Here is a 71,403-nt window from a genome sequence, read left to right as displayed (position 1 = left end):
CGCAGGAGCAGTCGCGATCGCGAAGCCCGGCCGGCCCGTCCGAGACAAATATACCGTGGCCGGAGCCCGGCCCGGGCCCGGGTGAATAGACTTCCGCAAGGCCCGAGCCCGGCCCGCGGGCCGGGCCGGGTACGGGCTTTCGGGCCGGCCCGAGCCCGTGCACAGCTCTACTTCACGTTTCTGTGCTGTTTGGTGAGGTGCGAAAGTTCGCTGATCAAAACAATCAACGCTTCTTCGCGTGTCGAAGCGCGGTTCCGGAGTGCCACCTTTTCGCGAGATTCATTTCAATGCATCGATCGCTCCGCGTAACGACACCAAGTTTGACGAACAAAATATCAAATAAGCGGTAATTTGCTGCATTTAAAAGCAATCTTAGATGCGTGCGTAACGTCACGACGCCACGCATGTAGAGTTTAACACGCAAGGCCGAACACACCGTGCCGAAAGCCCGTCCACCGCCACCGAGAAACACTCGGGCCCCTAGCAACAACGACGCTAACGACGCCATACGCCGTTGCTAGTGGCCCGAGTTTTCTTAGCAACAACGACAACGTTGCTAGTGGCCCGATTTTTTAAGCCTAAATTTTGACGTCACTTCCGCCACATTCTCGCCAATGCATTGGGAATACGAAGGGCCTCTCCTTAGTTTTCCTTCATCCATGGAGATATGTGTTCCTCGGCCATCTAGTGGACTTGCTGTTATTTCCCACCATTAAGTTTAAAGCATATGTATGTGTTCCAAAACGATGGGAATCGAGGTACCATTACTATTTTTTTTTCTGTGAAATAAGTTTTTATACGAAATAGAAAAATGTATCGGGTGAAAAGAGTAAACCTGAGTTTTGCATTAAATGTTTGTTTTCTTTGAAAAAAAAAAAGTGGTCTAACACAAGTTTTGAAAAAACGTATACAATCTCCGGTTTTGCAGAATTACAAGCTTGGATCCACAAATGATATTTCATTTCATTGAGTGACGAAACTTGGCTGTGACATTCGTCGAATTGGCAACAGAATAAAAAGCTGAGCGAGTTGGTAGCGCTTCAGGATGTTTTGTGGGTGAAGACTTAAAGAAGACGAAGAAAGAAGTCAGGACATGTGTCCTCTGTCTTCTTTCTCTCCCCCCCCCCCCTCCTTCTTAAAATTTGGGCCCACAAAACGTTACGATCAGCTCCATATAACTTTTCAGGCAATTTAGCATGTGTGCAGCGTGGAGACAAAATTTATGCTAATTTTAATCTTCCCGAATAATCCAAATTTGAAATTCGCTATTCGCGCGATCTCTTCCCCAAAGGTTATGATGGTACAACCATCAAAGGTTGCCTTCAAAAATATTTATTGACGGCAGACATGATGAAACTAGAGTCAAAAACAGGAACACAAGCAGAAGAACGGAGGAATGCGCTGGCCTGTGCAGTTTTTTTTGTGTGTGCGTTCCCGTTTCTTTCGCTGCTGTCATCATGTTCGATGTACACCAAATTGTCCGCATGATTACCATGTGGCATTTAACATCCCTCATAATATAACACGCAGGTGAACGATAGTCAACCTAAGCATCAAGTTGCGCGTTTGTTAAACACGTGACGACCGCGACTACTGTGGCCGAATGCAATCGCATGGCTGCAAAGAATCCATTCACTGCAGAGAAGATAACTCCTAAGAGCCGTTTCAATCTCAGCAACTACGAAAATAGTTAAACCACGGTTCTTATTTTTCGTGGCCTTTTGTTATGCCCGAATGCATATTTCAATTAAAACTTGTTTTATTACGAAAGCAATACTAGTTGCACTTTCAGCTCGTCGCGTAGGGAGGCTGGTAGCCACCAATGACCTTTAGCATGACCCCCTGTTGTTGCGTCATGCCATCTGCCGCAAAAACCAGGGGCCCAACTCGCGCCGTCGCGTAGCGAGTCCGCAGCTACCAAGCGCGGCCTAACTCCTGCTCCTGCCACGCGCGGCGCTCTTAGCGGTCTGACGACACAGCTGCAAGAGCGGGGCTCCAACTTGCGCCGTCGCGTAGCTAGGCCGCAGCTACCACAAAAGCTTTATAAACGGTGGCAGCTACCAAGCGCGGCCTAACTCCCGCTCCTGCCGCGCGCGGCGCGCTTAGCGGTCTGACGTCATGCCATCTGCCGCGAAACCTAGGGTGCCTCGATGCGCGCGCCCCCGCTCAGGCTGAAGTCACCCTTTGAACTACTCGACGCCGCCAAAGCCGGTTTTCGCGCGCTCCCTCCGCCATTGCGTTTCCCGCGTCGACCTCGCCGCTCTGCTGTCGTGCGGGCGGCACTGCTGCGTGCCTGCGTTCGCATGCCTTTCATCGCCGTGCAATGACTGGATGTTGTGTTCCTCAGTGCTCCAACCATTCGAGAAATGGTTGGAGGATGTTCCATTTTCCAAGAGACCCGAAAAGGAGGCTTCTGTGGCTGGTCGGGATCAAGCGTGACAAGTGGCAACCGACGAACTCCTCATGTGTCTGTAGTGTAAGTGCTGCATGTTGGTTCAGTGCTGTTTTTGTTGCTATTCACCACTGTTGCGTTTAGCCAGCTAAGTGTAGTACAACATTTGCATTGGTCAGATGTCATTTCCGCACCATTCGTTTTGCTCGGCGTAAAAAAAAAGGCACGTTTCAGCGCCGAACCGCCCATTGCCTCCCGCTTGCCTGTTTGCAACCGAAATTGCATGACGCAATGTTTTCGCTCGTGAATGCGTACCAAATGTGCTTCCGCCGCTTCCGTTCATTATAGAATAATTGCCTTTACGAGGCGCGCTTGTCAGCGAACCGCGGCCGACACGAATCAAGGCACAGAGCACGAGAACAAGCGAGGGGACATAGGCTGTTGCAATTACTGTGCATTTGAGTTGTCTAGGAACCAGTACGGATTAATTTACTTACAGTTTTCGAGTTTTGGGCACGTATGCTGCGTTCGGTAGCGTACGCTGACTGTTAGCTCGATGCTTCGTCCAACGACGCCGCATTAGGTATGTAAATGAAGTTAACAGAATATGTTGTTATGTGCAGTTTGAGGCACTCATTAAAGTAATTCGACTGATATATTTGGACTACTTTGTTTTCTTGTGCGCTATGTTCATTGTTTTCATTCTCGAGCAGGAAATGCGGGACTAATTCCAATAAAAAATTAATCTGCAGGCTCATTTCGAAGACAAGAGCTTCGAACAATACCGCGCGGATGGATGGAAGAAGCTCAAGCCCAATGCTGTCCCAACGGTGTTCCCATTGAAAGGTCAGATACCTGCTAACCTTGGTGCTTGTTGCCATGTTGCTTATTGCCTCGTCGTCTACATCTGAAAACGTTGAGTGAGGAAGTGGTTGGTGTGCATGCATGTTAAGTTTTCTGGCGCGTCTTCTGTGGACCCTTTTCAAAACTTTGGAGGTCAGCTCCTTGGCACTGCAAAATTCATTCACCCTGACCGCCAAACCAGCTTTGGGGTAAAAAAAAAAAGTGCAATGCTGCAGACATATATAGCCCAATGCCGCGTTCCTTTCCTTTACACGACACGCTGTCGGGATAAAGGATTAGCACCAGCTTTGCGTAGCCACTACTTTTGTTGAAGGGGGGTGAAAAACAGCTGCACGTGACCTTTAGGATGGGCCGTCATGGTGAAGGGTCCTTTGGAATGCAGAAAAGCTTACTTTCTGAGTTTTTCAAAAGGACCACTATTTTAAATATGTAATGTGCTCTTTTCGCTTATTTATCTGCTTCCAGAACTTCCTAAAGAGCGGAGGCCACCAAGGGACCGAGGTGTGCATGTGCCTGCATTATTCAATGATGACGCTGCCGCACAAGGTTCTTCACCAGACGTGAGAAGCGTGCTTCCCTTAAACACGCAAGAGTATCCTCCAGCAGATTCGTCGTCAGACGGAGTGATAAGTGAGATGTTGGTGGGCACAGAAAACAGCAATGCTAGTCAACAACTTACTCCGGCCGCCACGGATGTACGGCCTCAAGAAACTGCAGTGGTTCGTGCGACCCAACCCTTTGATTCTGAGGCAGCAGAGCTTAGGAAGAAGATAGCAGATCTCACAGCAGCCAATAATAAGCTGAAACATTACCATAAAGAGTCTAAGAACACTGTCAAAAAACTACAGAAGCAGAATTGCAAGCTGCAGAAAGAGGCAGCTAATTTCTCACGAAATACGAAGTTTTTAAATGAAGACCAAATTCGTGCCCTTTCTCGGAACAACAATCGTGGCAATTCATGGTCAGCGCAAACAGTAAAACAAGGCCTAAAAATTAAATTTTCTTGTGGAACCACTGGGTATGAAACGCTCAGAAAGATTGGCTGCCCTCTTCCATCAAGCAGAACGTTAGCAAGAAGAATTCAGAGCCTAAAGTTTCTGCCAGGTATCCTGCACGAAGTTATCGACGTGATGAGGTCGAAAGCAGAGGGAATGGAGGACGTGGAAAAAGACTGTGTTCTCTTTCTAGATGAAATGGAGATAGCACCCGGATTTGAGCTCGACCGTGGAGAAGACGTGATTTTGGGAGGAACGACCTTGCCCTCGAAGCCTGAAGAAGCAGCCAGCCATGCTCTGGTGTTTATGCTAGGTGGGGTAAACCAAAGATGGAAGCAAGTAATAGCCTATGAATTTACTGGTAGGCACGTGGACGGCTCTGTACTCAAAACGTATGTTCTGGAAATAGTCCAGATATGCAGCCAGATTTCTCTAAGAGTACGGGTAGTCACCTGTGACATGGGTGCAGCAAATCGCGCTATGTGGAGAGAATTTGGCTTTTTGAGTCACCGCCATTCGACAACTTCGTGCTCAATACCCCACCCAACCTTAGACGGGAAGGAACTTTTTTTCATCTCTGACCCAGCACATGTCCTTAAGAACCTGAAAGGAACCTGTAAATTGTTCACACTCAGTGATGATACAGTAAGCAAGAACGGACTGACTTCCTCGAAGGTGAAACTAGAGCATATACAGGCCGTCTTGGACTATGACGCTGCCAGTGAACTTAAGGTAGCACCAAATTTATCAGAAATCCACATTAGTGGCGGAGACTTCACAAAGATGAAAGTTGGAGTCGCTGTCCAGCTTTTCCGCGAAGCCCCGCCAGCTATTCGGTTCCTAATAAAAGAAGGAGTGATTGAGCCAGAGGCCGAAACAACAGCGTGGTTTATGGACCTCGTTTCTAGGTGGTACGCCCTTATGTCATCGCGTCATTCCACCATGGCGCTAAGCCGCAGGAACATGACTAAATATCATGCCGCCTTGGACACACTGCTTATGGCAATAGACACGATCAGAGAACTGAAAATGGGCACTGGATCTCAGTGGAAGCCATCGCAAGCAGGGGTCCTAATTTCAACAACGGCGGTCCTTCGCCTTCAAGAAGTGCTTCTTGGCAGTGAAAGGTATGAATTCGTTCTGACTAGCAGACTGTTGCAAGACTGCCTAGAAAACCTTTTTTCTGTGGTGCGGCTCATGAAGCCAGTGCCCACTGCGTACGAATTGAAGTGTGCACTTCGACTCATCAGCGTCAGCCACTTTCTTCACACTCCCAGGTCGACAAGTTACGAACTTGACGACTGTGACTACCTTGTCGATCTGCTTGCACACGCCAAGAAGGAAGGTACAGAAAACGAAGTCGACGAAATCAATGATTCGGAAATCCTGTTCATTGAAGAGCTCACGTCAACCGAGTGCCGTATCCTGTTTTACCTTGGCGGTTTTATTTTGAAAGGAATCCTAAAATTCATAACCTGTGCGCAGTGCAAGGCTGCTCTCCTTGGCAACCCTGACGATGAGTATGCTTCCCTCACTGCACTCAAGGAATACGTCAGCGATGGACAAAACCTCATATATCCCAGCAGAGATGTAATGAAAACACTGAAAAACTATGAAGAGCACTTTACCGCCGTCAATTCATGGTGTACCGACACATTTTTCACCATGAGGTCGCCACTTCGTTCTTTGATAGCATATCTTGAAGAGATAGACAAGCCCTCTGTGAAGACTTGCATGGCTCACAAAGAGCGAATAAGAAAAATGCTGACTGCTGCGTATGCCAGAGTGAGGCTCCGAATTCATCTTCGCCAAAATCCGAGCCCTCATTTTAGTGGCCACGGAAGCAAAACTTGTGCTGGAGTCAGCCTTGCGTAACCAAGCCGGAATTTGAAGTTCTGCGAAAGTTTTGCTTCGAAGCCTGAACTCTGCATCTCTCAACCTAATCAAAGTTAACAGCTCTAAGACTTCTGTTTAGACATTTGAAGCAATAAATTAATAATATTATTATGTATATATGCAATCACAACTGTTTTGTCAATTACAGTAATCTATTTTACACAGATGTCTTCTTTGAAAAAAGCCAATAATTTTCACGTTCCCATTAACAGAAATATTTGTAACTTTATTGTGTTTTCATAGCCACTCAATAAATGATTTCATGTTTGCTTGGGTGATAGTTTATGTGTTCATATAGGTAGACCCAGACGAACAGGTCGAGTGCTTATATTTTATTACCGTTGCTGATAATCTTTGTTTCTTCAAAACGTGCGAAACCAAGACGCTGTGTCATTGACCGCGTCTGCTCAGTTTTCTTAACATCCATCGCACTCACTTGTATTGGGACATTTATAGCTCAAAACTTAAAAAAGAACGCCAAACAAGCTTGGATAGAAATCACCCGTTGCGTTTCAGCAATTCTGTTTGGTAGTTTGAAATGAACTACAAAAGAAGTGAGCAGATTTATATACTTTCAATTGAGGCAGGTGCGCTATATATTAAATTTTCAAGCTCCTCCTCCACGCAGTGGTTTGCGGAATTTTCAAGAGTTTTGTTCGCCCGGAGATTAAACATGCGTAGGAAGGACAGCACCAATGGGTCTCCCAGAACCCGCGGTGGTATGCAGAATATACCTTGACATAACCGTCATCGAGATTTAACTCATCTTAAAAGCGGCTCAAAACTTTTTATTGCATGCTCCTCTGCTTAGTAATGGTTCCCTTCATCGTAATCTATCGCAAAACTTGGTAAATAAATGCTTTCAGGGTTTTTTTTTCTCTGCTTCTCTGGGAGGAAGGTCGCTTGACGCGAGTAAGCTAGCTGACGACGCAAATTTATGTTGGGGTTGAGTGCTGTTTCTACACACCAACGGGCGCAGTGCATAAGAGATAGGTTTTGAACTATAGCGATAGATTCTAGAGAAGCTTCACTGACATAATTGGCGCATGTCTTGCATACCCACTTTCCTTGTTACCGTCGACACCATGTTGTTGGCTGCTTGTCCCGTTTTTAAAAGCAGAAGGCTCTCCAACAAAATTTAGTATTTTATTCTCATGTAAAACAAAAGTGCACAACAAGACTCCTTATTTTTCTTATTTTGAGCGCCCGCGGCAAGTGAGAAGCGAGCAGCCCTTCCACTACGATAACGATACCTGCATGCCGCGGGAACGAGAATGGCGGCCGCCGTAGCAGACGACGCAGATGTCCTCACCCTGAGCGGGGGCGCGCGCATCGAGGCACCCTAGCGAAACCGGGCGCGCAGCGCGCCGGCGGCCAGAAGTTGCAATGCCGCCTACCGCGAAGGGATCGCGCTGAACGGGTGGTGGCGTTCCTCCCTTCCTGTACGGTGCGGTTCGGGTGTCCGTCGAGATGACAGAGAATTACTGCGTAATTTTTTTTCCTCAAAAACCGTCGCGTTCAAAGGGCAAGGCATCGCGCCGAACGGGTGGTGGCGTTCCTCCCTTCCTGTACGGTGCGGTTCGGGTGTCCACCGAGATGACAAAGAATTACTGCGTGATTTCCTTTCCTCAAAAACCGTCGCGTTCAAAGGGCAAGGCATCGCGCCGAATGGGTGGTGGCGTTCCGTGGACTACCTGGAAGCGCTACAACACGCTGTCGCGTTGCGCTCCTAAAGGCGAACCTTAAGCGTCATTAACTAACCCTTACTAATGTCACCACCAAGACACACCACCAGCCAACCTAGGCGCAGCCAGGGGAAATTGCTTTCGCAATTACCGGGCTTAACCAAGCTAAGCCTCAGACAATTTTTTTAACAACACAACTTAGAAAAAATTGCTGAGGCTCAGCTTGGCTAAGCCTGGGGAATGCGAAGCATATTAGTGGCTAGGCTTGGTAATACATGGCTTTCCTTGGTTGAATACTTGGTCATTTTAATACAACCACTAGAAGCCTTCGTCGTGGGGGAAGACAACGGCATGGCTACAGCGGAACGCCGACTAACCCCGAGACGCGCTTTGGGTGAGCGCCTGGATTGCCACGGAAGCCGCGTCTGCCTGCCCGGTGGAGCGAGCGTTTCACCTCCACCGAGTGTGAACGCGCGTTCGAAATGCGCGGGTGCGACGGCTAGGGGTCCCACGGCGACGGCGCGAGGTGGAGGCCGGCTCTCTCATCCGATGTCACGTGGTGTGACGTCACGGTGTCACGTGCGTGACGGCTAGGGGTCCCACGGCGACGGCGCGAGGTGGAGGCCGGCTCTCTCATCCGATGTCACGTGGTGTGACGTCACGGTGTCACGTGGGGGTCCCACGGCGACGGCGTGAGTGGTAGCTCTAGCAATATGCTTCGCATAAAACTTTATTATATCAGATAATCAGGACGGCGGCCTCGCCATCCCGTCCTTGTTAGACGGCCGAGATCCCTTGGGACCGGGCGGCTTCGAAGGCATATCTGATGGTCTCTTTTTGTTCTTGGAGGTCCTGGCTGCGTAGCCAAACCTCCCATGACTCCTTGCAATTCACTAAAGGTGTGAATTGGGCGCATGCCCACATCATATGGGCTAAGGTGGCTCGTTCTCCACAGGCCCTACATTTTTCCGTCATTGAAGCCGGGCATGAACGTATACTCAGCGCGGATGGATTCGGAAAAGTACCCACCTGCAACTGCCGCCATGCTACTTCCTCCTTCTTGCTCAGCTTCTTGTGCGGTGCGGAGTATTCTCTTCGACTAAGCATGTAGAATTGTGTGATATCGCGGAAAGAGTATAACCGCTCGTTTTTTGAAATGTGTCCATCCTCGGACGGAGTCGGTGAGATCGGCCGGAAGGTCAGTCCTCGGGCGAGCTCGTGGGCTCCCTCATTGCCTTGAAGGGTTTGGTGCGCAGGCGTCCAAAGCAAGAGGATTGGACTCTCAATTGTTCCGTTCGACAGTATGCGTGCTGCCGCTGCTGATATTCTGCCTAAATCAAAATTATGTATCGCTTCCTTAGAGTCGCTGATGACCACCTTTATGTCTTTTTGTGTGAGCGCGAGCGCGATGGCCGCCTCTTCTGCCGTAGTGACCGTAGCTCTTCTGATTGTGCAGCTGCTTACTAACCGGGCGCCCTCCTTTTCGACCACCGCTACCTTCGCTGTTCGTCCGTGGTACTCCGCCGCATCAGTATACACGACGTCCTGGCGCCCTGGATATTTGCGATGCAACATTTCTGCCCTGTCTTTCCTACGTGCCTCATGAAAATCGGGATGCATATTCCGTGGCATAGGGGGGATTATTATTTTCTGCCTCACTTCAGCAGGAATTCCCACCTCAAGTTCTTTTGTCTGCGTGGGAGAGTATCCCAGCTGCCTTAGGATATACCTACCCGTCTTCGTGGTCGTTAATCGATTAAACTGCGCAGTGAGCGCAGCTTCTATAAGCTCGTCTATGGTATTTGATACTCCTAAGGCCTGCAGTTTTTTTGTCGGAGCCCATTGCTGAAGTCCCAGAGCTACCTTGACACTTTTTCTTATGATTAACTCTAAGCCCTTACGGTCGGAGACGGTGAGTTTTAGATACGGCACAGCAAACACAATCCTGCTTATTACAAAGGCTTGTAGTAGCCTAAGCAGATTGGCCTCCTTTACGCCTGCCTGCTTGTTGGCGACTCGTTGAATAAGCCTACTGGTGTGCTGCGCGCTACGTTGGATTCTTTCCAATGCTTGAGAGTTACATCTTGTCGACTGCACGTATAGCCCCAATATGCGCATGCAGTCCACCCGTGGGATTGCCTGTCCACCTACCTTAATAGTGATGTTCGGATTTTCCTTCTTTTTCCGGGCTTGTGCCGTCATCACAAGGATTTCTGATTTTTCAGCAGAGCACCGAAGTCCCTTACTTTGCAAGTAGTCTTCTATCGTATGCACCGCCGTCTGCAAAGCTTCCTCTATAAAGCCATCGCTTCCGTGGTTCATCCAGAGCTTGATGTCGTCCGCATAGATACTATGATGGAGTCCCTCTATTTCTACCAGCTTGCTTGGTAAGCCAATCAGAGCTATGTTAAATAAGATGGGTGAGAGCACAGATCCCTGTGGTGCCCCACGGTCTCCAAGTCGAATCCCTTTCCGTCTACAATTGCCAATGCTGATGTCAGCTGTTCTGTTCGTTAGAAAATCTTTAATATAACTGTAGGTTCGGCTTCCGACACCTAGCGAAGTGAGGTTGTCCAGGATAGCGTCGTGGCGGACGTTATCAAAGGCCTTCGCCACATCAAGGCCTACCACTATTCTCGTGTCTTTTGTTTGTGCCTCTATTATCTGATGTTTCAGCTGTAGCATGACATCGGTTACAGACAGCCCCGCTCGCAATCCTATCATAGTGTCGGGATACAGCTCGTTCTCTTCTAGAAATCTGTTAAGGCGAGTTTGCACCAAGTGCTCCATGAGCTTGCCCACACATGACGTAAGCGAAATGGGCCTTAAATTTTCTAACCCCAATTTCTTCCCGGGTTTGGGTATAAATACTACATTAGCTAACTTCCATTCATGTAAGATTGTGCCCTTTTCCCAACAGTCCTGCATAACTGAACTGCTCTCTTATCGTCGACAGGAAAGTCTCGGTGGCTTCTGGCATTCTCAACAGATGGCGGCACCCATCGACGAAGCCAGTATTTTGTCAAGTACTTGTAGAGATAGGGCTTGGTATTTATCCAGCCGGCATTCCACTCTTCACAGGTGTTTCACCCATTGAGACAATATTTTTGACAAAATGAAACTTAATTTGCGGTACAAAATAAAAGGATAGATGAAGTGTCGGCTGAAAGTGCAGCTATATGCAGTATTTCTCGATGAGAGAGTGGCGACATTCCATAATACCTTGGATGCTTTGGGCACCAATACGGCAGATGAAACTCTTAACTCGTAACTCTGGAGCAATGCAGTAACTAAGCAAGAGCCATGTTGGAATCTAATATGTCGACCGTGCCCCCCCCCCCCCCCCCCCCCCTCGACACCCCTGCCTCGGGGGACCAGCTCAGCCCGCAGTAGTAATCGCAAGCAGGCGCGCAGGATGGTGACTATGAGCTAGAAACACAAACTACAGAGTACAGAGCTATGTGCACTTCTTCACCATTAACAACAACACTGATATCTCCAGGTGATGCTCCGATATCTTCTGCTCATGGAGCCGCAGTTGATCACGTTTTCTCTTATAGTTACGAAGTTTTGAGACAGGAAAAAACACTGGGTGACCGTGAGTATGCTCAGATGTTTACGCTTTTCACACTAAGCCCGTATCATCATCATTTATTATCCCTTAAAGGCCCCTAAGTGGGGTATTACATAAGGGGGGGGGGGATCGATAACATATACATTAATGGATTAATGGTCCCAGCAGAGCATGTGTGTGAAGCGAGTTTCGATTCTACGTAACACGCAATGGCTGTTTGTTCTCTGAGAACAAAGGCACCCGCGGCTGCTATCGGTACGCTTGTACGAAAACACAAGAAGGGCTTTGGTCAAGCTGCTTTTATCTCTCCTGGAGAGAGATGAATCTGGCACCTCAGCATTATTTTTCTGTGTCCCAGGAGTGACCGCCGTTTTCCGAAGTTTTTTTCAACGCAAACATACAGCTCAATGGAATCGCTTTTTCAATACAGTCCAGCGGTTGCTCAGAAATACTTCTTATCGGCCTCCTTCAGCAATGCGAATGTTTTTCTCGGGTCATTGTTTTCGGTACACAAACCCCACAAGTTTGAGTGGACGGGCACGACTGTGTACCTTCTGGAACTGTGAAGCGGCTTCCTACGCGGCTATCGACCGTAGACCAAGAAGTGAGAAAAACACTCCGCTACTCGGTGCATTTCACTTGCGTGGTTTTTCTCCCGCTTTTTTTTTTTCATTTCTAAGCAACTTTCTAATCGGTCCACATCAGTATAAGCCCCGCAGTCGAGTTCACAACTTCACACAGCTCACCTGAAGATACTGTGGTTGATGTTTCTGAGTCTTTCACGTTGTTCGTTGCAAATACGAAATTTCTGGTTCTGTGAGCATACTGCACCGAAACTGGTGATAGAAGGCTCTCCTTCTTTGAAAGCGTTACCGCGAAATATGGCTGTAAAGTAGTGTTTTAACGTCTGAACTACTGTAGACGCAAAGCGTGGCAACATGGAAATGCGAAACCTCTGAAAGTCGTTATTGGTGATTAGAAGACCATCGTCTCGCTACGCGTGATGCGTACTAAGCAATCTTCGAGGAATACTTTCTTGCGGATTTGCTGGCTTCTTTTCATCACTGATACCAGCGCCCTGTCAGCTGGACTAAGTTCAACAATGCTCAGCATTATGGAAGCCTCGAAGGCATCCCCCGAGAGATCTGTTCTCCTATACTCACCCCAGAAATTACCAGAGTTAGTGGGACACTTTAACGACCTGCTGGTACCACTGAAATTCGTGAAGGACTCGCTCGAAGACGTATTGTGTGAATTTGTGCCTTATGCGGCTGAAGGAGGAAGTTGTTCTGTGCCGCGGAAAAATTCTCTCTCGTTCTCCTTACAGAAGCGGCTTGTATTTGCGCCCTGGTTCTGGAACCAAAGCCGCGAAATGCAGAACGTAACCGTACTTTGCGTTCTACAGCTGACGTATACGCGTTGGTTTATTTCTACAGATTCACACGAAGAGGTTCTCACGCAGTTTCGCCGCGGCCTGTGCCAGGTGACGAGTGTCACTACCGCTACCATCAATGCTCCCACAAGCCGATTCAGAAGATGCCATCAGCGAAAGATTGTCAAAGCTCCTGAAATTTTTTTGATTGAAGATGTACCGGATAACTCCTTTCCGAAAGGGAAGGAGGTCTTGATAGGAACAGATTTCGTTGAAATCGCTCTGATCATGCCAGAAGCTGCAGCCCTTCTGGACGCATACAGAACACTGAATAACAGTGTGCACCTCATCAGAGCCAGGCATGACGTACAATTTTTTTCAGAGGTAGAGTTTATAATACTTCCTTACACCAGCTCCTACCTTCAATTTCCGCACATGTTTAAAGACACCCAATTTTCTCCATTAGTGCTCTGCTTCTTTACTCAACGTGGTACTGTCATACAAATAACCTTTATTGACTCATGGATTTCGTTCACCTGGTTGATAGTCACTTCAGTGGCTCTCGGCTCCTTCCTTTGCCTGGGCCTGTGGATGACCGTTAAGCTTTTTGCGAGGAAACACTCCTTCTCCCTGTCTGACGTTTGCCTATTTCTTGTTGGTGGCATGTTAAATCAGAGCCCACCATGTAGGCTGGCAAAATGCAGTCTAATTCTTGTTGCATGGTCCTTCGGCATGTTTTTCTTAGGTAACTATATTCAAACAACGATCACTGCGATACAAAGCGTCCCAAGAATTTCAAAAGGAATCGGAACTATAGCAGAATTGAAGTTTCTCATCGAGAACGGTTTAGTACAGCCTTGCGCAACGAACCATTGGTTAGGAGTGAGGGACGTGGTCAGTTATGGAGGAGATATGTCACACGATATAGAAGCGATCATGAAAATATTCCAGAACTGTTACCCCGACTGCATTCAAGGAAATCGAGCGATTGACCATTGTTTCCGCCTGGGCAGCGAAGGCGCTCACGCTGTTCTGTCCGTGTGTGGCGATGACATGGTCGCAGAAGCGTCGTGGTGGAATCTTGTACCTGGAGAGCACTTCTTAATGGAGCATCGGGGTCTCACCCTTTACGACACCAACCCGCATAGGTAAGTGTATGGTTTACACCTTCCTCAGGGTTGTACGTGCAAACATGTCGAATCGGACATGCAATCATAGATCGGCACACTCACTCATGAGTGCTCTCATATCGCCTCACTCACACTCACGTCTTTGAGTGTGAGTGAGTGGTCGTGAGTGCGAGTGGACGTGAGTGCGAGTGCGAGTGAGTGGATATGAGTGTCGGTAATCATGAGTGTGAGTGCGAGTGAGTGAGTGTGGGTGGTCATGAGTGTGAGTGCGAGTGAGTGGTCGTGAGTGCGAGTGGACGTTAGTGTGAGTGCGAGTGAGTAGATATGAGTGTGAGTTGTCATGAGTGTGAGTGTGAGTGAATGGTCGTGCGTGCGAGTGGACGTGAGTGTCAGTGCGAGTGAGTGGATGTGAGTGCGGGTGGTCATAAGTGTGAGTGTGAGTGGACGTGAGTGTGAGTGGACATGAGTGCGAACGCGATTGAGTGGATGTGAGCGTGAGTAGAGGTGAGTGGGTATGATTGATGAGTGCATGTGAGTGGGCGTGAGTGGCAATGAGTGGTTGTGAGTGGCAATGAGTGCATGTGAGTGGTGGGTGGAAGCGACAGCGAAGTCGGTCGCCCATGTTTCGTGACGCTGATACCCGCTTAGCTATTTTCATGTTGTTGACAGCTGCGGGAAGCAAATATTCACTTCTGAAGGCGCTCGAGGCAGCATAAGGCATCATGCCGGTGTCTTTGGACAACCGAAGGAAAGGATTCCGCTGGCACGGGAACGGCAATCTTTCGTTGCTTTTGTAGTACACGGTTGGCACGGGCGCAGGCCCTTCGCGGATGCAGTGAGCAGCTAGAAGTTTTTTGAGACCCTTTATCGAATTTCGCATTGCCAGTCCTGAAAATATAGATATATGTCTCTTGCCACGCTCCCCGCATGGCTCGATCTCGTATACATGAGAGTTACAATGCTTACTGCTGAAACAACGACTGTCCGCTGCTCGGCAATAACTACCGTAAGTTGTGACCTCGGGTGCTGCAGTGGACTTAGGTTTTTTTCTTTGCCCAGGTGTGCGCATTGCAGAGCTCTCCTCTGGCCGTAATTTGTTCATAGGCTCTGACCCATGCGGTAACCCGACCTCCTTTATCCCAGGTCTTGAACTGCACAAACCCGGCTCAAACCCGGAAACAACGCGAAAACGAAGTGCGCTTTTCGGTAACGCCAGAGGATTCTTGTTTCTATCATGTACTTTAAAGAGCCCAGCGTCGGAAATCAAGCATGTGGTTTTTATAATTTATTTTTTTGTATGCATAGCATGAGGTATGGTAATGCCTTTGACGCCCAAGGAGATGTCCAAAACAGCAATATTTTATGTTTTAATTTGCGCCAGAAATTATTGTTTCGTGCTGATGGTGGTAGTGAAGTTCGCGGTCCTGTGCATTGTTTGTCGCGTCGGCGTTCGCGATAAAGGAATGTCCATGGAGCTTTTTTTTCTGCCCTCCGCACAACTGCAGGGAGGGGGATGAGTCACACTGGCTGCCCAGCGGTATAAGGGGAGCGGGATAGCGACGGATTCCGAGAATAAGGGAAAGGTCAAACACCCTCCGGGAACATATACGTCAGGTCGCATCCCACTGTGCACGTTCTTGCGGAAAGGCGGATCCTCGTCGTGTAGCTTTTGTCCCATGTCTATGGCAGCACGCGTTGACAGCTTGAGGCGCGGTCAACAGGACATTCCCACGCTAGCTACAGGCTTGAAGACAGTTTGTAAGTGACGGTACTGAACAGATGGGCCTTGAGGTGACTTTCCCCGAACCTGAGTTTACCAGAGGTTCAAACAACCTGCACCGTGGGAAATCGAAAATGTTTGCGAAGCTCGCGGGACGAAGGGACAAACCTCCGAAATCTTGATGGTGGAAAATATATTTGTGCAGTGTTTGTGGAGGTGAGTTATCTTCTTTCCAAATCACTGATTGGCTGTTTTCTCCTTTTACAGTTGTTGATTGGCGACGTTTTCCTTTCCTCAATGATTTATTGGGTTGATGTTTGTGGAGTTACCTGATTGGTTACTGTCTCCACCGAAGGCAGGGTCATAGGGTTTAAAATCAAGTGTTTGGGCGGGACCGAGGGCTGGTTTCGTCACGTAAAGCTACTGGTCAGTCAAATGTAAACAAGTTTTCTCCTTGCTTGTATCTTTCTTTGTTTTATTAAATGGTAATAAAAAGTTAACCTCTCCAGAAGTGTCCTCTGGCAACGTGATCGAGCAATATCGAATCTGCAAGACGTCAAGCACCCTTCAATAATCACCGTCAACGTAATTTACCTCTACAAGATTGAGAGGGAAACTCAACTGTGATGAAACGTTGCGGCGATTTTCGGCAGTGGATATGAGGTGGCAACCAAATTGCCGGACCTTTTTTGATTGGCTAGACGTACAGTTCGAAATTAATTTTTATGTACTCGGGAAAGGGATATAAAATAGAATGTGTCTGAGTATTGTCACCGTTTCACTCGAGAAAAAAAAAACTACAAAAGAAAAGCAGTACACGCGACTGAAAGTTAATAAGAATCAAGCTAGGGCGACAGTTTTCGTTTCGCTTAAAAGTATCGTGCAAGCGAGTGCTGCTACGCCACAGCCAAAAATGTGACCAGAAGAGAACAGAAAACTGAGGGCGGCGGGCGGAAGAGGGGCCAGGAGCTTTTCACAAACAGGTCGAAGGGTGCCGACATATCGACTCTAGACTGTGCTCGCAGAACAGGAAAGAGTTGAAAATTAAGCTCCCCCACGCTCTCCCCGGAGTCCAAAAAAAAAATGTGTTTTTTTTTTTCGTCATGAATAGGCTCCCGTCAGCGTCATGTAAGCAGAACTATGCCGTTGGCAATATGAGCGGGTGGGGGCTGCCCTGGTGCATACAAGCTTCCGCTGCATGTATATGAGGCTTGGTTCTCATTTGTGCCGCCTAACCTTCGGCATTTGGCGAGTGAAACCGAAATGAGCTCGTGAAATGCGATTTTTTTTTCATTTTTCGTGTACAGCAAGGGGATTAACTTCTGTTGGCACGCACCGATTTCAGCAATCTTACCCTAACTGATATCTGGACAGCATGAGGCATCATTTTAAGGAGATACTATGATTTCCACCAATAACTTTTGGATAGCGCTTTTTCCCAGTAAAGTCATATCATTTCAGATTGGCTCAGATTGGCTAACAAGTTAGCTGCATATGCATTCTTCCGAGAACGACGTTGGAGAATAATCGGGTGCAAAGTAAGCACCCCCTATTACCACGCGGATGCGCACGTGGTCTCCGCATGCACTGGCCTCAAAAACACCGCGTTGGTTTGTAAAACTTCCTTCAGACAGGGATTATGGGCAATACAGAAAACGTACTGCCTGCAGACATGTACAGTACACAGATCGGTCACACATAGTAAGCTTAGTAGGTTTTGTAAATGGATTGATAATGGCAACCTCCCCTAGCATCGTTATTACGCGGGGAAATCCTCTACTTGCGACCCATTCCAGCCATTTTCCTTTGCGTGAGGAAATCACTCGATCTTTTGAAAAACACGCTCCATTTTCCATGCCGCGAAAAGTATTCATAATCGTCACTTGACTCCAATGAGTTGATGCAGAGTCACGGACACGTCATTGTCAAGGAAGACCAAATCTTGGCAATTAGACACCATCCAAGAATATTGTCAAGGCAAACTCATTACTATTACTTGCACACCGTCATAGGCACACGCACAAGGGAAGGAGGTGCCCCCCCCCTAATCGCCAAGCCTGCCCCATGCATTTAATCTGTCGGACCTGTTCGGTCATTGTTTACAGTGCAGTGCTACCGCCAAGCAGGTTTTTTAACGGCCAAAGACCTCTGATGTTGCGTTCCAAGAACTGTTTACTTGCCAGGTCATTTTGGAGGCAATCTTTTCAGTTTCTTTTTTGCTGTGACAGTAACCAAAAAACAAATCTGTCATAGTTTCTGTGGTCTAGAGAGAACGGAAATTACTCCGGAAGCGCGATGCTACATCAATGCTTCAGCGACCGCAATGACTGCCTTCCTCTGCCGGTACTCACGTGGTGAACAAGGGAGGGAAAACCGCAGGGTGTTTTCGAACGTTTCAACAAGAGGACTGTCTTCGTCTCGGTGGAGACAGGACCTCTTGTGGAGACGCTGGCAATACTCTGAATCTTTCCCCTCACTTGTTCACATTTTGAGCGTCATAAAAACCCGCCGCTTATCCTCTCTATACACCATATTCCTCTGCCGATGTTACAGATTAAAATAAAAAACTACACCTCTATAATATCCTGCATATTTAGCAATTCCATCACATGGAAATAAATGTTTTATAATCATTCCTCATATTAGCTCTCCGTTTTGGCGGCAGGGCCTAGGTGAGAGGTGGTTGGGGTGGGGGGGGGCGGGGAGGGGGGGGGGCACTGCGCTAAAACTTGGCTCATTCTCATGGAGAACCCAGCGCACGCCTATGGACACTGTTCTAAAACTTGTCTAAGCATCTCAGCTGCTGACGCTATACAGGCAATCATCGTCTCAGCAGCAAGCGCAGGAGCACAGGTGTGTAGCATTCGGTGCATGGAATATGCGTGATGAGTGACCACTTTCTTCGAGCATCGAAACTGTGCAAATTGGCCAAATAGCCCGACAAAGCCTGGGCAGCTCACCACCACATCTTTGCGACTTAGGCTAATGTTAGGGAAGCTACGAGGGCAGTCGCCGGCACAGTAAATCTGTCATCCCCTCCGTTGTCAGCAAACAAGGAAACAGTACATTGAACGTGAATGCGAGTGAGCGGACATGAGTATGAATGTGAGTGGAAATGAGTGTGAGTGAGTGAGTGGTTGTGAGTGCGAGTGAGTGGTCATGAGTGTGAGTAAGTGGTTGTGAGTGTGAGTTGTCATGAGTGTGAGTGAGTGGCTGTGAGTGTGAGTGGACATGAGTGTGAGTGCGTGTGAGTGGTTGTGAATGCGAGTGGTCATGAGTGTGAGTGAGGGGTTGTGAATGCGAGTGGTCATGAGTGTGAGTGCGTGTGAGTGGTTGTGAATGCGAGTGGTCATGAGTGTGAGTGAGGGGTTGTGAATGCGAGTGGTCATGAGTGTGAGTGCGTGTGAGTGGTTGTGAATGCGAGTGGTCATGAGTGTGAGTGAGGGGTTGTGAATGCGAGTGGTCATGAGTGTGAGTGCGTGTGAGTGGTTGTGAATGCGAGTCTTCATGAATGTGAGTGTGAGTGAGGGGTTGTGAGTGTGAGTGATGATGAGTGTGAGCGCGAGTGAGTGGTTGGGAGTGTGAGTGGTCATGAGTGCGAGTGTGAGTGAGTGGCTGTGATTGTGAATGGACATGAGTATGAGTGTTTGTGAGTAGTAGTGAGTGCGAGTGGTCATAATTGTGAGTGTGAGTGAGCCACCTCTCATGGTGCCGAGGTATGCGTGAAGCCCACTGTAGTCTGCGCACATTGTACATATCACTCTTTATTGAGGTGAATTAATTCAGAAAATGTACTATACACAGATGTAGGAAATGGTCCCTTAAATGCCTCCTGCTGATTACTACAATATATCTATTGGTATGATTTTAATTTTGGAAATTTTTGTTAATCGGTTAATCGGTGTATCACCGCTCTACTGTGGGCTCAGTTTGGTCTGCGCTGGTTTGGAAAACGTCCCAATAATGCCTGTTTTCATTGTGTTTAAAAAGGCGGCCCTGGTCGCATTGTGAATCTCTTCAGCTATTTACAGCCGTCTTATGTCACTGATACACAAAAGGTCGCTAACTTTGATACAGAATTTTTGCTCTGGTCTACTTAAGCAATCTGTTTTCTCACCACAGTCCTATTTCTAAACTCTGTCTTGCGTGCTTAATAAATGAACGAGAATAATAACGAGAACGAGAGATGATACAACGAGCACTAAGTATCTAAGAATTGTGTTCATAGCACTTACAGGTTCCTTTTCCTCCGTCCTCCTCTTGTCTGTCGCGCTGAATGTCGAGGTGACGGAGTATTTCTTTTTGCCATCGAAAATAATGCACGTTATGCTGGCTCATTGTTTAAAGTAATTTGATGTGTTTCTTTTCAAATGCCCTTGAACTTTCGAGATATCGGAAAGTGAGTTTTCATCTGTAGCCATGTTATGGTACATTAGCACAGCAAGGCAGGATTCGTTGCCTGTGTACGTATACATGTCTCGCCAGATGGCATCTTGCCAACAATAGCGCGGGCATTTAAAGTTTCCCTCACTCGTCCGGCAATGGAGGTATTGGACGAGAGTGGCGCGCCGCTCACAAATTGGTGAACACGCCTAACGGGTCTTAAACTCAGTGCCGGCAGCTGCATCTTGACACGATGCAAGTTAGCTGAAGAAATCAATGATGCACTGCCACGTCCGATCTCTCCAACTTAGGAAGATCAACATGTAGACAGCACACCATAGAAGGCACGCATGTTGCGGACAGCAAAAGCTTTTTCGTGGCTCTGGCAGAATTAATCAGGCTCACCCAATAAATGCATCCAGTTGCAAGTAACCGTTTGTGAGCGCCTTTTGTTTCTCCTGTTGTAAGGGATCGGCAGTGTACGCGGGGTCATCGGAACGCGGCTGGGAGCGCTCAAAGCGAAGCGTCTCCTTTCTCGGAACGCGGCGCTCGCGAACGCGCCAGGAAGTACGGGTGTTCCCCGCCCCGCGGTACCGATTCGCGCACGTACTGGCAGGAATGTGTATTTGTGTTTGTTTTTATGTTTATTTAGTGGTAGAGAGGGTGGTTTACCTTGTTGAAGCCGGAGGGCTGGCCATGCCCTTGAAGAGCCAATCATGTTAAGAGCACAACATGATTGGAAGCTACGAAATGTGGGCCGGGCCTTTAGGGCTTTAAAACCGGGCCCCGGAGGGGGAAGCGGGGTTCTTCGCTAAGGTGAGATGCTACGCATCTTCGGCTCCGCCGAGTAGGGGCCTCCCCTAGTGTTAGCCAGTTCCATTTTTTTTGTTGTTTTGTATCTTTGTGCCGTTTAATTCGTCTCCAGTGCCTGAACTTGTATATGCTGTAAATATTTGTATATAAATCTTCAATTATTGCCTTTATCCCTGCATCTCAACTGATCACAAGACCGTCTCTGACGGGGCACCTCTGGTGCAAAGATCAAGCTTCAGTTTTGAGAGTTAAACCAACCGTCTCTGGCGGGGCACCCCTGGTGCAAGGATAGTAGAAGAACCTGTGAAATTTACTCCTGTGAATCGTTTTTCAATTGTTTTTTGTACAAACTGTTCTGTCATCAACTGTTCCAGCTACGGTGTTTCGTGAAGGGTCGCTTGTTTTCCCGTGTTCTTATCGCTGGAAGCAACCAGCGTAAGCCTTGCAATTAACGTTTTGCGCGGGAGTTGCTACGATTTCCGATACAGGTGTCGCTGTTTCAGATTTGTGTTCCTCGGCCATCTAGTGGACTTGCTGTTATTTCCCACCATTAAGTTTAAAGCATATGTATGTGTTCCGAAACGATGGGAATCGAGGTCTTTTTTTTTTCTGTGAAACATTTTTATACGAAATAGAAAAATGTGTCTGCAGAAAATAATAAACCTTAGTTTTGCATTAAATGTTTGTTTTCTTTGAAAAAAAAGTCTAACACAAGTTTTGAAAAAAACGTATACAATCTGCGATTTTGCAGAATTACAAGCTTGGATCCACAAATGATATTTCATTTCACTGAGTGACGAAGCTTGGCTTTGACATTCGTCGAATTGGCAACATAATAAAAAGCTGAGCCAGTTGGTAGTGCTTCAGGATGTTTTGTGGGTGAAGACTTAAAGAAGACGAAGAAAGAAGGCAGGACATGTGTCCTCTATCTTCTTTTTCTCCCCCTCCCCCCTCCTTCTTAAAGTTTGGGCCCACAAAACGTTATGATCAGCTCCATATAACTTTTCAGGCAATTTAGCATGTGTGCAGCGTGGAGACAAAATTTATGCTCACTTTAATCTTCCCGAATAATCCAAATTTGAAACTAGCTATTCGCGCGATCTCTTCCCCAGCTGTTATGATGGTACAACCATCAAAGGCTGCCTTAAAAGATATTTATTGACAGCAGACATGATGAAAATAGAGTCAAAAACAGGAACACAAGCAGAAGAACGGAGGAATGCACGGGCCTGTGCAGTTATTTTTAGTGTGTTCCCGTTTCTTTCGCTGCTGTCATCATGTTCGATGTACACCAACTGTCTGGAATGATTACCATGTGGCATTTTGATATCCTTCATAATATACCACGCAGGTGAACGACAGTCAACCTAAGCGTCAAGTTGCGCGTTTGTTAACCACGTGACGCCCGTGACTACTGTGGCCGAAAGCAATCGCATGGCTGCAAAGCATCCAATCACTGCAAAGAAGCTAACTCCATACCGAAATAGTTAAACCACGGTTCTCATTCTTCGTGACCTTTTGTTATGCCCGAATGCATATTTCAATTAAAGCTTCTTTTTATCGTGAAGACACAACTGAAATGCTCTGTTATCGTCGACAGGAAAGTCTCGGTGGTTTCTGGCATTCTCAACAGATGGCGGCACCCATCGACAAATCCAGTATTTTGTCAACTACTTGTAGAGATCGGGCTTGGTATTAATGCAGCCGGCATTGCACTCCTCACAAGTGTTTCACCTGTTTAGACAATATTTTTGACAACATTAAGCTTATTCTGCGGTACAAAATAAACGAATAGATGAAGCGTCGGCTGAAAGCGCAGCTCTATGCAGTATTTCTGGATGAAAGAGTGGCGACATTCCATAATGTCTTTGGATGCTTTGGACACCAATACGGCAGATGAAACTCTAACTCTAACACTAAGAAGGCGCGTAGGGTGGTTACTATGAGCTAGAAACACAAACGACAGAGAACAGAGCTATGTGCACTTCTTCACCATTAGCAACAACACTGATATCTTCAGGTGATGCTCCGATGTCCTTCTGCTCATGGAGCCGCAGTTGATCACGTTTTCTCTCACAGTTATGAAGTTTTGAGTCATGAAAAAAACACTGGGTGACCGTGATTATGCTTAGATTTTAACGCTTTTCACGCTAAGCCCGTATAATCATCATTTATTATCCCTTAAAGGCCCCTAAGTGGGGCCTTTAAGGGATAATAAATGGAGGGGGGGGGGAGGGGATCGATAACATATGCATTAATGGTCCCAGAAGAGCCCGTGTCTGAAGCGAGTTTCGATTCTACGTAACACGCAATGGCTGTTTGTTCTCTGAGAACAAAGGCACCCGCGGCTGCTTGACCAAAGCCGCAGCCGCGGCTTTGGTCAAGCTGGTTTATCTCTCCCGGAGAGAGATGAATCTTGCACCTCAGCATTATTTTTCTTTGTCCCAGGAGTGACCGCCGTTTTCCGAAGTTTTTTTCAAAGCAAACATAGAGCTCAATGGAGTCGCTTTTTCAATACAATCCAGCGGTTGCTCAAAAGAACTTCCTTATCGGCCTCCTTCAGCAATGCGAAAGTTTTTCTCTTCTCACTGTTCTCAGTACACAACCCCCACAAGTTTGAGTGGACGCGCACGACTGTGTACCTTCTGGAACTGTGAAGCGGTTTCCTATAAGGCTATCGACCGTAGCCCAAGAAGTGAGAAAAACACTGCGCTGTTCGGTGCAATTCACTTGCGTGCTTTTTCTCCCGCTTTTTTATTTCATTTCTAAGCAACTTGCTAATGGGCCCACTTCAGTATAAGCACCGCAGTCGAGTTCACAACTTCACACAGCTCACCTGAAGGTACTGCGGTTGATGTTGCTGAGTCTTTCCCGTTGTTCGTTACCAAAATGAAATTTATTGTTCTGTGAGCATACTGCGCCGAAACTGGTGATAGAAGGCGCTCCTTCTTTGAAAGCTTTACCGCGAAATATGGTTGTAAAGTAGTGTTTTAACGTCTGAACTACTGTAGACGCAAAGCGCAGCAACATGGAAATGCGAAGCCTCTGGAAGTCGATATTGGTGATTATAAGACCATCGTCTCGCTATGCGTGATGCGTACTAAGCAATCTTCGAGGAAGACTTTCTTGCGGATTTGCTGGCTTCTTTTCATCATTAGTACCAGCTCCCTGTCAGCTGGACTAAGTTCAACAATGCTCAGCATTATGGAAGCCTCGAAGGCATCCCCCGAGAGATCTGTCCTCCTATACTCACCCCAGAAATTACCAGAGTTAGAGGGACACTTTAACGACCTGCCGGTACCACTGAAATTCGTGAAGGACTCGCTCGAAGACGTATTGTGCGAATTTGTGCCTTATGCGGCTGAAGGAGGAAGCTGTTCTGTGCCGCGGAAAAATTCTTTGTCGTTCTCCGTACAGAAGCGGCTTGTATTTGCGCCCTGGTTCTGGAACCAAAGCCGCGAAATGCAGAACGTAACCGTACTTTGCGTTCAACAGCTGACGTATATGCGTTGGTTTATTTCTACAGATTCACACGAGGAGGTTCTCACGCAGTTTCGCAGCGGCCTCTGCCAGGTGACGAGTGTCACTACCGCTACCATCAATGCTCCCACAAGCCGATTCAGAAGATGCAATCAGCGAAATATTGTCGAAGCTCCTGAAATTTTCCTGATTGAAGATGTACCGGATAACTCCTTTCCGAAAGGGAAGGAGTTCTTGATAGGAACGGATTTCGTTGAAATCGCTCTGATGATGCCTGAAGCTGCAGCCCTTCTGGACGCATACAGAGCACTGAATAACAGTGTGCACCTCACCAGAGCCAGGAATGACGTACAATTTTATTCAGAGGTAGAGTTTATAATACTTCCTTACACCGGCTTCTACTTTAAATTTCCACACATGTTTAAACACACCCAATTTTGTCCATTAGTGCTCTGCTTCTTTACTCAACGTGGCACTGTCATGCAAATAACCTTTATTGACTCATGGATTTCGTTCACCTGGTTGATAGTCACTTCAGTGGCTCTCGGCTCCTTCCTTTGCCTGGGCCTGTGGATGACCGTTAAGCTTTTTCCAAGGAAACACTCAGTCTCGCTGTGTGACGTTTGCCTATTTCTTGTTGGTGGCATGTTAAATTAGAGCCCACCATGTAGGCTGGCAAAATGCAGTGTAATTCTTGTTGCATGGTCCTTCGGCATGTTTTTCTTAGGTAACTATATTCAAACAACGATCACTGCGATACAAAGCGTCCCAAGAATTTCAAAAGGAATCGGAACTATAGCAGAATTGAAGTTTCTCATCGAGAACGGTTTAGTACAGCCTTGCGCAACGAACCATTAGTTAGGAGTGAATGACGTGATCAGTTATGGGGGAGAAATGTCACCTGATATAGAAGCGATCATGAAAATATTTCAGAATTGTTACCCCGACTGCATTCAAGGAAATCGAGCGATCGACCACTGTTTCCGCTTGGGCAGAGAAGGCTCTCACGCTGTTCTGTCCGTGTGTAGCGATGACACGGTCGCAGAAGCATCGTGGTGGAATCTTGTCCTTGGACAGCATTTCTTAATGGAGCATCGGAGTATCGCCCTTTACGACACCAACCCGCATAGGTAAGCGTATGGTTTACACCTTCCTCAGGGTTGTATGTTGTAGTGCCGGCGCCCACATTTCGCTGGCGGGCCTGTCTAAACCAGCGCTGCGCGCCCGCCGGCGCTTAAGGCAGGCCCAGACTTTCTCGGACAAGTCGCGACATGCAGCGTGACTCATCCTGCCGCCGCGGCGCCGACACGGACCCTTCCTCCTCTCCTCCTCTCCGTCGGTGCGAACTCCTCCGACGCTCGCCGGCTCTCGACCATTGGTCTAATTTGAACGGTGGCCAGTGATTGGAGGATTTGAACGGCTGGCTGCCGTAACCGTTACCAGCGGCTATAAAAACGGAGCCGCGTTGAACCCGAGCAGCAGACGGGCAGCAGAAGAGCCATCACGGCGGAGCTACGCTCGCCGTCGGGGCCGCCCTTCTTCTTTATGCTAGCCCGTGGTGCTCTTGGCCCTTGTATCATGTAAACGCCCTTGTACATACTGTACATAAACGTCCTTTACTCACCGTCGCCTCGACCGTTTACTGGCTCGGATGCCCCAGTCCCAACAGTGGTGGCAGCGGTGGGATGCCCCAAAGTCTCAACAATGTGCAAACATGTCGAATCGGACAGGCAATCCCGCTAGTTTTATGCGGTGTCTGTTGCGCTGAGGCCCCGAAGGAAAGCAGTGAACTGCCAAAGGTATCTTGGCGCCATTTTATAACATTTTTTTTTACACACCTTCATCGGACTTTAAGACTGGTGCGAATCACTGCGGCTTTGGTTTGGTTAATTGGGGTTTAACGTCCCGAAGCAACTTAGACTATGAGGGAAGCCGTAGTGAAGGGCTCCGGAAATTTCGACCACCTGGGGTTCTTTATGACGTGCACTGACATCGCGCAGTACACGGGCATCCAGAATTTCACCTTCATCGAAATTCAGCCGCCGCAGCCGGGATCGAACCCGCGTCTTTCGGGTCAGCAGCCGAGCACCATAACCACTAAGCCACCGCGGCAGGGCTCACTGCGACTTTAATAAAGTCGCACTTACATTTTGGAAATAAATCGACTAAAAACATTATCAACAGCTTTGACCACGTCCGGCAACAATTTGCTTCTTTTCTCTAGTCTGATTGCGGTTCTAACCATATACGCGTGGCCGATGACCAGGCAGTACGCCTCGTTTACTCTAGGCTTTTATGGTTTTGTAACTGTCCTTAACCCTCTCCCGCATATAATGAAACGGTTGCGGTTCCTGCAGGCCTGACGGGTATTTTACAGTGCACCCGAGCACCTCTCCCGTTTTGAACTTCAGTAGTTTTTCTTTTTACCGATCCGCCGCTCTCTTCAGGACGTTGTCAACACTAGTGATTCACTTAAGGAGCCTATAATGGAGAAGGCGCTCTGAAATTCTCTCATCAAACAAACTTTGGATGTTACTGGGAAACTAGTACGCACTTCTGCCGTTTCCTCTTAAGTGAGTCAATTCTAGTCTGGTCGTTCTCACTGTTCCCTTAGTCAAAGCTTATGTTTTGACGGTAAAGGACACTCCTCATAATCATGACCATCAGCCTGACTACGCCCACCGCAAGGCAAAGGCCTCTCCCATGTCTCTCGAATTAAACCTGTCCTTTGCCAGTTGCGGCCACCGTATCCCGCAAACTTCATAATCTCATCCGCCCACTTAACTTTCTGCCGGCCCCTGCTACGCTTGCCTTCTCTTGGAATCCACTACGTCACCCTGAAGGACCAGCGGTTATCTTGCCTTCGCGTTACATGCCCTGCCCAAGCCCATTTATTCCTCTTGATTTCGACTAGGATGTCATTAACGCGCGTTTGTTCTCTCACCCATTAAAAGGACACTAACTGCAGTGCAAAGAGATCCCGAGCGCAAGGGCGTACGACATTCTTCACTCGTGCGCTTTTTCGGTAAGCCATGGTGTTATTTAACGTCCACGATCTCTCTCGCAGGTACCAGCACCGCCGCACACTGCGGGCTGTTATTGAAGCCGGCTTGGCCGCTCGCCATCAGAAGCCGAAGGCTGTGGACGTCAAGGACCCCAGCGCTGCGCCGCCGCCTTTCCACGTGTACCTCTTCGTCTACGCGCTGGGCTGCGCGGCGTCGGCCGCGGCATTGCTGTGCGAGCTCCTGTGGTATCGGCTTCACTGCAAAGGCGGTGGATCTGACAAGGTTTTTTTGCAGCGGTGCTCTCCGCCCGGGAATACAGACGCACCTTCAGAAACGATGTCATAGATTTTGTCCAATAAGTGACGAAGAAACTGACGACTCATCCTGCAAACCCTCAAAAAAAGGGTCGCATAATTTACACAATCCAGCTTCCCACTTTCCTGACCTGGCACTGCAAGTTAGCAGCGCCGCTACTGCAGCTCTATCTGGAAATCCTGGTATGACCAAGTTGATGTCTCCACGCATTGTCGAAGGGTACTTTAGACCCTGAAGAAAGCGCCTGGTACTCTTTAATTTGCCTGCTCCATCAATGCTTCTTTTCGCTATTGAAGGAAGCCCGGACCCTATTACCTAGCCCAGGCCTACAGATATCTGCTCAACATGCCAGCTGGTGGTGTTGCACGGATACAGATTATCGTTAATCCCTCAGAGTATCTGCTGGTGTATGTGGCCCATACAGGAGTCATTCCCATGGCGCTACTGGATATATAGTGATGCCGTCGTGACATTTTCTGACGTCCCTCGCACTTCCTGATCATGAATTAAAACTGCTTGTAATGCCGCCATTAGCTTCATGCAACGTCAGCGAATACCATTCGGCTTTACAGAAAACAGATGAAGTCCAGCACTGCCTAGTCCCGTACTGAGTCCTCATACGGTGGGTAGGCGGTAGTGCAGGAGACCACACGAATTCAGATGGGTCATAAGCTATCCCGCAATTTCTACGCTCAGGCAGCTGTGATTCGTTGGTTAAGCTGACCAACAGGAGCCAGAGATTTGGTTTACAAACGCTCAGCTAGGAAAAGCGGCAACCGCTCAAAACGTTAACTTTACATACAGTGGGACCTCATCCACTTGTTCATAATACCTAGGCACATATCGTTGAATTCAAACACGCTTATCGAAGCCGGCCGAGTATTTCTTGTCCAACTACGTTATGAGCATTTCTCTTTCAACTTATTTCTATGGCAATCGAAGTACCGTGTATTCTGGTGTCCATGCTCTTTATTCAATCCGTTTGTTCCCATCCCACCACCCCATGAGTGAGACGGTCGGCACGTATTGTGGACTTGCCCTTGGGATTCCCGCTGTGCGAGTCCGGGTTCCCGCATTACATTCGCCTTTGTATTGAGAGCCTAAGCATTGTTCTGACTAGGTTCTATGCTTTGCTGGAAAACCCTCTTTAGCGCGTGCGTGGGAGATGTGGAATGCGCGTCGGCTATCAGTGTTTGGTAGCCGTTTCTCCGGCTGCCTGCAACAGGACTGCGCTGTTGGCGCAAAATGATCTGCATAAGTTATAGCTGTTCAGGCTGATGCAATAGCTGTGATGAGTGTAAACCAGTCAGCGCCTGAAATGCGAAGATTTTATTAACTGATTTTGCAGTGTGTAGCATTTTGGCGACGCGAATTTGCAATTTGTTGTGCTCTATAACTCTTTGAGCACTTGAATGTAGGAAAACTCTAAGATCAAAGTTTCAGACGAACTAGAAGTGAATCTTTAACACTGCGGGAAGGTCAGGAACGGATACACAAACAGGAAGCAAACAGCGCTGTGTTCCGACCATGTGCATTCGTACATGCCGTTAGCTTTGCTTTCTGAGCATGAAAAAGCAACTAGCCTGCACTTTTACTCTTGTAAGTAGAAACTTTAACGTACTACTTGAATACAAAAACAGTTTCCGTGGTTACCACCATTTCCCGGTTGGCGTTCAAGAACGGAAATCGGAGCATGAATTTCAACTCTTTGGAACATGACTAACTTTCTGTGGCCGTCAAAATTAGCGGGTAGAAGCGCAGCAGTCCTTTTATCAACCCGTGTTTGCAGTACGTACGAGGAGTAGCCAATCACAGGAAACTTGTTGGTGGACCATACCACCGCACTGTGCCGTCTACAAGCTGAATACAAGGTGAAATAGCAGAAGGGAATTATGCGGTTGTGGCTACTTGCGCCTAATACTTGCTGCTAATGGAGAAAAGCTGCACTTACTTACTCTGCAAATAGCTAAATAAAACTCTTTCATTCCCATCGAGTTTTGCAATAGATGGATTGATGTCAGTGATGATCCTTTTGAAACCGTTCCTTATAATCCTATACCAGAAATATTGTGTATGTCATCGGCTATGTTCAGATGCCTTTGAAGGTATCTAGGCCTTGAGAAGCACACTTCTATCTGCGCACTTGGTAGGCACCTGTGTTAAGTGAGAGGATTTATTTCACCTCAGGCCTAATATATAGTGTTGCAGCAAACAGCATCTTGAGTGTATTGTGCTCATTACATGCTGACCATTCGTGTTTTCTCATTGTGGCACATTTCTTGTTCATCGCGCGGTATGTCATTGATCGATTGTGTGTTACATATAGCCAACGTATCATAGAAAAACAATCAATGCCCCACCTTCATATGTGTCAAAAGGTTTCCCTTGTCGCACTACGAAGAACTTGAGCTGTTTCAAGCACTGTCGCGCTCTCGATACACAAACTGTGACAGCTTGTACTCTGCCCGTGGACACGTCCATACGTTTCTTCTTGTCTACTGCAGCAACCTCGCATCGCTTAAATAATTACAGCGTTAACTTGGTGGTAAGCACTTGTTAACTTGGTGGTAAGCACTTGAATTGTGTGTGTTTCTTCGTTTGTCGTGCGTTCTTTCCTCGCTCTTTTAACCTTTACACATCTCCTATCACTGTTTTTCTTCTACGCTTTGTGTTGTGCGGTTTCCAAATAATAAATGAACGTTTCATCAAGTTAATCATTTCTTCTTTTTATAGGCGGAAAATCCTGTCACTGCAGAGACTACAGGCAAATGGCTCAGAATTTGCCACACTTACATATTAAATATCAGCTCATCTCGACACGCGGGCGACAGAGGACACAAAGAGACCTGCCTGAGAAATGTTTTGATAGCGCTCTCTGTTTGCTCTTCACTCCTCCTCGAGTTCAGTGTCACGCTGAACGTCGAAACTAGCCAGCATTTAGTAGTACTTGCTGGGGAACTAGTCAGTGCATAGTTTCTTAAAAGGATTTAGCGCCTAAACAGACAACACACAGTGTTGGGCTTGTCCCGTCTCTCTTACTGTGTGCGGTCGGTTTTGGCGCCAAAATTTTTTTACGAAAATATCCACTATTTCTTTTTTCCCCACCGAAAGAAAGCAAGCTATGAGCGCACCCTTTTTTTTTATCTAATGATATCTCTCGCAGTTTCAGAAAAAAAAAATGTTCATGATAAGGGTATGAATCGTGGAAGTAAGATTGCCGATGGTCGTTAACAGTAATGGACTGCATTCCAAGAAAAGGCATGCGGGCGTAGCAGAGGATAGCAGAGAGTAAGGTGCGGATGACACTAGGAAGTTGGAGGGGTTAAGTTGGTTGCAGCGACTTAGGACAGGGTTTATTGGAGTTATATGAGAGAGGCCCTTTCCTGCAGTGGACCTAGTCAAGACACCGCTGCTGCTGCTGCTGTTGTTGATGATGATGATGCTAATGATAAAGGGAAAGGCCTACGAGGACTCATCTTACGGGATGCTAGGTTGAGCGCTTGGGGAAATCGGTGCTAAGGCCGTGCGAGTGCGTGACGTGGGACAACGTGGGGGTTGTCGCTCAGCGAGTGGTCTACCAAGGCTTGACACGTCGACTGTGGAAACTCTGCGGCCCCGCATAGCCACGTGCGGGGCGTGATCGTTTTGTTTTCACATTCATCACAAAGATCTGTGTACTGCAATAGCAGCGGATAGGAATGTGCGCAAACCATAGTGTAGAGAGGGTTGTGGACTCACTCGCTTTTAACGAAAATATTCAGGTTTACGAAGCCTCTCTTGGTCTACTTTATTGTGTTCTTTATAGTACCTTATAGAGCTCTCATTTAAGGTTAGAAGACATCTGGTGACCAGAGTAAGCTCTGAAGGACTGAGCGTGTTCAAATATCGTTGCAGAGCAGAAGATTGCGAAGCGGGAAGTGGCCCGGGACGGAATACTCTCGCTAGAACTGCAACGATTGAATCGTGTATAATCCTGTCATCATGTCTTCTTCTATTTATTGGCTTGCCACCGCATTACCACATCTTTGTGCATGCGCTGTTGTTCGTCCTCATCTGAGCCGGGCAGCATCGACGCTTTCAATGTCGTCCGAGGCTCCCGGATCCCGCCGCTAGGCACCGGCCCAGCCCGAGCTGACCTGTTGCTCTAGCTCACCCCGTCCGGAGTACTGACGGAGTACCGACACGAAGACGCGGCCCCAATGACCTAACCATACGGCCACGCGAAGAATCCTTCCAGGACGTCAGGACGACACGAAATAAGACGGCAAAACCTTCCTGTACCGTACGGCGCATCTTTAGCCTATGGCGTGTGGTTCTTGACAAGTGATGGTCATCAAACTGCGAGGACCATAATTCATCAGACCAGTTCATCAATCGCCGTGGGAAGTCTGTACTCTGCTGCATGCCTTTCCTGCCGAAATCCGCCCTCACCTCGTACCTCAGTACTTCAGCCATTGTTCGGGACTTTCGCTCGATGGCGCCGGGTAATGTTATGAACCAGAAAACGACGGAAGGTTGCAGTGACGCGCTAAACCCAGGACTCGCAAACTGAATCACATAAATTCAACCGGTGGTAGCACCTGCCATCCCATCCCAGGGAAGTGGTGAATGTTAATGATTTTTAAGTAGAGAAAGGCCGATTCTGCAAATATGGGCATTAACCCATTAGCTATCGAGTCATACCCTTAAGACGGAGCGCGGGCCGCGGTACGGCGGCGACTGCCATCAGGAAGTTAGCGCGCATATTAGAAAGGGTGCGGCGGCTACGTATCATGCAGAGGTAGAATTACTAGCTGCGTAAAATCCGGTTGCATCACGCTGCAAATTGAAGTCAGCCTCTATTTGTAGGGTTGATTGCCATTGATTACCTATGACCGTCAGGACTAGTCCATGCGAACGCAGGAAGCATTTGATAAGTGAGATTCTGCAGCGCGAAGGAAGAGTGGGCCATGAGTTTGAACATTTCCGCGAATCATCTGATACCAATATTTTGTCTCCTATCGAAGACAAATGAAAGTATTTCCAATGAGAAGCGCAGTGTCTGCTACTGGCGGCCGACAGATGGCACCATAGTCGGATACAACTCAAGAACAAAGCAGTTTTTCCAATCAAAGAACCGCTTTGTAGCCAATAGCGTCGGCCGATTGTCATGAGCTTTCTAGCGTGAATGCAAGGAGGGGACTATCCCCGACCATGGAAGCGGGGGGGGGGGGGGGGGGGGACTATTCCCTTTTATCTGCCACTTCTTACCACTTATTATCAGTTAAGAGGTCCACTGCTCAATAAGCTTCCTTCCAAGACAGCGACTGCAGCACGTGTGCACTTCTGCTATCCGTGATTAGAGTGATCAAGTGTGGTCATGCGTTAGGAGAACAAGGAAACGGGAGCAAGAAAGGCAAGGGATTAATAACAGGTTAAGACAGAAGTGATCGTTCACAACGCATTGGGTTACGTATTCCTTGAAGCGAGCGCGCAACCGGATTCATTCGAGGTCGACTACAGCGAAAACAGATGTGACGAAATCGCCGTAAAGAATCACCCTAGTACGGTCATTCCTGCAAACAAATTTAGTTCATGTTTTACCCAACCTCATTGTGTCTTCCAATGTTTGTGACCGTCCGTGTTTGTGGGGCATAATGCAAGAGGCGCATTTGGCTGTCCGTTTCCTAATTGTTCGTTTTTCTCCTGAGTTCCTTTTTTTAGTGTCGAGGAAAAAGTTGTATAAGGATTTGATTCGTATGCTCTTTCCTCCGCCCATTGTCACCTACACTTCGCGCACGTTTACGCGTGAAGTTCCCAGACACCCTTAGAGCGTGTAAGGGTAGCGGTCTCGGACTCAAAGGAGATGCCCTCGACTCAGCGTGGCAAGCTCAGCTGAGACCAGCTACCAAGTGACAAGAGGTTTTTGGGCGTTCGGTGCCCAGCTTTCGCTGGTCGCAAGCCAGAGAATGGGTCGGAGCCAAAGGTTCACAGAACAAAACAAAGTTTATACAGCAAGGAGACGATACAGGGGGTTTCACAATCACTAGTACAGACACATACAAAGTGATTAACAGAACAATGCAACTCGTGAAAAGTTAAACTCGAGAGAGAATGCAATACAAAGACAATATTGCACCTAAAGTGCTCTAACACAAGAGAGAGAGAGGTAAACAAACAAAACACAATTTGTTCACCGGGCACTCCGGCAGTCCGACGACCAGAGTTCCACGACGATGCCGTCCCGCAGACTGGCGACCGTTGCCCCGTTGGTCCGATGCTGGCCGAGAGGTGTTTTCCCGGGAGTCGAACGGGCGGGCTTCGATGAAGCTTAAACGGCGGTCCGGACTGACTGATAGCTGTCAGCGTCCTTCTTTTATAGGCTCGCTCTCACGTCTGTTTGTTCTACGCGCCAAAGAAGGCGCGCACATACACGCAGCATCTCCCGTGCAGGTTCCCTTCCTTTCTCTCGCCGGCCGCGCGTCCTCATTGGTTAAAGTCAGGAGTCGTTTCGCGAAGGTTCCAGCGTGTGCTAGCGTGGCGCCGTCGTGGAGGCGTAGCCGACGTCCGAGTGCAGAGGAGGGGGACATGTCTTAGCGCACGCCAGGCTTCCCCCTGTTCCCCCGGTTAACAGAAGAAACGACTCGCACGTTCTAGAGAAATCGGCGTGGATGACTCATCCTTCGGCGCACGCCGTGGCGGTGAGCGGTGGTGGAGGGGAGAGAGAGCCACGCGCCCAGCGGGGGTTTTCCTTCTCTCCCGTTCGGCGCGCGCCGGCGAGACGCCGTGCGCGCGGCGGTTTTTCTTTGTTTCTAAAATGCGCCGAATTTTGTGACACTCATGTACCGCTCTCTGTATTTTGGTTTACTCGGGCATGACGTACTCAAAAGAGTACGTAAGATGCCAGTCTCGCCGTGTACAAAGAGCTTTTTCTTTAAGTTACACACCGGTACGTTGCCCGTTAGAACATGGTTAGAGAAAAAGGGCATTTTTGTGTCTACCGTTAATTGCCGTCTTTGTGATGAACCAGAAACAATTGAGCATTTTTTCATCAGTTGCAAAGATGCAGTACTCTTCTGGGATATCCTGCAACGCACATTCAAAAAAAAGAATTCTTCTGACTCCACATTCTGTTCGCTATCTCACTGCGCTGCCATTTGTTGATGAGCCCCTGGACATGTTCTTTCTGATCGGACTGCACAGCCTCTGGAAAACCCGCATGATGGACAGACACTGTGAACCTGTTGTATCTACAAAGGATCACTTCAGTCGAATGGTTGTTCATCTAAGAGACGTGTATGCCCAGACTGAGTACGAACCGTAGTGGCACTCACTATTAGTGATGTGCTCTGCATTGCCCCTTTTCTAGTGCATGGTCTTTTCAATATGTATTGTTTAACACTGTTTTCATAATGGCTTGTATATAGTTCATGTACATAGAACATTACATCACTGTAATAAATACCATGTTGAAGAAAAAAAAAAGAGCGTGCCACGTCCGGGGGTGTAGCTCAGATGGTACAGCGCTCGCTTAGCATGCGAGAGGTACTGGGATCGATACCCAGCACCTCCACGACCATTTTTTTTTCGTTGTGCCTGCTTCGTTTCGGGGCGGTGTTAAGAAAGGTGTATATAGAGAGTGTGGGGTTCGAAGCCCCAAAGCTAGTGGGTGGGCTATCCAGAGGCCGCAGTAAAGGGCTCCCGATTAATTTCTATAACTTAGGGTTCTTTAACATTCACTTACCTGACACAACACACGGGCGTTTTCTCATTTCACCTCCATCGAAACTCGGCCTGGACAATTTGGCTTTGGACTCATCGGTCAAATTCAACAGCCACTGAGCTACCACGGTGGCAGAAGAATGTCATGCTGAAGGGTAGATATTAAAGGTATCAAGGAATATCTAATCGGAATTTCAGATGACGCCATTTGAACTGTTTTTACCAAACATAAATCTTTTTATATCTTTTCAACGATGAACGGACTCATCAGTTCCTGTATTTAAGACCATGTACAACGCCCGTCAAAAGCATACAGCCCAAGGAGTTTGCTTCGAAGCTGTTTAGCGGGACACCCTAGCACATCCAGCAGTCCACTGTTTGGGAGGATTGAGGACGTGAAGCAATTCCTCTTTTGGGATATTGCGGTCGCTGAGGATGCATAACGAGACATGCTGCAGGCCTCACAAGGAAACCCGGCGGAGATACAATCATGAGCTAAATACCCCACAAGAGGCCTCTTCGGTTGCTGTATATCGCTGCCAGAGCGACGCCAGTAAAACACTCCGCTCTCTGGTCCACCACTTAATGGTTTGTAGGCCGGTGGACCACTCACACGACCGCTTGGAGTCAAAGGAATTAGATGGAGGCTAGATGTCAAATTCTGTCTGCCCCTGTCACTCAGGTGTGTAGCGGCATGTATGCCAGAGGCAGTGACGCATACAACACCCGTCCTTCGGAGTCGCACCGGCCGGCCAAGCCAGGTGGCTCGCGGCCAACTTTTCCGAAACGGTGTCGACGAAGAAAGGGCGTGGCCACTCTCTCCCGTTCGATCTCATTTTCCGGTTTAAATGTCGTTCGACTTCACCGTGGCTCCTGTCCGGGGATGTAGCTCAGATGGTAGAGCGCTCGCTCAGCATGCGAGAGGTACTGGGATCGATACCCAGCACCTCCACTGTGACGTCACTACTTTTTTCTTTTTTGCATGGCTACTGTGTTCAGTCTTCAGAACGGACTTCGGAGTCGGCTGCTTTTATCCTTACTGCTGCTTCTGAAGGACGTCAAGAACAGCGTGAGAACAGGGTGTTTCTTCGCAGTTCACATGGCGTCTCTATGCGTTTTATTCAAAGCGACTATGAATGACTGTAAGGCCCAAACTCTGAAAGCTTCCTTTCCTTCGAAATCTTCCTAACCTTACGTGAGGCCTCCTTTCCGCGAATGTTCGATGAAGGAAGCCAGCTTACCCTGAAAGCTCGCCTCTCCTCAAGTAAGGAACGCATGCCGCGTGTCTGGGTTTGAGGGTTCCTTCACATCGGCCAATAGGACGCCGAGTAGGAAGTTGCATTCCCGCGGCGACAACAAACATGGCAGCGCCCTTCGAAGCTGGGCCCGTCGATTCGGACTGAATTCGTCGTCGTTACTGCGTTTTTCTGCTGGCCATAAATGGGCCATCGGTCTTTCGCTTCCTCTCATCTCGCCTCTATGGAAAGTCCGAGTGATAAATTTGCCTTTTTTATTTAGATTGGCTATTCAGCCGCTTTTAGGCTTAAGACCATCGGTTTGTTGACAGAAATGGTTTCCGTCCTAACAACCAGATGGCGCCACTAGGCTAAAGTGGCAAATATCTTCGGTGACATTCTGGAAGGTGAACCGATACCAGCAGACTGGCTTCGTGCAAGAGTGACACTGATTCCCAAGAGAGGTGGGGACAGCGGCCTTCTGCGGGACTACCGGCCTCTGACAGTGACAAGCGTAATGTACAGAGTATTTACGCAGGTGCTAAAAGTGTGGATGAGTGGCTGGGCGGAGCAAAATGGGCATCTGACGGAGCTCCAAAATTGTTTTCGTCGAGACCGGCGGCTGGAAGATAATATTTTTGTCCTCACCCAGTGTATTGAGGTTGCAGGAAGGGAAGCTCGTGGGCTGACCTGCTGTTTTATGGACGTCGCGAAGGCGTATGACAGCGTACCACATGAGCCTCTAATGCAACGCCTAGAGTCATTGGAAATGCCCTCCGCCTGGATCGACGTGCTTCGTCGCCTCTATGCACGCTGCACAGTGGTGGCTACAGTGTGCGGCGTCAGCTCGGAGCCAGTGGTCGTACAGAAGGGGTTGAGGCAGGGCTGCCCGTTGTCCCCTCTTCTGTATATGTTGTACGCTGCAGGGGTGGAGCACAAGCTGTTGGATGCGCAGTTGGGGTTCACTCTAAGCTACATCAGCGGTGGTGTAAAGGACCGATGGATATTGCCAGGCCTAGTCTTCGCCGATGATGTAGTATTAATGGCAGAGACAAATGCGGAGCTCCAGGCCCTCATCAACATATGCGCTGAAACCATGGCACCACTTGGCCTGAGCTTCAACTAAAAGAAGTCGGCGGTGCTGTGTTTTTCAGCGCCGCTGGACGCCGAGCAGCCGGTCCACTTACCTAACGGGGACGTCCTCGAGATGGCAACAGAATACCGTTACCTCGGCATTAGGTTCAGCACGCAGCCAGAATATGCAGCAAGACATGAGGAGCACTTGAAGCAAGCTTCACAGCGAGCGGGAAACATACTGCGAAGGCGGTGCCTATGGGGCTGCAATCGGTTTGTTATGGTCCGCGAGCTGTGGAAAGCAGTGCATGTGCCCGCATTGTCATTTGCGAACGCAGTTATCTGCGTGACATCGCCCACAAGGGAATGGCTTGAGCGTGGTCAACGAGCGGTGGGACGCCTGGCGCCGGGGTGCCATGGGCGGGTGGCTAATGAGGCTGTGCAGGGAGACCTCGGTTGGTCTACCTTCGAGGCTCGCGAGGCAAGAAGCAAAATAGCCTACGACGGCAGGCTGCGCCTGATGCACAAAAACAGGTGGGCGCGCAGAGTCTTTGACTATGTAAGTCAAAACTGCCTGCGGACCACATGGGTGAAACGGCTCCAACACCTTCGTCGCAAGTTCGGCTTCTTCAGAAATGAAGTACAAGCCGACAGCGCGAGGAAATGGGCCAAAGCAGTTGATGCCCAAGTGCGTGCGCAGGAGCGAGAGGCGTGGAGGGCTGCCATGGAGGGGAAGTCGACGCTGGAAGTGTACCGGGCAGCCAAGCAGGACATCTGCGTCGAGAGCTTCTACGACAACAGTGTAGGCAGCCGCCTGTTGTTTGAGGCACGCGCGGGCGCCATGCCAACGCTTGTGTATCGCAAGCGCTTCGACAATACAGTCGAATGCACCCAGTGCAGAGCCTGCGGAGAGCACGACGAAACAACGGAGCACATCGTCCTACTCTGCGAGAAGCTGCCAACGCCACCGCACGAGGGCGCTACGCTTCCGCAGGCGTTGGGTTTCCGTTCTGCGAACGAGGGCTGCACGGCGGATGCGGCAAACCAGGCGGCGGTTGCAGCGACGAAGCGCCGATTGACAGAGTGGTGGACGCTGGTGCGACACTAGAACAGTACTGTTTCGTCGGTATTTGCGTGTGTGTTTGCCGCTTCGCGTTTGATAGTGGTGTTTTTATGTGTGTGTATATCCAGCCGGGGCACCTTTGGTAGGCGCCCACCCGTTACAAAGGGAAGGCTACATCATCATCATCATCGTCATCATCATCTAGAATATTGCCAATATTCTAGAGCACTGTAACTAGGCTGAGCTAGGCGGAAAACTCATCCACCAGATGCAAAGGGAATAGCCACATAAACGTCAATCGTCATGTCATTGCGTCGCTGTGTGCACAAGCTGAATTAAATGTGGAAATTTGGGGAACGTTGTAATGTCCCGCAAAATACCTGCGTACGTAAGCATGCACACGCTTATGGTACATAGACAGCGTCGATTTATGCTATTTGCTAGCCATATCTCTCACGCCACGAGCGGCGACGTGGTGGCCGGGAGGTGTGAACGAGGCAACATTTCGGCGGCGGCGGATTTCGCTCGCTCTCGCCGCCGAATGCCCAAGTGTGACAGAGCCGCACCGGTGCGGAATCTGAACGCAAATTCTTCCTCTGACTGCACTTCAACTGGATTCACCGCGTCGCGAAGCGACCTAGCTGTTCGAGGATACAGGTACACTTCATCGAATGCGTATTCACAAGCACGGTTAAAAAATTGCTTGTAGTCGCCCGCGTGGCGGTCAGTCCACGCTGCCATTTCCTCCTGCCTGCTCAACTGCGCTCACGCCGGGCTCGCGTCCTTGCGCCGCGTCTCGCCGCCCGCGTGAGTGTGCGGAGTCACTTGTGCCGGCAGTGAGGTGAAGCGCTCTTCCAGGGCCAGGAGCGACGTAAGGATGCATGAAGGCAGCTCGATGGAGGCAAAATTCGATGGAGGAAATTTCGATGGAGGCAAAATTCTAGAGGCCCGCGTACTGTGCGACGTCAGTGCACGTCAAAAAACTGCAGATGGTCGAAATTTCCGGAGCCCTTCGCTACGGCGTCCCCCACAGCCTGAGTCACTTTGGGACGTTAAACCCCCATAAACCAAACTAAACCAATCTCCTCGCTGTTCGAGTTCCTTTGCTGCTTTAAATGTTGCCCGAGTTCGAACTTCGGTCCTCGGTCGGTCGTCCGGGGGTGTAGCTCAGATGGTAGAGCGCTCGCTTAGCATGCGAGAGGTACTGGGATCGATACCCAGCACCTCCACGATTGCTTCATTTTTTACATTAGCATTTTTTCATCTTAAACATAAATCACCAATTATATAAAAACTTGTACAGGCTTTGCGACAGAATTGATTGGGGCTTCAAGCATTCCTCGTTTGCAGTGCAGCTGCAGCTGGCGCCGTGGCATCCGTTGTGACAAGTGCAGGACGATTCTTTTAACGCATTCTTCCTTATACAAATTCCTGGCGTCACTTGAAGGCTGCGCGTTAGCTCAGGGGCGTGCAGGGGTTAACCATCCCCTCTGCTCTCAGCGCTTTTGTTGTTGCGCAAGGCAAATAGGATCAAGAGGCAATCACAACACGCCGCTAGAGGTTAAATGGCGTCCCGTTATCTCTGTGCCATAGTTATGTCGTGTTTCTTCTCGACATTGATAGTTTGTACAGACGTATACGATTCATGGCGAACTATACATGTTCAATCCTGCGTCGTCTTTCCGACTGTTCCGCTAACACATATGGAGAAGCAATTGCATCCAGTCAGGAACGCCGCACTGCTCAGTGACGATCCCGCCGCTGCGAAGTCTCGAATTCTGGGTAGTCTCTATGCTGGGCACATCCACTGCCACCACTAGCAGTGGCATTGGTTCCCCGGGTTAGGCACATGGGATACCTGGCAATGAAAATACGCTTCAGAAGTGAGGCCACTTCCTAATGGCGGCCGGAGTTAGCGCAGTCTCAACCGGACTCCTCTGAAGACTGCCAGGCAAACATTTTCGGTGATCATTAAGGTGTGTCGCCTCCTCCTCTGCGAGTTTAAGACCATGGAACACTCGGAGGGACTAGAGCGCGTGTGCGGTGCTGAAGGTGCACCTTTCTCGTTAAAAGGGGAGCGGAATTCATCGCTTGGCGACCCGCATTCCGCAACTGATTCGTGTTGTGTGGATTCCGCATGACTTCCCGAGGTCACACAAAACCAGGCCAACTCGGCGACCGCTATCCCGTCGCTGCTAAAACTCTTGAGCCTCCTTGGAAGTTCTCGGCATTAAGCTGGCACAGTTGCATGCATGGTTTCACATCTTATTCTCAATGTTGAGTTTCTCATCGATTGCGACGGATGTGAAGACATCGGCGAAGTATCTGCTTAAGACGTTGGCGACAAAGTGATAGGAATTCGCTGCGTCGCTGAAATAGGAAGAATGCACCACTGGCGAAGATTTGACACGCGAAAAGGCTCTTTATCAATGCTTGGGACACTGCAACATGGCGGGCAGGTAACTTTCTAAATTATTTCATGAAAAACTTATTTCCTTAACGTATTTTTGAGTCTCATAAAAGTTTCTAAACTTGCGAGAGACGTCTCGGAGGAGTTTTGAATGAAAGACGATTAGTGAGTCAAGCGAAGTTTTCATTGGGTGGAGCCCCTAGTCCAGGGCCTCAGCGGCGACAGCAGTAGTTCTCGACCGGTGAGAAGTACGGTTACTAGAGTTGCGCGTTTGTTTTCCTTGCGCCGTTCGCGCCTGTATTGGGTAAACGTGATCACATGGTCGAAAAGCATCCATGCACTGCGGAGAAGCCAACTCCTTTGCATCGTTTAGCACTACAGTCGGATACAACTTAAATCCGCAGTGAAGCTACACCCACATTCAGCCTCCGCGCACGGAATTCCTCCACGATGAAAAAGTAGTCCACTGCTTAAACGTTTCTTGTTACGTAAACAAGAAGCTTATCACAAGAAAGAAATTATAAGCTCTATGATTTTGACACATGGATTGTTAGATATAGTCAAGCATTAAAAACCTGATTTCGTTTACAGTTGCGGTTGGCCAGCGGAGTAATACAGGACGACGCGGACCGCGGCCCAATGTTAGCAACTGCTGTTTTTTAAAGTTGTATCCTAATATAATTCCCAGTGTACCTCTCCCCCTGTCCTTTCTCCCCTCAGCTCTTTCATTTCACTTCTACACACTGCCTGCTATCTTTTATTTCCGCTGCTGCCCCAGCTCAGGTGCTTCCCGCAGCGATGGCAGATGCCGGGGCTAGCAACAATCTTTTAGTCTTCCATTTACCATGTTCATTAAAAACCACTTGCTACTACTACCCTTGCTGACAGTCCATTCGTGCGCCTACTGTTTTGCTCTGTGGTATTTTATTTTCTCCGAGGGCACATGTTCACTGAAAACGACGTTTTCCAAATTTTATCACTAGTGTTCTCCTTTTGTTAAAGAGAAAACGTTTGCGATTTGTGGCATCTACAACAGATGACGCCACACATCCACATTGCGAGTATTTTCTTCGTAACAATGAAATAGGCCTTGCTGCTGCCGACGCATTGCAAGCAAGCTGTGTCATTTAATACAGCAGTAATATGCTTACGATAAAGCAAGTTCAGCAGCCACGGTCAAACGGATTGATTCTCCAATCGCTGTGTCTACTGCACCAAGTCCGCCTCCTGCATGCAAGAGTAGCGGCTTTTCCACATAATTTAGATGCTTGGGGGAGCAACATGGCGTACCTATACGCGCAACTAGACTCATACAGCAACTCTAGTATGGGCCGGACAAAGCCTCCTTCCACTGCTCCTGTGATGTTTTGGGGACTGCCGTGTTGCGTTGGCAGCATCACGAGGCGTGATATACGATCACTGCGGCCATTTCCCTGCATAGCGGCCAGGTTGGGGTTCAGGAAGCGCAGCGAAAGTTTGGGCGTCCGCAAACCGGTTCCCGCATACACTGGGAGGCTAGCTTGTACATCCTAAGATGGCGCCCGTGATGTCACGTGAAAACCAAGTTGATGCTCGCCGACGTAGGCCGTGGGGCCAACGTCTACTATAGGATTTGGAGGGCTCGCTTGCTGATCGCATACCCCTTCCGACAGGCCACCTGGGAGTCCGTGACTATTGTGTAGGGAGTCCCTCCTGGAGCTTTTTATCATCGCTCCCCGTCCGTTTGGGTTGTAGGTGTTGGTGACGCTAGCGATCTTCCGATGAGTGTGGTCGACCACCGAGGTTACTGCCTTTCTGTGTAGCTGGAGGCGTCTGCGTAGACCATGTCTGTCCTCGCAACTAAAAATTGGCGGGGGCTGAGCTTTGGTTAAGCCTGGTAGGTTGCGAAAGCGAGCGTAGCGCCTCTTAACAGAAGGAACGCGGCGCGCCGCGTGTAAAGAAGGAACGCAGTGCGCCGCGTCTACAGGTCACGCGTGGCCACCGGCCGCAGCTGCGCGACGACTCGACTTGGTAGCACATCTCTCACCCTGGTATGACGTCAGAGGTCATTCTAAAGGTCAAACGTGGCTACCGGCCGCCGCTACGCGAAAGGCCGTTCATGAGCGTAGTATTGCTTTCGCAATAATAAAAAAAAAACCTTGCACTCCTTGTGTACTTCAGGGTGCGTGTTCCGGGGGAGCCGCTGTACCGAAAATGTCCTACGCAGCTCATCTGGGATCATTTCCATTTCCTGAATTTTTCGAATACTGTCCGCATAGCCCCGCCTGGCCAGCAGGGCCCTGCGTGTTGCGAAGAGGAGTAGGTGCTTCTTCTGTGCTGTAAGTAGTGCCTTTTGGTGTTCGGGGCAGGCATTGTTGATACTTAATTCCAGTGACTTCTGTGTGGTGGTGCATGTAGGTAGGCCTATGGCTGTCCTAAAGACTTTCCTTAATGAGGCATCCGTTAGTTTGATGTCTCACTGGGTGCGGTAGTGAAAGGGCAGGCTATATGTGACCCTGCTGACGACCAGCGCTCTGAGCAGGCATAGGGTGTCCTTCTGAGTTCCCTCTTCCTGTTGACCACTCTGGTGATCATCCTATTGATTTGGCTAGTGGTTTCGGCCAGACGCTAGAGCGTGCTGTCCGCCTTGCGGTCTGACATAATCCATATCTCCAAGTTTCCAACGGTCGAGACTTCTGGTATGTTTTGCCCCTCAGTGATGATGTTGAGAGATTGGCTTCGCTTGTCGTATTTGCGGCGATGGATTCGGATGACTTCAGATTTTTCGGGGGGAGCAGATAATGGTCATTGTTGGGCTGAAAATGCGTGAAGACCTGTGCAGTTGCTTCATGACGTTTTTAAGACGTTTTGTGCTTGTTCAGTCGTGAACGCAGTGGCAGTTAATTGCCGAGTAGATGTCATCCGCAACTGCAATATCATGATCTGCATGAGTAAGCACAGAGGCCGGTGACATGATTGCATGCTTCCTTGTATGCAGACAGGCTTCATGGCGAGTTATATCTTGAGCTTGGTGCAACTGAAGTTAAGTGTTTCACCTCTCTACGTGAGTCAGGGCCTATACCAACGCGCGACGTGTTCCTGCAAAAATAGCAGTACAGCGCTTCCAAACTTACATAGGGCACGGCATCTATGTACTTCAACTCGAAGGCGGTTCTGCAAAACTAGAACTTTATTACATGTTGATGAATAAGAAGCGCAGTACTACTACAGGATCAGCAGTGACCATAAAAAGAAGACCGAAACACTTGTCGGGCGGTCTTTGTTACTGCGATCGTCATAATTAACCGTTCCAAGAGCCGCTTGATATTTCGATTCAAAAATATTTTTTCACCTAAATAATATAACCTGGCCTGAGAGCCACCACGACAGTTTTCCTATGCGCAAGAGGTTAATTTTTCACATGCATGTACAATCTTGCACGAAATTTTGTACTACAGAATTAATCTTTCAGAGGCATGTACAAAATTTTTCATTGCATTCAAAACCTTTTAGGGGCGTGAATGCTGCAAAATCGTTTACAGGCATGTACAAAATTTGTTCAAAATCTTTTTCAGGCGTAAAAAAATTATCACTAAGTTCAAAATATTTTCCACACATGTGCTATCAGCAAAAAATCTAATGCGAACAAGGGAACTAAAGCGCCAATATAAAAAGAAACACGAGCTCCTAAAGAGGGAGAATCCTCGCTCATTCGAGGTGAACTTGCGCTAGTATTGAGCTTTCCCCGGCTAAGACCTAATTTTGCTGTTTACGTTTCAATTCTGTTGTTCTGGTTTCGTTTCTTGCTGATAGTAAAAAATTTTTCCTGAATTCAATATCTTTTACACAGCATGTACAAAATTTTGCACTAAGTGAAGCAATGATCGGGAACTGTGACTTGTAGAAGCCAGGATTTGTCAAAACACCCGAAGTATAGCGGAATCAACTTTATTTCGAAGTTACACATGACGCTAAAAATTCATAAAAAGACAGTGATAATATTCATGATGGAAAATTCTGTCTGCATGAAAATGGCGGAGGTCGTCGCACCAACTTCACTGTTTTGGCATGGTGTATGCAACGTCTCAAAGTTGCACTTGGGGCTATGAGAGACGCCGTAGTGGAGTGCTCCGGACTCATTTTGACCACCTTTAGTTGTTTACCGAGCATTGACCTACTCACAGCACGCGGGCGTCTCTGCATTTCGCCTCCATCGCTGCCGGGATTCGATCCGGTGATCTTGGATTCAGTAGTCGATTGCCACAGCCACTAATCCATCGTGGCCAGGCAGAGTATCGTTTTCATAAACATTATTTACTGCGTTCACTAAATGACACAAACAAGCACTCTGTTTGTGAAAAGAATGAAGCTAGATTCGCCTGAAACAAATAAATCGCTAGTAAGCGTAGCGTGCTTTAAGAAGCTATCGGAGTATAGGGTTTCCCAGAGGGTCGGTCCCACAGTCACGATTCCTAAAAAGACAAGTTTTTCGCCACCACCACCACGCTGTCAGAAAAGGCTACCCGTGCTGTGCTGACGCACGTGCGAGACATCGTGGAAGAAGAAGGATCAAGGCCTCCACGCTGTTCGGTCGAACCGATCCCTGCTATGCAAATCGCCGTTACCGAAGAAATCGGTCATCGGTTACATCAAAAGCAGGACCGGCTAATTGCTCGCCATCATCGCTGCAGTCTCGCGACAGGCGTGCCCACAGGACGACCCAGGAGCAGCAACCGAGACCGCGTCGTCGTCAGCCCCTGGTACCGGAGCGATGGCCACCATGCCGGCGGCGGGTCCGCCGCGCGAGAAGTGGGCCAACAAGCTCGAGTTCATCCTCTCCACCATCGGCGTGTCCGTCGGCCTGGGAAACGTCTGGCGCTTTCCCTACGTGGTCTTCGAGAACGGCGGAGGTCGGTGGCAGTGTGTGTTCTTCACTCGTATCAGAGTTTTGGTTTGGTTTGGTTTGGTTTATGGGGTTTGTCCCAAAGCGACTAAGGCTATGAGAGACGCCGTAGTGAAGGGCTGCGGAAATTTCTACCACCTGGGGTTCTTTAGCGTGCACTGACATCGCATAGTACACGGGCCTCTAGAAGAGTTTTAGTGCTGCGATACCCTAGACGTGATCGTAACCGGGGACGGCAGAAAATCAGGTGGGCTGATAAGGTTATGAAGTTTGGGGGGATAAGGAAATTGTGGCTGCCACAGTACAGGGTTAACTGGGGAATGGTAGGAGAGGCCCTCTGTACTGCAGTGGTGATAACGATGATGCTGCTGCTACCCTGAGGCGCGCTATAGCTATAGCTGCTCGTGTGCAGCGCGCGAATGCGTAGCTCTTTCGGGGCCATGTAACGGTAGCTCTAACGCAGTAGAGATAAGTTAAAAGGTTGTAGTGTGTGCTTAGGCGTGCAGTATGTTTTCATAGCTGGAGTGAGTGGCTGTGCACAAACTGTAGACGACGACTGTAACGCTTCGTTAAAACTTACCGCTGCCACCGTGGCGGCTGTGTCCGCAAAGTGTCCACTTTGCGGACACAGCCGCCGCGGTGGCTCAGTGGTTATGGTGCTTGGCTGCTGACCCGAAAGACGCGGGTTCGATTCCGGCCGCGGCGGTTGAATTTCTATGGAGGCGAAATTCTAGAGGCCCGTGTACTGTGCGATGTCAGTGCACGTTAAAGGACTCCAGGTGGTCGAAATTTCCGGAGCCCTCCACTACGGCGTCCCTCATAGCCTGAGTCGCTTTGGGACGTTAAACCCCATAAACCAAACCAAACCAACCAAACTTTGCGGACAGTATTCGAAGAGGAGGACAAATCCAGCATGGTTCCATTAATGACCGTGGCATAGCACCTCCAGACGGTACTTACAATCGCGGTACTCATAAATGAGTGGGCCCACTGGTAAAACAAATTCCTGCAGCTATCTAGCGCAATCGTTGCACGATCGCAAGCTTTTGACACCGAGCTTTCCGCTGAGACATTCCTGCGCTGGCAACCCGCACTCGTTCCGAGGATAATCGGAATCGGTGCGTGATACTGTTTGCTTCCATGAAGGGGCACAACAGTCAAGGTGCGCTTACTGGGCATCAGCGCTTTACGAAGTGGTATCGCAGTTGAGGATGTGAATGCTATCTAATGGCGGTATTCGACATCGCAATACACAGGCTCGCTATGTCGCCTTTATTAAGGACTGCCAACGCGTAGCGTGACGTAAGAGCGGATAAAAATTGAGGCTGCGGAGCAACTCAGCAGCACTGTGACCTACCTCTACTGTTTTAAGGCGTAAGCCTCATCAGGCCACGCTCCTTCGACATCGCGTTGTTTACACCAGGGAGAGGTCTATTGTCCGGGGCAAGCGTGGTGGTATTTTTGAAGGTGATGTCATTTCTTAGCGAATTTTCGTTTATAACGTTGCACAACAGCGAGCGCGAAATAACGAATGTGAAATAACTACAAGAATAATAATGTGGTGCAGCGCATTTGGCAGGTTCTTTCAGATATTGAATGGCGAATGGCAATTTACCAATATCCCTCATGAGAAAAGTGACAGCTTCATCTTACCGATACTCACCTATGAGGCAGAAACGTGGAGGCAAACTAAAAGGGTTCAGCTTAAGTTAGGGACAACGCAGCGAGCTATCGAAAGAAAAATGGTAGGTGTAACGTTAAGAGACAAGAAGAGAGCAGAGTGGGCGAGGTAACAAACGCGGGTTAATGACATCCTAGTTTGGAACTAAGAGGAAGAAATGGGCTTGGGCAGGGCATGTAATCCGAAGGCAGATAGCCGCTGGTCCTTAAGGGTGACGGAGTGGATTCCAAGGGACAGCAAGCGTAGCAGCGGCGCCAGAAAGTTAGGTGGGCGGATGAGATTATGAAGTTTATGAAGGGCCGGAGCTCGCACAGGACAGGGTTAATTGGAGAGACATAGGAGAGGGCTTTGCCTTGCAGTGGGTGTAATCGGGCTGATGATGATGACGTCGAATGGAGGGGCTGTGCTTACCCCTTCCGTACTGACTCAATGAACAGCATCGTTGCGTTAGGTGACGCTGCCCTGCTCTGTGTGTCTTTCTCGACACGTCCTTTGCAGATGTTTTCTCACTTCAGGCTCAGGCTGAAAGGACATTTTAATTCTTGTAGGGGCGTTCATGGTCCCGTACATGGTGCTCATGCTTGTGGTGGGTCGCCCCATGTACTACCTGGAGCTCATACTGGGCCAGTTCGCCAGCGACGCCCAGGTCAAGGCCTTCGGGGGATTCCCGCTCGCCAAGGGTAAGAGGCGTCAGGTTCAGCAGATTGATTCCATGGGCAACGTTTCCATGCTTAGCCTCTCCACGTATTTGCTGACCGTGATGACAGACAGCCATTATGGTAACGCCTCTGAATAACCTGCAATTATTAAAGAACCACAGATAATAAATTTAGTTGCATGTTTTCTTCTTGCAGTTGACGCGTTGTATATTCGAATACATGGTTCTCCAGGTGGCATTCGCCTACGGTCGTTAAATAATTTATGGAAGAGTAAGTGCTAGCCTAGCTGATTTTCAGACATCATGGGATAAGCAACGCTTGCAGACGAGGACAGTGAAGGAAAAACGACACACACAAGTGCACACACCACCAGTGCAATTTTGCGCATCGTTTTCCTTCACAGCTGCTTAACCCAAAATAATTTATAATTCTTCTGGAGGCAGTTTCTGTTCCGGTTTCTTCGACCGAGCAATGATTGTAGGGTGTGGGGAGTGTTTAAATCACTTTTCAGCAGGCTGACCAATGCGTTCTAGTGTATTAAAACTACGTATCAGCGATTATATTTCAGTTTTTTTCTGTTACAAGAAATTCGGTTATAAATCACAAAGCGGTCGTAGACGAACACCGTGTGGTGAACCATGTTTTTCAATGTCTAACGCATCATTTGAAAGAAGAAAACATGCCACTAAAATGAGGTGTCTGTAGTCCTTTCAGCGATCCAAGTTCACGATTTACTAATCTGGCAACGTCAATTTCTAGAGTTTAGGTAATTCCAACCGGTGCTGTGATGCTCACTTTTGGCATAAAACTAAATGTTTACGCCGTTTTTAAGATGAGCGTGCTTAGAATAAAAAAAAAAATCTTTCACTAACAGATTTCGGCGCTTTTTCAAGCCGACAGTTCATGATTTTTTTTTTACCTGCTTTTGTGCAAACATTCTGTTAAAAATAAACTATGCAGGCGAAACCCATACAAGCAGCTACGACGCTACAATGACGGCTCCACGGAACTTTAATGCTATACTGTCTCACTCCCTTGCTGAAGGGCTGGAATGCAGGATACACTTCGGCTCGGTCAAGGGGCCCATGTTAAGAGCCATGAATTGCGTTAAACCGTACGTGACTTGTACGTGACTCGAATATGGCTAGCACTCGCACTTAAACCGCTCTTGATTCGCTCTGTTGCTGACTGTACCAACCACACTGGTAAATTGGTTTTTGAGGAAAGGAATGGCCCAGTATCTGTCTCGCAAAACTCGGCGGACACCTGAACCGCGCCGCAAGGGAAGGGAGAAAAGGTGGGAGTGAAAGAGGTGCCGTAGTGGAGGTCTCCGGAATAATGTCGAACACCTGGGGATCTTTAACGTGCACTGACATCAACCACACTGGACGAACGCAGGCGTGGGCTGGGCCATGGTGTACGCGTGCGCCTTCATCAGCCTGTACTACAACGTGATCCTGGGCTACGCGTTGCTCTACCTCGTCTACTCGTTCCGGGAGACGCTGCCGTGGACCAGCTGCGACTACGCCACGTGGGCCGACCACAACTGCTACAACCCGACGCCAGGGGTCGTAAGTGGGCTTCCATGCCGCGCATTTGGACGCGGTTGCGCGTACCGAGGCGATCGATGCCTGGAGTCGGAGTGAGTAATTGAGGAAGCGATGGACGCTGAAGTGGCCAAGTCATGCCTAAATGACTTGGCGAATATTTGTGATCCGAAAATAAAACTGCACTCTGAACTCCACTAATGTTATTAAGGCGAAAGCCTTTAATGCCTCATACTGTCGTTAGCAGACGCGTCGGCAGGAGTGTCGACAGACGCGTCGGCAGATTCGTCCGCCTTTCGGCGTCACTGCTTAAAAGGCTCAAGGTTCCAGCATGAATAAAGGCGCATCTAGTGAATGCATGGGCTTCATAAATAAAATAAAAGGAGTAAAGTCAAGAAAAGGAAAAAAGAAAAAACAAAAATAAGAAAATAAACAAAAATAAAAACAAAAAGGAGAAAAAATACAGAACAAAATATGACAAATAAAGAAAGTAAATAAAAACAAACAGTGGCCAGGAAACGCTTTCTCCCTGCAGCACTTTAGAGAGCCAAAGTGCCCCCTGAATTTTTTCACTTGATATAGAGAGCAACTTCTCTCTCCAGACCGCAGCGGTGGCCTGGTGGTTTGAGCATCCGCCTCGCATGCGGGAGGTGCGGGGTTCGATCCCCAGTGCCGCCGGGTACCCACCGGCGATACAATGGGTACACGCTTTCCCCTACCTGGTGCTCGGCTTTTTCAGGGCTTCTTTAGAGTGAAATGAATGGGCCTTTGATCCCACCTTGTGCAATGAAAACTACCTTGTGCCAAGGAGCTCTTTAGCCAAAGCTGCCCTTGTGCCATAAAAATCCATCATCTCTTCATCTCATTGGCGCGCTGGTGTCTCGTGTCGCAAGCTAAGGGTGGACTCGTCTTCAACGCTCGCGTTTGCACAGATCACCCCCAACACTCGTTCAGAAGGAGCACGCAACTTCTCGAAGCTTTCTTGGACACGACTTGCTGCGCTTGTATGGTAAATTATTGTAAGCTGTCTCAAAATAGATCATCCAGATCTGTTTTGAGACATATCTGGATGGTATTCCCATACAGTCACTTCATCGGCATGTAGAGCCGACTGTAAGATTCGGGATCTACAACCTGAAAGGATGTGGCGAATTTAGGGGCAACATCGCAATGGAACGCAAAACACTGCTTTAGCGATCAAGTTGGTGACACATTGGAGTCATTCTGATGGCGGCATCCATTCCACATCCGGGATGGTAGTTGAGCACCTGGTCCCCACGAGAGAAGGCCCAACTAATCTTACTCAATCGGTGACATACCTGGGGCATGTCACAAGCACTGCCTGCTGTCTCACTAATAAAGTTAAAGTACATCACCATTACGCTATGTAATACAGCAAGAGCTGTATATTGTACGTTCGGCGAAATCATGTTGCCATCGGCGCCGTCCACGCTCCCCCTAAACCTCTCTCTCCCAATTCTCCGTCTTGACCATTTCTCTCGCTACGCGTGTCACGTCGGCCGCCTGCCTTAAAGGGGCCCAGAAACACAATCTTTGTTAACTGTTTTGCCTGTTGATTGCATACAGTGAGTTATAATGGTGCTATTAGCGTCGGTAATACCACGTACATTCCGTTTTTTAATATTTTAATGTCCTCCCAAAAACAACTTCATGGCTCTGATGATGTCCCCACACAGTGGCGGGTTCTTAGCAGCGGATATGACATCACCTGGCGCGAGCTTGATGACCGGACAAACAGTAGTTATACTGCAAATTGTGTGAATAAATAGAGACACATTTTGTCACCTGTCTGCGTTTTATATCAGATCAACAAAAACAACTTGTTTGTCTTAGATAAAAGCCCTGCAAAGCAAGTAAAATAAAAATACACCACCAGGGGCGCTCTGGCATGGAAACAACGCTGCCAGTCTCAGCAAGAACGAGTTACAGAGAGCAGGCAACCATGGAGTACAAACTTCCGCGACGTGCTCTGGCTGGCTGTTTTGATTGGTTGCGCCAGGTGCCGTCATTGGGAGAGCGAAATAGGAGTGGGAAGCCCCGCCAAAATCGAGTTGAGGGCAGCGTTTTGTTTGTTTGTATTTTGAAATTTCTCCACTGAATAACTCCCGTTCCTGTGCATCGATTCCTGTAATTCTTTTTAAGTCAGCATCTGTGTGACATAAAGAACCCACCTGAAGTATAGCCGGTATTCCCCCAGGCAGTGTTTCGCAGCACGGTAGCACGCGTGACGCAAACTTTCTATGGATACAACTCAAGAACGGAGCAGCTTTTCCCCGTCAGAGGACCCCCCTCCAGCCAATGGCGTCGGCTGATTCTCATAAGCCTGCTAGCGTGACAATGCAGGGAGTGGCAGATGAAAGGGGACATTCCTCTCCCTCTATGGTCGGTGATAGTCCGTTCCCTGTATTGTCACTCTAGCAGGCTCATGAGAATCGGCCGACGCCATTGGCTGGAGGGTGGTCCTTCGACGGGGAAAAGCCGCTCCGTTCTTGAGTTGTATCCGACTATATAGACACCACTACCACCACAACCCATGGCTTGATACTACACCAGGATTCTCCAATATTCTCAACAGGAGACATTAACTAGAGCTTACCCGTCGTACTAAAGCGAGTGAAGCGACCTAAACCAACAGCACCCATACAGTACATATGGCGTTGCCAAAACGCGACATCGGCATTTCGCAGCACCCTATAGCTGTCGCTGAAATAACGCATTACCACTAGAGTAAACATCCGGCCAATGTTCGCGATCGGTTTGTTTGCCTCCACCATGTGAACTCAAGTATAATTTAATATACCGCCTTCTGCATTTTCAAAAAAGGCCATGTACGGTCACTCACACTAAATGTTTATGGTTTATGCGTTTATGGTGATTTAACGTCCCAAAGTATCTCAGGCTACGAGGGACGCCGTAGTGAAGGGCTCCGGAAATTTCGACTGCCTGGGGTTCTTTAACGTGCACTGACATCGCACAGTACACGGGCCTCTAGAATTTCGCCGTAATCGAAATTCAGCCGCCTCAGCCGGAATCGACCCCTCGTCTTTCGGGTCATCAGCCGAGCTCCATAACTATACTGAGCCACAGCGGCGGCTCACACCAAAGAAGTTCAGCACTTAAGGTCGCAGCACTGCTCTATACAAGAGCCCGGATGGGGGAATACTGTGATGCTCGAGTGACTTTGACAGCTAACGCTCTGGACGAGCCAGTGTTGTGCCTTTGGCGATCCCTGTCGCTGCAAGGGTTGTGAACGACGGCCTGCGGAGCGGCTCCGCCGTGAACTTCTTCGCTCCTCCCGATTGAGTACCATCAGCGTCGTGAAAAGAAAATACCGGTGTAAGCAGTTGACGATGGGTGTTCACGAGCAGTTAACCGTGTAACTTTCCGACGGTCGTTCGCAAAAGTCGGCCATACAGTACGACACGTGTTCGCGCGCAGGTTCCGTGCTGGACGATTGAGCGGCGCCTGCTGAACCGCTACGCGGGCGACAACTACTCGGGACCCGACGCGCACGTCATCACGCGGGGCTCCGACGTGGTGCTGGTGCCCCTCGAGGTGTACGAACGCCTGGCCAACGCCTGCACGCCCGCCACCCAGACGGCGCCCGAGCAGTTCTTCTAGTGGGTGGACACCTTTCTCTGCCACTATGTTTCTCTCCACCCTATGCATGCGTTTTATGGTCTCTTGTAAGCTGCACCCCTAGTAAAACGTTGCATATTAGCGGCGCATATGGAACCGAATACGGAGTTCATTTCATACACAAAAGATTATGGAAATACGTATGCTTTCCATATGTGTTTTGTACGGTTAATATTATATTTATTTATTTACCTCCAGGGCCCAAGGGCATTACAGAGGGGAGGGTTTATAAGACACAAAGAAAACAGCAACAAGATAGTACAAAATGAATGATCATTCAGACGAGAACGGTATTCACGAATGCGCGACGACATGATCACCAACAGAAAGCCAGCACCAACAATATGTTTTTAAAACAAACCATATTATCGAAATAGTTTCGACAAGATTTCCATATGATATGCATGGCGTCACACGGAGTCCGCATGAGTTTAGACTCTTTCGTGCGCGTTTTTCATTTGACTCCGTATGTTTCATAAGGCGTCCATTGTGACATGGTGAAAATATACGAAAATTATCGTAATCGTTTTTGAAACCTTTCATTGTGATCGTAATGTACAACACAGAGGAACACAGCAATGCCGATCTGTGTCGTGGTTTGCGGATCACTGAATGAATTTTCGTGTAGAGCCGTCATTGGAGGTGGTAGCGATAAACTTTATGCTACATGCGGGATGCAACGCTATACATTTTTTTTCTGGTATCTCTGTAAGGTGCAGTGAATCCTGTTTTTCACCGGCCTTGCAAATAGGGGCAACCACGGTCTCCCGGGAAAGCGTATGCTACTGCTGGCTGACTTCAGCTCATTTTTCACTTTCTTTGTTACACACTAGGAACTACCACCATCATTATCGTATCGAAGTTCCGCGGCTACAGTCAACCGCGGCTGCTGGTTTCCTCTGGAGAACTCTTTCTAAACGCCCCTGAAGTCGGGCCTGCTCCCTTTGCTGGGGAACCGCTAATGACGTAGACTTATTTCTCAGTTTCTTTTCCTCTTTCTAACCCCTCATCCCCAAACCCACTTCATCTTTTATATTTATAAATTTTGTCCTTGCGGCACTAGGCCGATTTACTTTACAACCCACTGGTTTTTCTTTTCCGTCTGCCCACGATACACTAAAGACCGGGGCTCTACTCTTTCTTCATTAGGATCAATCTACACTCTGTACCCACAAGAGACTTCGGGGAATAAACGAAAGTTTGACAGTACCATACGAATTTTTCCTTAATAACACGTGGCATAATTTGTCCCCATTCTCCCTTGAGGATGTGAGTAGCGCTGGGTTGTGAAATGATGCACACACTTTCAACTGTTTGTGGCGACGCATTTGTTTGTCTTGGTAATTTGTACTCCAGAAATTTAGCCGTTCTTCAGGGTAAGAGGCGAACACCAGGGCTGCATCGCATGCCGCAGAAAAGCGCCCGCTCATTGATTCACATGGGGCAGTCCCACCTTCGATCAAATGACCACAAAAGGCGCACATTCAAGAACGTCAAGAACAACCACACCCAGGCCCACATGGTTCTTATGGCTCAGCTAAGGTGAAAGTGGCGCCGACGGCGAAAGTTTCATGTACACCTCCCATAAAAAATTAGCTGGAGCTCTCAGCTAAAGGAACGGGACAGGGGAGAACACAAAAGACTGCACTGTGGGCAGCGTTAACTCCCTGCCTTTACACCTTCCGCCGCCGATCGAAGAAGCGAATCAACAACTGTACCGACTTACTGTTGTAGCGGTCATGGTCGAAGCGGCCGTAGTACCTCAGTATAACAGAAAAATTGACCCTGTCGCCACTACAGAATCACACGATCCCCACCTGAGTTTGCAGCTCGACCTGCTGGTTTGTAAAAATCCCATTTCTGGCAAAGTGGTTGGGTGGCCCGGGCCCACCTGGAACTTTAAGCATGTCCTTTGAAAGACAGGGTGACAATAAAACAATCTCCCTCCTCGCCCACAACGATACATTGGAGAGATGACGTCACAGGACTAGCGATGGTGACATGGTCCTTCAGAACGGCACTACGGACAGCTATGTCGCAAACACTGCAAAACCTTCTGGCAGAGCTAACGTGAAAAGAGAAAAGGCACTTGATAAATTTCTTGTGAATTCAGAAATTGAGTTCTCCCGCCGGCACTGCTCCTGCACCCTCTCAGCCGTCACGTGCTCGGCCTGAGCAGTGGAATCGAGGACCTGGGCTCGCTGCAGCCTCCGCTGGTCGCATCCCTGGTGGTGTCCTGGACATGCGTCTTCCTCTGTGTCTTCAAGGGCATCAAGACTTCGGGAAAGGTGCGCGATTGAGGTGGTCCGCGGCAGATTGCCGAAACAAGGACAGAAGCGATGACCATGAGCGCGCGTCGCATATTGGGTTCCGCTGAAAAACGCGTAGATGGAAGGCGTACAAGCAGGATCGACTCTTCCGGAGAAATGAAAGTAAGCAAGTGCAAGACAATTAATTGGCCACGACATCATAACGATAGGTCTATGCAAAAGGTTGGTGGGCCTCCTTTTCATACCAATTTCGCACGCATCAGCTAATTCTAGGGGCAAAAATATTAACGGAATGATACCCCGGGACGAGAGCAGTGACCGAAGTCGCAGCTTTTTGGAATGTCTTGTGTACAACAAAATGGAAAGTTGGGCGAGTTGTAAGCTGTTCATGATGAAAAAGGGGCGCAAACAAAACGGAGACAAGGAGGGAAGACAACAGGACGAGCGCCAGGACAAGGCGCTCGTCCTGTTGTCTTTTTTCCTAGTCTCCGTTTTCTTTGCGCCACTTTTTCATCGTGTACAAGAAGTTGGAATCTCATGGATGTCGTAGCCACAGTTCCTGTACTATGTAACGAGAAACGACACACTAAAATGTAGCAAACAGGGAAACGATAGCTACTGTCTAGTGTGGCGCAGTGGCCGTTACTCTGCAGTGCGCGCCGCGGCTAACCTCTTATTCATATCAGGTGGTGTACGTGACGTCATTGGCTCCACTCTTCATACTGATCATGATGTTCCTGCGTGGCATCACACTGCCCGGCGCTGCGGATGGCATTCGCTTCTACCTGGTCCCCGACTGGTCCAGCATCTTCCGCGCAAAGGTCAGAGTTTGCTCGCTTGTGCGGGGAACATTCTAAAGGGAAATGCCGCCTGTCATGGCGGAAGCAATATAGAATGTAAAGGACATTGAAGTACGTGGTTCAGAAGCAGACAGGGATTTATATAGCTTCACAGCTGTCGGCCATTGCTGATATTTGGTGTCGTAGTGATTGTCCTAGCTGCTAGAGTTCGTTACCCGATGATACGTTGTGACGCAGAGATGAGACGTTGGTCAGAATACGTACAGCTGGCCGAATCTTTAGCTGCACTGTCCGCGGGACGGTATCCATCCAGCTGCTCCTCGCTGCTGTTAGTTTTTACTTCATGAAACACTTGGCAGAGTGGCGGGCTTCTCGACCTACTCTAATTTAACACCGGAAATTATAGCTACCCTTTGCAAAGGTAGCTCCAGAAAGTGCTTGAACAGTGATCATAGAATATCCTTTGATTTTGTCGGGAGCACATGTGTTGCGTTCAAATGATTCCGTGCGTCCATCTTGTATTGACCGCTTATTTAAGCGCAAATTCTGGGTGAACATCACCGTTATCATAGCCGAACATGTGTATGTTGCTGCTTTCATAAAAATCACCGAGCTTAGAACTCTCACTGGTGCGTTCCAGGATCTGTTGAGGTCAGTTGGCTGCTTGATGCCAGCTGGTGCATTGCGAAGATGGCACGCTGAAGTCTGAAAACCATTGCTCAACAGCAAGGCTGCACAGGAAACGACAGAGGCAGACAGAATGTGTATTGAAGCCAGGAGAAGCGTGGCCCCCTCTTGCACCGTTAATATATCGCATGCTGGGAACGCTTCGAAACAAGGGGAAACAAAATGAGCATCTGGACTGATCAGTTGTTTTTCTGCCATCACGCAGGTGTGGAAAAGCGCTGCTGAGCAGATCTTCTACTCACTGAGCCTCGCCGAGGGCATGATCATCTGCTTCGGTGGCTTCAACGAATTCAGGAACCAGCTTCAAGGGTAGGCAGTTGCAGCTCTTACGCCTCACTGAATTAGCGGCAAAAAAAAAAAAAAAGAAAGGAGATTGACATGAGCTTTTTTGCCGCTTGTTTCATTCACGTTTTTTAACGAAGTGTTATAATGTAGAGTAATAGGATGGCGTATAGACACTTTCTTCGACTGTATATCGCACAGTAACGCATGGTATACAGGGCTTAAGGCTTGGCGAAACGTGCAAATTCGCCGCCTGGTGCGCTCGCAACGTGGGACAAAGTCAACGAATAAACCGGTGGACACAAGTCAGGATAAAGGGTGCGACGTGTACCAACAAGCTATGGATGCGGTCCGTTCCAATAACCTATTTTCTGCTCTGAGAAGAGGCACTGGTTGTCTAGTTTGTGATTTGACAACACAGATGTATGCTGCGCTTGTGGACGATGTGCACAAAGAAGGAAGAGACAGTGTTACTCTTGCAGACTTAGCCACTGAATTCTCGTCTCCTGTGATCCACTCAGGGACGTGCTCGTGGTTGCGGCGGCTGACTTCGTCGTCAGCGTCCTCGGGGGCCTGGTTGTGTTCTCGGTGCTCGGAAACATGGCGTACAGCCTGGAACTGCCCGTCGACGACGTCGTCTCGTCGGGTGAGTGAGACCTCGGGTTTGGCATTTTCACACTCAGGTGCACGTCAAGGGGTGCCATCGCTAGACGTCGTCACTACGACGCCGGTATCAAGGGCTGTGCCCTTAGGAGCTTGTATGCCCATTTTATACACTGCTTTGTTTTACCATGGCCTGTACACTGTTACTTGTAATTAGCGCTGATCACTCGTAATTAGTAATTATCGTTGATCATTGCTACTGCGCATCTGAATTACTAACACGTTACGCTTTAAACATCGACCTTTATCGCAGGCCTTTCTTTATGAGAGGCTGCCTCTGTCGTCGCTATCGTTAAGGATCAAAGCTCTACAAAGGGAGTGGTACTCTAGAGTCTACGTCATGCGCTTTATGGCTTCTTCACCGACAATTACTCATCTCTCTGCGTGCAGGTATTGGGCTGGCGTTCATCGCGTACCCTCAGGCGCTCAGCATGATCGCCTACCCACAGCTCTGGTCGGCCGCCTTCTACGCGATGCTCTTTTTCCTCGCCATAGACACCGAGGTGAGTGATGCTGCTACTACTGCAACCAGGAATGGCTTCGTGCAACTTCTTTCAGCTGCTCCGTAATGGCTGAGAGGCTAACGCCTCACCATCCCTGCACCAGGCTAGCTTACCACCGTGCTATCAGCGATGCATCGCGGTCTCTTTTCGGTCGGCTAAAGAATTCGAGGCTGTGTACTGTTTTTTTTTCGTCTTTCCCACGAACACTCAAGACACACTTATAGTGCCCTGATGTAACGGACGTTGGCTATGTGCAGCTAACATTACCTTTAGAATGAATGCGAGCGTCTAGTACACAGAACGGCCGCTGCAAAAACAATGCGCCTGGGAGAAAAAGTAAGGCACTTCAAGTGTGGCTGCAGTGCTCTGAATGCAGACGACTGCACGTGTGCACCCTGCACCCCCCTCTTCCTGTCCTGTGTTCCTTCCTTATAGCATCATCTGAGTTTGAGTCATTTTTCGCGCCATAATCTTCTTCCGCAACATGTGTCTGTCCTCCTGTCCTCTCCTGTCTTCCTGTCCTCGCGGCCAGTTCTCGTCGGTCGAGTGCTTGCTGACCCCGTTCAAGGACCAGTATCCTGCGCTGCGCAAGTACGGGCCCCTGCTGTCTTTCGCGGTGTGCGCGCTCATGTGCGTGTGCGGCATGCCCATGGCCAGCCGCGGGGGCCTCTACATCCTGACCGTGATGGACACCTATCTGGGCGGCTACCTGCTGCCATGGATAGGCCTCGCCGAGCTCCTGGTTGTCGTCCTCGGTTACGGTGCGGCTCCCCTATTATTAGATGAGGAGTAGAGTCTTAAGCGTTGTTGCCATAACAAGAAGTTGACAGCATGCTGTAGTCTGATACAACTTGAACAAAGCAGTTTTGCCCCGTCAAAGGATCCCCCTTCCAGCCAATGGCGTTGGCCGATTCGCATGAACCTCCCAGTGTGACAATGAAGTGACATTGACTGATCGTAGGACGACTGCTTGACCGAACTTTGTCATGCTAATTTTGTTTTATGTACATTGTGCAAGGGGGCCGGGTCCCTTGTCAGGCGCTCCGTCACCTTTAGCCTCGGCCCCCTCTTGGACTGTGTCTGAGGAAACAATAAAGAAAGAAAGAAAGAAAGAAAGAAAGAAAGAAAGAAAGAAAGAAAGAAAGAAAGAAAGAAAGAAAGAAAGAAAGAAAGAAAGAAAGAAAGAAAGAAAGAAAGAAAGAAGCAAACAAACAAAGAAAGAAAGAAGGGAGGGCACTACCCCCACCATGGAAGGAGGGGACTGTCCGCTTTCGTCGGCCACTCCCTGCAAAGTCGCGATAGCAAGGTCATGAGAATCGGCCGGTGCCATTGGGTGGAAGGAATTCCTTTGACGGGGCAAATCTGCTTCGTTCTTGAGTTGTATCGGACTATAGGGACAGGGACCTCAAAAGCGAACATGACAAGCACTGCCACGTCCTAATCGTTGTCTTTTTTGTCAGCTCTGGTTGCGACAATATCTGCGCATCACTCCATGTCGATTTCCCGCAGGGCTGAAGCGGTTCTGCGCCGACATCGAGTTCATGTCCGGTCACCCTCCCAGCCTGGCGCTGAAGATCTGCTGGGCCGTGTGCTGCCCCGTCTGTCTCACGGCGAGTCGGCGTCTTGTAACCTCTCCTCTGTTGCCAACTCTGAGCTTCAAGCATATTAGGGCACAAGCGCATCGGGGTGCAGAGACGGATTTATGGCGCTTTTCGTGCTTGTTCGTGCATCTTTTTGTGCGTCTTGCTGTATCTGCATGTGAAGTTTACGTGTTATGGTTAGTCATGAGGGTCAGCGAGATGTGGAAACCTGAATAATGCTAGGGTATACAGGGACGCACAAACGAAGAAGGCGATGACAGGCATCAAGCAGCTATTGATATCTACTACGCCTTTGAACCATGAATTGAACCCGAATTTTCTGGCAGCGAATCCAGCTTGTGGCTTGCTTTCTTTCTTCTTTCCTTCCTCTTTTTTTCTCATTTATTTCTGCTTCTTTCTTTTTATTCCATTTTCTTTCTTTTCCTTCTTATGTTCCTTTACTTTCGTTATTTTCCTTCTTTCCTTTCTACCTTGCTTCTTTCCTTCCTTCGTTCTCACGCTTGACAAAAATGCTCTAAAAAACTGCGATCCTCGCAGTGGATCGTGGTGGCGGACGTGTTCATGTACGGCGAGCCGCTCACGCTGGGGGACTACACGTTTCCCACGTGGGTGAACGTGGTCGGCACCTGCTCGGTCCTCATCGCCATGAAGATCATCGCAGTGTTCGCCCTCCACCACTGGCACACCTGCGGACGCGTGAGTGGTTAAGGACGCGCTCCTTTCGTTGCACCGCGATGTTGCAGTTTGCATGATCCACTGCTTGAGTATCCCACGGATGTAAGGAGCAAGCACAGCTGATAGGGATGCCGGCGTAGTGACGAGACAGGTAGCGGCAGAACAGGGTTACGATGTCACGACTGCATCCTGGTCAGTACCTTTCCACTGGACGCCCTGGCTAGGCGTACATTCTGCCCTAAACACAGCCGCCTGTCCAGTAATGAGAAAGGAATAACGAGCTATTGCGTCTGGGTGGGGCGGCGTTGTGTGTAGCTGTCTTACGGTCATAAACTTCTTTTTTTCAAGCATACATTGCTTCTATTGCGTGCATGTATCCCAAATTTCGGCAATGTGCTTCTTCCTTAGTTTTGATTTATAGCATCATGAATTGATATTGTCAGAGAGTACACGAAAAAAATAAAATGAATCAGTCATGACGACGCCGTTTAGTTCTTACTGCATTTTGTTTTGTTTTATTTGTAATATTTTACTTCTCGGTGAAAGTTTATGATTGGAATGTTCCAAATGGAGCGGTTCGTTCATGCTGCACTTTACAGAGAGTGCGCGACGGTGACGAGCGGAGTGTTCAGACTGTCGCCCTGTTAGTGATTTTCACCTAAAGACATACTCTCAAATTCAGTTCGATACATAAAGGACGCGCCGGTTAATTTCAGATAATAGAGGGATAGGTTCTTTACGATCGATGTTCGTGATCTTAAAGTTTCCTGATCGTTCGGTGATCCGGCGACACGTTGCAGGAAAGGACTGAACAACTTCAAACGCTATATACACTTGATTACATTATCACGGGTTGAACAATTACACCAGACCACAGCGGCACTTACATCTCTTTACCTCTCACAAACGCTGGCTCTCCCTTTGAGTTCACCGAAGCGAAGCTTCTCGCTCCGAGGCCCCCCAGATCATCTCCGAGCCTCCTCGCGTCTCTCCGGTCTCGCCCTTGGCGCCGGAAGTGCCGCCCCTGAAATCAGTTTTGCACAGCATTCTGACAATTTGTTTCACAAATCTGAGACGAGCTTGAAACGCCCAGTTGGAAGTGCTTCTTCAAAATCGAAATAATTAATGGGAAGCCAGAGCCCGCGAGGTCGTTACCCGCAAGCAAAGCGTAGTCGAAGCTTACGAAGTTTGCGCTATTTCAGTTGCGGCACACAGACACAAAAACACACACAAAAAAAAAACACAGCGAAAACACCAGGAAAGCGAACGACACCGCGTGTACTGTTCTGGCCCCTCTCCCGTCCTTCGCCGCTCCTCTCTGGGACGGCTGTTAATCCTCACTGGTTTCCTGTCGAACTTCCTTCTCCGAACCCCAGGGGTCCGCGGGTCGGCTCCGCTTTGCGGCATGAACGCTTGCCTTTGCTCGTCGCAGTAGGCCAACAGTCGTTCCTGCAGTTTACCGCGTGTGTTTCAACATAAATCCGCACGAGCGGCGCCTGGTTAAAGGCTGTTCGAGGGTCCCTGACAAAACGATGAAATCAAAACCAAGGATGATCGAGGTAACGCCTTCTGATTGCGTGCTGCCCGACGGACCCCCGCGTAACAGCCCGGCAACTTAACTGATGGCGTCTAAAATTCTTTGCTTACACCTTCGCCTACACAGGTGCTGCACAAGGCGCTCCTGCCTTCGCACGACTGGGGCCCCAAGGACCCCGACGAGCGCCGCGAGTACCTGCGCTTCCTGCGGCTGCGAGGCATCAACAACCTCTCGGAGCCGGACCAGCCGTTGCCGCAGCCGCCGACAGGTGACAAAGCCACATCGGCGGCTGCCGGAGGCAGCGGGGGGGCGCCACCGTCTCTCACGGCGCCCTCCGACCCTACAACCCTCGCTCGGATGGTCCACCCGCCCGTTGAACCTGCATCGGCGACACCTGGCGAAAATGCAGCGCCTGTCGCCTCAACCACTGCAGGGGTGCAGGCCGGACTGATATGAGATCCTGTGACGCAGGACCCTTTGTTCCTATATGAAACCCTCTACAAGATTCTGGTCACTATCTTGAATAGGGTCGTATACAAGATACTATGAGAAATTTTGAGCAATATTTAATACAAGATTCTAGTTCCGCGGAGCTTGCTGTATGTGACGGCTTCAACCTGTGCAGAGGACTATGGTGGTCGCGACGGTGGCTCATACTTTCCATGTCCGCGACAGACTTTCTCACCTCATTTCTGTGACGTCGTATCACTGTGCTTCGTGGCTTGACATAGTGCTTACTCGACTTTTGTGTGTGATTAGCCTAAATGCGGACACCGAATGCAACTCAAGTTTTTACGGGCTCTTTTTTTTTTCTGATTGTATTCAGCGCAGTGGTCTCAGTGCGCGCCTTTTATACAAATATTTCCGACCTCTCTCGGGGATGAGCAGCCTGTCAACAACCAACATGGTAACCAGCTGACGCTTATGTTATGTGCAGACGTATGTGCAGGCTGAATATTGCAGGCACAACAGCATCCCATTGTGTACCGGAGAAAGCATCCTGCTCGCTCCTGTGTTCCTCGGCTTCTGATGCCTAGAAGCCCGTCAAAGAGTACGTTCTGCTTTAAGTGTACTCTCCGAGAACAAAAGCATGCTATATTTGGTTATCTTTTTTTTTCCAGTAAAGCAGCAATAAAGATTTAATGCGTAAAGCTGGCTTCTCCTTTGTATTAGTACATTTGAAGCAGAGCACGCTTTACGGGTGTCATTGGTTAAAGGGATACTGAGGACATATACCGGGTGCTTCAGCGAACGCTTCAAAAACTTCCTGCAAATATTGAGTTCAATTTAGCAAAAAAAAAACAGGTGTAGGATCACACTCTTTGCCCCGGCGGGCACAATATGATGCAAAACTAATTTTCCAGGTAATTAACAAAGACCCACTAACTTTTTAATTATCGTAGCTATGTGGTTAGTCCCAGTTGGGAGCTTGATGCCGTGAAGAAGACGATGTCATATCAGTTTTTGAAACGAAGAAAAACTCTAGAGCTCTGCAGCGCAAATCCGACGCTTTTTCCCGCACGCGACCGAAACAGCGCACGAGGAGAGCAGGCAGTATGGTGTAAGCGAAACGTCCGCTGGTGACGTGTTGAAATGAATGCAGCGCCCAGTTCGAAACGCGTGTGCTAACTTTCCTCGCTAGGGAACCTCGGCGCACAGCTTAGACCGCGGCCGGCGTTATCGCCTGCTACGTCGCTCGGAGTAAGGGAAATTAGTTATCGTCTGCTACCCGGCCGTCGCTTTTGGGAACACTGATAAGCACACCTGGTTAACTCCGGAAAGATTTTTTATTTTTATTTTTGTCAGTAGCTGTTTAACGTTAAATAGTGCCGGTATATTGACATGCATATCTATATATATATATATATATATATATATATATATATATATATATATATATATATATATATATATATAAACAAGGGAAGGGGATGAGGGGCTCGTTATAAATATGAAAGAAGCCAACAGCCACAGAAACCAAGGTGCACAGGGGATTTTTTTTAATGTATTTATTTATTTTCTGGTGTTGATCAATTTAGAATAGTAGTGAATAGGTTATCGCTTAAAGCTAATTGATTAGAAAAGCAGAAGAAAAAACAACCACATGCCGCCGGTGGGATCCGAACCCACGACCTTCGAATTACGCGTCCGGTGCTCTACCTCTGAGCTACGGCGACGGCTGTCAAATCTTCTGCTTTCGGGGGTATTTATGTTTACAAGTAACCTAACCTTGAGAGTGTTCATCAGCGCCACCCACGTTCTTAAGCGGCGGACGTAGAACGTCCTGAGTTACCGCAGGTGTGACGTAGAACGTCATCGAACCGGGAGGGTGGAAGCTGCGTGAGAACCCTCTTATGCTTCCTATGGCGTCAAGGCTGCCAGAACCGAGGCCCTCGCTAAGCAATTAAGCAAACAAGGGAAGGGGATGAGGGGCTCGTTATAAATATGAAAGAAGCCAACAGCCACCGAAACCAAGGTGCACAGGGGATTTTTTTTAATGTATTTATTTATTTTCTGGTGTTGATCAATTTAGAATAGTAGTGAATAGGTTATCGCTTAAAGCTAATTGATTAGAAAAGCAGAAGAAAAAACAACCACATGCCGCCGGTGGGATCCGAACCCACGACCTTCGAATTACGCGTCCGGTGCTCTACCTCTGAGCTACGGCGACGGCTGTCAAATCTTCTGCTTTCGGGGGTATTTATGTTTACAAGTAACCTAACCTTGAGAGTGTTCATCAGCGCCACCCACGTTCTTAAGCGGCGGACGTAGAACGTCCTGAGTTACCGCAGGTGTGACGTAGAACGTCATCGAACCGGGAGGGTGGAAGCTGCGTGAGAACCCTCTTATGCTTCCTATGGCGTCAAGGCTGCCAGAACCGAGGCCCTCGCTAAGCAATTAAGCAAACAAGGGAAGGGGATGAGGGGCTCGTTATAAATATGAAAGAAGCCAACAGCCACAGAAACCAAGGTGCACAGGGGATTTTTTTTAATGTATTTATTTTCTGGTGTTGATCAATTTAGAATAGTAGTGAATAGGTTATCGCTTAAAGCTAATTGATTAGAAAAGCAGAAGAAAAAACAACCACATGCCGCCGGTGGTATCCGAACCCACGACCTTCGAATTACGCGTCCGGTGCTCTACCTCTGAGCTACGGCGACGGCTGTCAAATCTTCTGCTTTCGGGGGTATTTATGTTTACAAGTAACCTAACCTTGAGAGTGTTCATCAGCGCCACCCATGTTCTTAAGCGGCGGACGTAGAACGTCCTGAGTTACCGCAGGTGTGACGTAGAACGTCATCGAACCGGGAGGGTGGAAGCTGCGTGAGAACCCTCTTATGCTTCCTATGGCGTCAAGGCTGCCAGAACCGAGGCCCTCGCTAAGCAATTAAGCAAACAAGGGAAGGGGATGAGGGGCTCGTTATAAATATGAAAGAAGCCAACAGCCACAGAAACCAAGGTGCACAGGGGATTTTTTTTAATGTATTTATTTATTTTCTGGTGTTGATCAATTTAGAATAGTAGTGAATAGGTTATCGCTTAAAGCTAATTGATTAGAAAAGCAGAAGAAAAAACAACCACATGCCGCCGGTGGGATCCGAACCCACGACCTTCGAATTACGCGTCCGGTGCTCTACCTCTGAGCTACGGCGACGGCTGTCAAATCTTCTGCTTTCGGGGGTATTTATGTTTACAAGTAACCTAACCTTGAGACTGTTCATCAGCGCCACCCACGTTCTTAAGCGGCGGACGTAGAACGTCCTGAGTTACTGCAGGTGTGACGTAGAACGTCATCGAACCGGGAGGGTGGAAGCTGCGTGAGAACCCTCTTATGCTTCCTATGGCGTCAAGGCTGCCAGAACCGAGGCCCTCGCTAAGCAATTAAGCAAACAAGGGAAGGGGATGGGGGGCTCGTTATAAATATGAAAGAAGCCAACAGCCACCGAAACCAAGGTGCACAGGGGATTTTTTTTAATGTATTTATTTTCTGGTGTTGATCAATTTAGAATAGTAGTGAATAGGTTATCGCTTAAAGCTAATTGATTAGAAAAGCAGAAGAAAAAACAACCACATGCCGCCGGTGGGATCCGAACCCACGACCTTCGAATTACGCGTCCGGTGCTCTACCTCTGAGCTACGGCGACGGCTGTCAAATGTTCTGCTTTCGGGGGTATTTATGTTTACAAGTAACCTAACCTTGAGAGCGTTCATCACTTGTTTGCTTAATAGACCCTTTAGAAAATTCAGCGCCATCTGGTGTGTGGTGCACAAACCGCGGTGCCTCCGCCATTACTTGGGCATACGCCTGCCGGTATGCGCTCGGGCCAGATTGAAAAGTACGGTGCCCGGCGAAGCCACAACAAGAGCAATTTTCTTGTTTCTGTGTTCCTTGACATTGGCTCTCTGCACCAAGCTATAGTCGCGATGCCGGCATGCTGCTGTGTGCCTTTCTGCAGCCAGCGCGGCGAAGAAACAAGCTGTGTTTCCAGAGCACGGAGCGTATGGAGTAGCTGCATGCTTCTTTCTTCTCGTCCGTGACCTGTTCGTTTTCACATTAAAAAAAATTATATAAGTATTGAAAGAGCAGCGAAAAGTTCCTTCTACCGTGTAGCCGCTCCGCTGTATAGTGAGCACAAAAATAAAGGTGCCACCTTCGGCGCACTCGAGGACATGCATTCCGATGCTGGCGACTGTTTCGGCGCGTCACAAAATCAAAATGTAGCTCAAACGCGCTTGTTTTGGATTTTCAAGTATCCACGTCCATTCATAGAGAGTTCTGTGTGCGCGAAAAAAAGCACGACGATGCGGCGCGGCGAGATCGCCGTCTTTCTCTTCGTTGCGAACATGCAGCAAACGGCGGCGACATAAGCGGAGTGCAGCAGCAGCAGCTGTGTGTTTTCGTTCGGTCAGTGCCTGTGCACTCTAGCTAAGGCAGGTGGCATGTCCGGCAACACGTCCGGCGCGCCGCTCCGGTCGCCGCTTCCGAACTGCCACACCACAGCAAGCAGGGACACACGCAGCGGCACGCACTGCTGCGCCGCTCTACAAAAGCTCCGCCCACAACCGGTGTCGCATTTCGCCGCAGCGCAGCAGTGCCTGAGCGCTGCTTGGCTTGGTGTACAAATATTTCAAGAAAAGACGGCATCGCCTTGTTATCAGAAAGACTGCCAGCTATACTCGAGCGGCGACAAAGCATGCCTGCTCATGTTGCGAGCTTTCGGCAACGGCACCGCTCGCGGGCGCTCCGGGCGAAGAGCTCTGCGACTGCCTGTATGCCGTGGTCGTCGCTAGGCCTATAGCCTGCTACGCATCGAAGCGGCAGGGGCCGGCGCTTCGGAAGTCGCTTGCGCTATAATCGAAGGCCTCTTCTTCACTCCGCTTTGCTGTCAACAGCATCATCTCACAATAAAATAATAGTATGGTCAATTTCTACGGCGCCTTCAGCAGCGGAGCTAGCGGGCGCCAGTCGAGCCGGACCCGAGCGTCGGGCCAGCGGCAGCTTCGAGGCGGTTCTCGCAACAAATTCGCTCGTACCACAGTTGCCACTTTTACCAGCAACTCGGTATCGACCAATGACCCAGAAAAATGACATATTTTCTCATTTCCCTATCCCAGGGTTTATTATTTACGTCGAGAACACTCGTTAGCTCGTTTTTATGACGCCGGCAGACGGGATCCAGGCTGGCCGGCCGGCAGGCTCGCCTTCACGTTCGCACAAGAAAATACAAAACAGCCATGCTACCAGAAAGGATGCTTGCTAGATTCTAGCAACGACAGCATGCCTGTGCTAGAGTGGAGCTTTCGGCAACGACACCGCCTGCGGCCACGCCGGGCTACGAACTGCGCGCTGGTCCCCGACTGCCCTAGTCGTCGCTAGGCCTAGATGGTGTGACTGATTTCGCACCGACGGTTAGCGCACCGGCACTGCTGATCGAGCGCCCGTATCCGGATCCACACGCATTTCGCCCTGCAGTGCGCCTGCTCGTAGTCGAGTCCGGTCCAAGTGTTGTTAGCCCTCCTTTATCGGCAGTAGATTTGACCTGCAGGGTGACACGGCAACACGCACTGTCGACGGATCGCAGTAATACCGGCTTGTAGCTTCGCTGAGAGGTGCGGCCGGACAATAGGAGTCCAAAAGCCTTTCCGAAAATCCGCCCGGGATGACAGTCAGGTCCCTCGACCACAGCAAATTTTCGGCCATCGCTTTCACAAACTCAACCAGACATGCCACAAGGTGGAAACTAGTGCAAAGGTGCCCAAAATATGGCGCACGGCGCCGACGAAAGTTGCTGATGATGATGCCTGCCGAGTTGCCAGACTGAATTTTCTAAAGGGTCTATTGCTTAGCGAGGGCCTCGGTTCTGGCAGCCTTGACGCCATAGGAAGCATAAGAGGGTTCTCACGCAGCTTCCACCCTCCCGGTTCGATGACGTTCTACGTCACACCTGCGGTAACTCAGGACGTTCTACGTCCGCCGCTTAAGAACGTGGGTGGCGCTGATGAACACTCTCAAGGTTAGGTTACTTGTAAACATAAATACCCCCGAAAGCAGAAGATTTGACAGCCGTCGCCGTAGCTCAGAGGTAGAGCACCGGACGCGTAATTCGAAGGTCGTGGGTTCGGATCCCACCGGCGGCATGTGTTTGTTTTTTCTTCTGCTTTTTTAATCAATTAGCTTTAAGCGATAACCTATTCACTACTATTCTAAATTGATCAACACCAGAAAATAAATAAATACATTAAAAAAAAATCCCCTGTGCACCTTGGTTTCTGTGGCTGTTGGCTTCTTTCATATTTATAACGAGCCCCTGATCCCCTTCCCTTGTTTGCTTAATTGCTTAGCGAGGGCCTCGGTTCTGGCATCCTTGACGCCATAGGAGGCATAAGAGGGTTCTCACGCAGCTTCCACCCTCCCGGTTCGATGACGTTCTACGTCACACCTGCGGTAACTCAGGACGTTCTACGTCCGCCGCTTAAGAACGTGGGTGGCGCTGATGAACACTCTCAAGGTTAGGTTACTTGTAAACATAAATACCCCCGAAAGCAGAAGATTTGACAGCCGTCGCCGTAGCTCAGAGGTAGAGCACCGGACGCGTAATTCGAAGGTCGTGGGTTCGGATACCACCGGCGGCATGTGGTTGTTTTTTCTTCTGCTTTTCTAATCAATTAGCTTTAAGCGATAACCTATTCACTACTATTCTAAATTGATCAACACCAGAAAATAAATAAATACATTAAAAAAAATCCCCTGTGCACCTTGGTTTCTGTGGCTGTTGGCTTCTTTCATATTTATAACGAGCCCCTCATCCCCTTCCCTTGTTTGCTTAATTGCTTAGCGAGGGCCTCGGTTCTGGCAGCCTTGACGCCATAGGAAGCATAAGAGAGAGAGAGAAAGGAATTTTAATGAGGGAAAGGTGGAGAGGTCGGCCGGTGGTAACATGGCCCTGGCCTGCTACTCCACACAGGGGAAAGGGAAGAGGAGGAAAAGGAAAGTGCGAATGAAGGCTGATGATGGCATAATACAATGAGTTTCTCGGCTGATGTCTACACACACACACACACCACACACACCACACTGGCTGGCACTCGCATCGCGGTGAGTAGACGCGCATAAAACTCATAAGACTGGTGTCAGCAATACAAACACCGACACATGTCATTAACCATGTAGGTTGTGCACAGGCGGTCACAGACGAGTATCCAGGCCTGTTTCACACAAAAAGGTGAGCAGGGCCTTTGTCACACGGCACCAATCAGAACGTCTCGTCCTGGCGCCCGGAAGAGTTTCCTCAGAGAGAGGGCGAGAGTCCAGTCGTTTGACGGTCGCCTCCAATGTTGTTCTTTCAGCAGTATAGTTCGGGCACTCGCAAAGAAGGTGTCCAATAGTCTCTGGAGTGTGGCACTGTGCGCAATTTGGGTTACTTTCGATGCCGATCTTGTGAAGATAGTGTTTGGTGTAGGCAACGCCAAGCCGTAGCCGGTGGAGTAAAGTCCCATGACGTCGCACCACCATAGATGGCAAATGTAATCGTGAGCCAGCGTCAAGCTTACAGACGCGGTCCTGTTGATGACTCGAATCATGCCAGTGCGACTGCATTGCCGCTTGCATTAAATGTGCCAACAAGGCTACAATGTCTGATCTAGAAAAGGCTATCTCAATGAAAGCACCATCACTATGTGCCATCCGAGCCTCGGCGTCAGCACGCTCGTTTCCCGCTATGCCGCAATGGCTTGGTATCCATTGAAACTTTATGATATGGCCGCGGTGGAAAGCTTCGGCTAACAAAACCACAACTTGTTGAACCAGCTGCTCGCATGCCCTTGGTTTTAGATAAGTTTGTACGACCTGCAATGCCGATCTCGAGTCGCAGAATATAGTCCATTGCTGCGCTGGCTGGTGACCAATATAAAGGACGGCTTCTCGTATGGCTGCCAATTCGGTTGCCGTAGAGGACGTTTTGTGCATGAGCCTGAAACGGTGACATGAGGCATTTCCTGGGACTATCACCGCTGCAGCTGAAGAAGTGGTCGTCACGGATCCGTCCACGAAAACATGCTGGGTGTTAGTATACATAGATGTAATGTATGACAGCGCCAGCTGTTTCAGTCCGACTGTTGGAATGTGCGTCTTCTTTGTTATCCCTGGGATTGTTGTCCGTATAGATGGTTTTGGTACTGCCCAAAGTGGCACCTCCGCAATCTGGTGTGGCGCGTAGTTCGAAGGCACCGCATTGCGCTGCATCCTAAGGGCTCTGGAAAAGGCTGCATCTGGACGCGCCGCACTAATGTTGGTCAGGGGGTGATGACGATGCCTGGTCAGATGCCGCAAATGCACACGAAGTGGCTCC

General features: G+C 48.9%; 1 protein-coding gene, 3 non-coding genes and 1 pseudogene across 4 annotated transcripts; all 5 read left to right on the top strand.

Moving 5' to 3' along the window:
- The first annotated feature begins 746 nt into the window (after nt 1–746).
- Nucleotides 747–4,139, top strand: LOC149335253 (uncharacterized; annotated as a pseudogene).
- Nucleotides 4,140–35,103: 30,964 nt separating this feature from the next.
- TRNAA-AGC (transfer RNA alanine (anticodon AGC)) lies at nt 35,104–35,176 on the top strand. Its single transcript has one exon. It is a non-coding gene; the product is annotated as a tRNA-Ala (tRNA).
- A 1,028-nt stretch (nt 35,177–36,204) lies between these two features.
- Nucleotides 36,205–36,277, top strand: TRNAA-AGC (transfer RNA alanine (anticodon AGC)). Its single transcript has one exon. It is a non-coding gene; the product is annotated as a tRNA-Ala (tRNA).
- A 3,576-nt stretch (nt 36,278–39,853) lies between these two features.
- Nucleotides 39,854–39,926, top strand: TRNAA-AGC (transfer RNA alanine (anticodon AGC)). Its single transcript has one exon. It is a non-coding gene; the product is annotated as a tRNA-Ala (tRNA).
- Nucleotides 39,927–48,218: 8,292 nt separating this feature from the next.
- LOC149335249 (sodium- and chloride-dependent glycine transporter 2-like) lies at nt 48,219–63,592 on the top strand. Its single transcript, XM_089551909.1, has 12 exons — nt 48,219–48,350; nt 49,728–49,900; nt 53,336–53,517; nt 55,692–55,824; nt 56,493–56,627; nt 57,499–57,602; nt 58,097–58,221; nt 58,629–58,741; nt 59,274–59,502; nt 60,251–60,351; nt 60,880–61,038; nt 62,681–63,592. Exons 1-12 carry the CDS (start codon nt 48,227–48,229, stop codon nt 63,008–63,010), a joined length of 1,908 nt encoding a protein of 635 aa, XP_089408035.1. The 5' UTR covers nt 48,219–48,226; the 3' UTR covers nt 63,011–63,592.
- The last annotated feature ends 7,811 nt before the right edge of the window (nt 63,593–71,403 follow it).

Source organism: Amblyomma mixtum, chromosome 7 (assembly GCF_055824585.1).
Source record: "Amblyomma mixtum isolate Tamu chromosome 7, ASM5582458v1, whole genome shotgun sequence".
Taxonomy (NCBI): domain Eukaryota; kingdom Metazoa; phylum Arthropoda; class Arachnida; order Ixodida; family Ixodidae; genus Amblyomma; species Amblyomma mixtum.
This window is presented reverse-complemented; position numbering and strand designations above follow the sequence as displayed.

Coding starts and splice junctions, on each gene's coding strand:
- LOC149335249 (XM_089551909.1), top strand. CDS start 48,227: ATGGTCCCGTACATGGTGCTCATGCTTGTGGTGGGTCGCCCCATGTAC. Junction 49,901..53,335: donor ACAACCCGACGCCAGGGGTC/GTAAGTGGGCTT, acceptor GTTCGCGCGCAG/GTTCCGTGCTGGACGATTGA. Junction 56,628..57,498: donor CCAGCATCTTCCGCGCAAAG/GTCAGAGTTTGC, acceptor GCCATCACGCAG/GTGTGGAAAAGCGCTGCTGA.